This window comes from Lygodium microphyllum, chromosome 29, assembly GCF_053477565.2.
Source record: "Lygodium microphyllum isolate KBCC chromosome 29, Lygodium_microphyllum_v1.1.10, whole genome shotgun sequence".
NCBI classification, from domain to species: Eukaryota; Viridiplantae; Streptophyta; class Polypodiopsida; order Schizaeales; family Lygodiaceae; genus Lygodium; species Lygodium microphyllum.
In genome coordinates, this window is record NC_141163.1 from 53,685,057 (window position 1) to 53,757,145 (window position 72,089).

A 72,089-nucleotide genomic window follows, 5' to 3' on the forward strand; every position below is an offset into this window, starting at 1 on the left:
CCCTCTATCACACTCAAAAAAGGGAGGAGATGAAAAACAAATTAAAAAGAGGGGAAAGAGAAAGAGAGAGAGGAGGATGGGAGAGAAAGAGAGAAAAAAATAAAAAGGGGATGGGGAGAGAGAGAGAGAGAGAGAGAGAGAGAGAGAGAGAGAGAGAGAGAGAGAGAGAGAGAGAGAGAGAGAGAGAGAGAGAGAGAGAAGAAAAAAGGCAAGGTGCACAAAGAGAGAGAGTGTGCGTGTGTGTGTGTGTGAGAGAGAGAGAGAGAGAAGAGGGAGAGGAAAAAAATGAGAGAGAAGAAAGGAGAGGAAAAGACAAACCAAAAACACAAGACAAAGAAAATAAAAATTGAGAGGCACAAAGAGAGAGAGAGAGAGAGAGAGAGAGAGAGAGAAGACGAGAAGAAGAAGAAGAAAAGAGGAGAGAGAAACAAGGAGAGGCAAAAATAAAAGAGAGAAAAGGAAAGAAAAAAAGGGGAATGAGGGGGAGAGCAAGGGGGAAGAGGAGAGAGAAAAGAAAAAAGGTAGAGAGAGAGAGAGAGAGAGAGAGAGAAGAAAGGGGGAAAGAGAAAAGACAAAAGTAAAGTAAAAAAGGAGGAGAGAGAGAAGGGGAAGAAAAAGAGGAGAGAGAAAAGAAAAAAGAACAAGCACAGAGAGAGAACTTACCCTTTACAGAAAAAAAGAGAAAAAGAAAGAGAGAGAGAGAGAGAGAGAGAGAGAGAGAGAGAGGAAAAAGGAGGAGAAATAAGAAGAGATGTGAAAAGAGGAGAGAGAAAAGAAAAGAAGAAAAAGACAAGATAGGGGTAGAGAGTAGAAGAAAAATCAAGAGAGAGATCAAAAATGGGGGGGAGAGGGGGAAAAAGGAAAGGGGTGTAAAGGGAGCTCTCACTCAACCACCAAGACCCACAGACCACTTATTCCTTCAAGCGTTTCAAGCGAGCACTAATGGCTACCTCTCACATAACCGACATGCTATCCCTCTCTACTCTTGAAATGCTTCCAAATCTACCAAGATCTCCCCTCCTTGCTGATTTGATGCCAAAGTGATTGCTGGGAACCGAGTAGGATGTCAAATCAAAGTGGCAAGAGGTTGACTTAAGTGGCAAGAGAGAGAAATATAAAGTGAGAGAAAAGCTTGAAGTGGGATAGCTATGGAGTTCACGGTTAGTGTTTGCTAGCATGTCTGGTTTTTCCTTCTATATGTGGGCTGTAGAATTGATCATTTCCCAAGCTTTTTTGATGGAAATGAAGCTTGGTATATAGGCTACCAAATCCCCATGGTGGCACGTTGTATGGCACAGCATAGGGAGCACGTTAGCATATGGATGCAGACGGGCACAGAATGAGACAATGAGCTGGAAATGTGACAATGTCAGGCTGAGGGAGGCTCAATGTTGATGCTTGAAGTGCCAAGAAGAAGTGCCTTGAGTAGAGGGACAACTCTCTAGAAGGATTTGTCAACTAACTTAGCCTAGATGGAGAGATCTAACCACTCCAAGTGAAGTAGGTCCTACTTTGGCTATGGTGGACTCATAGTCAAGATAAAGATGAAATTTGAGACCAAGTTCATACACTCAAATAAGTTGGACTTGAGTGAGCCAAGATAAGAGGAGTGAGAGAAGATCTAAAAGAGTAGAGAGGACTACTAAGCTAAGCCATGCTTAGATGTGCTGTGATATCATGTTGAAAACACGAGATCTAGAGCATGGCAGCTATGGTGGCTCATAGACATAGACTAGATTCATGTAGACACTAACATGACAGAGACCAAGAGACTTGACTCAAGAATAGAGAACAAGCGGCAAGTATACTATGCTGAAGAACAAACTGACAATGAAATTGCATTCATCTCATATGAAAATGACAAGCAAGTACAATGTTAAATAGAGTTGTGTGGGTGACAGCCTTTCTTCTCTATGCCTATGGGATTCAGATGCCTGCATGTCCTTAGCCCAAGACTGCCTTATCCAAAGATTCTACAATAGGTGTGATTGCAAATCTCAACAATTGAAGGATGGAGGTCTCCTTCCTTGAAGCTTAGGCACTCCTCAGGATTCTCTGCATTGGCATTGTAGATTTTGGGAAAGTTGTACCTTTCATGCTCCTCCCTATTGTAGTCTACTTCTTGCCTACGAGGGTAGAGCATGTAGATAGGATCGTTCCTCTCTTTAGGGAGTGTGCTCTAGAATGCCATCCATGCATCAAGGTTTGTGTCCCAGATCCTCCTCCGCCACTTGGGTTGTGCATCAAAGCCTTGGATAGTCTTGGGGATCTAGTACATGTTGCTCTTGTGGGGTCGAAGCTCGGGGTGGATGCGGTAGCTCATACTCTTCAAAGCCTAGCTCCTTCAGCTCATCCGTGGGAGAGGCCAACTTGTCTCAAATACAAGCATTGTTGTTTTCTTGTTAGGCCGGTGCAGGTGGGGAGAGCTCACTCGTTCAGGCCATACTTTAAGGCTCTAGTGGTCAATTCTAGCTTCATTTTTGTCCTCTCCACAGAATCCTTGCCCTCTGCTTGTGTTACATGGAGCAATGTGCCCAAGAAGGCTTGTCGTTGCACTTCTTAACTTACTTCTGCAACTTCGGCCCTAGCCTCTACCAACACCCACTTGCATTTAGCTATGGCCAAGCACTCAACAGGTTCTCGCACTCATTCAAAGTTGTGCTCTTCCCACTTTTTGGCTCTCTCTTCCAACTCCTTCTTGCCCTTCTCCATGCTTTGAGACAACATCGTCACCACCTGCTGCTATTCATTCCACACATCTAGCATGTGTATTTTCTCCTTGTTCCGGTGATTTGACTGCTCCTTGACTATCCTTTGGGCTTGTTGCACCACGGAGAGCTGCAAGGAGGTTTCCGACAACCTCTTGGATAGATCCTTGTTCCTCCGTGCATGGGAGTCTTGGTTTCCTTCCTGCCGCTATCTTTTGGATTCAGCCACAGCTTTTATCTCCTCCACCTCTTGTTTCATATCTTCTAGGTCCTCCTGCAGCCTTTGGGTTGCTCGCTCAATGGCTCCAAGTGTTTGATCTCCCTTTCCAGTCTGCCTTGCTCCATCAACTCTAGGGTAGTCTTCTTTTTCAACTCTTCTATTTCCTTTTGGTATCTTTGTGCCTCTCCTCTATTGCGGCCTCTAGCTTTTCCATAGCCTCCAAGATGTTGTTCATATTCCCTTGCATCTCCTCACCTAGCTTTGCTAGTTCCTCATTGAGATGTTTTAGGCTTATGTGGCTCCATTTCTCCTCAGCCCACTTTGTTTCCCACTCTCCTTCTTCTCCTTTCTTGGCTTCAAGCTACTCTTTCAATTCTTGGATTTCTTGTTGATGCTTTGTTGCCTGGCAGGTTGCTTCCAACCTAAGTGCATCTGAGGCTTCTCTTTCGATCTCCTTCTAGAATTGTATGACACTTTTCCTTGATTTCACCTCGCCCCCTCCCCCCTTGGGAATGAAAATCCATGAGGAAGTCACGGGAGTTTACTCAACTGGAAATGTGTAACTCCTCCTCGGTCAGAATTTGTTCTAGATACGGGTGGGTTAGGAGGTGCTCTTCTAGGGGTCGGTCACAGATGGTGGTCAACACCCTATAGGAGGTTGGAGCTACATAAGTGGGGTCATACTCCGGCGAGGTTTTGATGGCCTGTCGTTGCTCAGTGTTAGTCATGATTTTTTATCTCTCTAGCTCCCATTGAAGTCGCGGAGAGCATACCATTTCCTCAAGAAAGAGGAGTTGGTGCAAGTGAGGTGTTTTAACTCCTCGATGTCTCCATTTGTGGCAAGGACATTGCTCTTGTGATATGATGTAATGAGGCATCGGTTTTGTGCGTGTTCTTTGGAGACCTCAGTGGTGGCAATTAGCTCCTCAGCTACATCGGAAGCCTTAATGAATACAAATTTCAATTCTTCCCAAGAACAAGGGAGTGTACGCACTTCATCGCTATAGGCTCATCCAAAAGACCTAAATTCAGCCTCCTATGGTAACTTTTAGCAAGTGTCATAAAGGTAGCATCCAAGCATCTAAGGCAAGCAACCAAGTCATTCCCCCATGTTCTGGATGAAGTCCACAGCCAAGGTTAGAATTGGTCTTCGCTCATAAGAGGGTCTAAGGCCTGCAGGTGGTTGGGGTTTGACTAGAGGGTTCAACATAGCTAATTTGTAGCTTGGTCTCTTGTTCAATAGGCTGGTCTGCGGCTGCTAATGGTGCTTCTAAGGCTTGAGGGGCACTAGTAGGCCTAGGTTGAGATAGTTTGTTAGTAGCAGGTTGTGGTTTTGGCCTATAGATTGGTTTAGATTCTACGGGCCTAAACTTCGAAGATTTTAGGGATTTAGCCGTCTGAGTCTCTTGTGGTTTGAGTACTCGATCTTCTTGATGTTTCAAGCTTAAGGGCGGCATTTGAGTAGGGCCTTTGGCCATTTTGGCCTTAGGTACCTAGATCCAGGTATTGCCATCATAGTAGCCTTGTGCTTGTAATAAGTCTTGGGGACCCATCACGGCACGTCAATGTCTATGGTCTCGTCTTGGCTTCCTAGGTTTTGAGTGTGGGTCCTTAGCCTTGCGAGGCCGTGGATGTCTGCTTCTAGGTGGGGGGTTTTGATGTTTAGGCATCCATTGAAGCCTTGGTTTGTGTGCCTCAACTTTGGCTCTAGTTGTTTGATCATCTTTGGGTTTGGCAAGTGGTAACAAGTCACGATCCCCCTCCCTAGACTTGATGATGGGGTTCTCTACCAGTGGCTTTGCAGACTTTGAAGGAGTTGCATAGCCCTTGTTGAAAGTAGTGACTATACGCACATTGCCTATAGTGAGGTAAATGCGCTGGGACTCATAGAGTCGACATTGCAATGAGATTGCTTTTTAAACAAGATTCCTAACAACGAGTCTGTACTTGCATCTTTAGAGTTTGGCAACACATAAAAGATCATTGGTATGCTCTCAAAATCAATAGAGATTGCAATTTTGCACTTTCCCAAGAGGGCATGTGATCAGCCCCCAAATGGGGTGAGTTTATTGTTAGTGGACTATAATTGCAGTTTGCCAATCTGGGTCCAATGTACATGAGATAGGACATTAAAGTCAACTCCCTCATCGTTCAGTGCATTGAGGGTGGTCGTGTGCTTGGCAGTTGACCATCATGTGCTTAGGTAAGTTGGTTCTACCATTTTCTCATCCTCATCTTCAATCTCCATAATTGTGGCTACTCATACGTTGACAGGGGGCTCTAGCATTGGAGGCTCATGTAATGGGTGTGTGGGAGGGTAAGACTTCTTGATGTGACTACCATTGAAGAAGCCTATGCCCTCTCCTTCCAGGGTTTCAAGTTCCACAGTACGGGTTCTGCTAATGGCGTGGACCCTGAAAGGCCCTAGACCTCTAAACTTCATCTTCTGTTTATGACCCTTGATAGAATATAAGAGTACTAAGTCTCCCTATTCGATCTTGCTATTTCACATGCTTGTCAAACCAGCTTTTATGTCTTGCCTTCTCGCATATTAGTGCATGGGTGGCTAGAAGTTGAGTTTCTAAAGGCATTCTAGCTCAACTAGGCACTCTGTCCATGCATCCTTTCTATCCCATCTCTCTTGATGAGCAATTCTCAAGCTAGGAACAAGAACTCCACATGTAGAATTGCTTCAATTCCATAGGTCAACCTGAAGGGAGTCTGTCCCACAACCATTTTATAAGCTGTGGAGTAGGCCCATAAAGCTACCACGAGCTTGTTATCTCAGTCGCTGCATGAAGCAGAGACTGCCTTGGTCAGGACGTTTACTAGAATTTTATTCATTGACTCAGCCTAGCCATTGGCCTGAGGATAGTACGATGAGGATTTTCGATGGATGATTAGAAAGGTGGATAGGAGATGAGCAATCACTTCATTGATGAAGTGTATGCCTTGGTCACTAACGAGTTTGATGGGACAATCGAATCATGAGATCTTCTGCTCCAAAAGGAACTTAGCAGTGGTCCTAGCATCATTCTTTTTTGTAGCTCGTGCTTCCATCCACTTCGTGAGATAGTTTGCGAGACAACAATGATGTATTTTGCTTGTGAGTATTGTGATGTGGGACTGATTGGCCCAATGAAGTTAATTCCCCATTTCTCAAATGGTTGCCTTGTAATGATCAAACTTCACTCCACCATTTTGTCCTTCTTTGTGAACTAGTACCTTGGTCCTTTGGCACTCATCAAAATGCTTTACGAATTGTGCTGCATCTCAAAAAAGAGTAGGCCACCATAGCTGAGACTACAGCACCTTGCGGGCTATTGTGTCTCCACTGAAATGCCCTCCTACTATTCCATCGTGTGCTTCTACAAGTACATCATGCATTTCATGCTCGTACACACATCTGCATAGCAATCCGTCTCACCCTTTAGTCAATAGAGTTGGTGTGCTATCAATTAATAAGGTTGGAATTTGAGAATGAGTTGCCTAGGTCGGGTTTTCTCTATTGGTCGTTCAAGGAGTCCGTGCTCAAGCACTTGGACTATGTCTTGTGGCCAATAAGGTGTCAAATCAGCTCTAAACAAATCTCTTTCGTTGGATAGACTGAATAGATGTGCATCAAGTAGTTTATCTACAATGCCTTGCCCAACGGCTTCTCCTGTGGGGATGCGAGGCATGTGGTCGGCCATATAATGCTTCTTTCCTTTATGCACGACCACGGAGAAGTTGAATTCTAAAAGTAGAAGTAACCATCAAGCTATGTGTCTTGTGGCGCACGATTTATTAACAAGGTAGAGCAAGGCTTGATGGTCAACAAAGAAGATAAAGGGCATAGCCAAAAGATAATGCCAAAACTTCTTTACAGCAAATACTATGGCTAACCCCTCCCTCTCCATTGTCGAATAATTCATTTCTGTATCTATAGTTGTCTGCTAGCAAAGCTCATAGGGTAGTTTAAGTTGTGTTCACTAGGTTGGCACAACACCACTCCTACAATGAATTTAGAAGCGTCAATGTGAACATGAAAAGTGATTGTTCAATCTTGGGCTCATAGAATTGGTGCAATGGTTAGAGCCTTTTTCAATTGCTCATACGCGTGTTGGCATTCCTTGGTCTATTCGAATATGATTAGCAGCTTGTATAGAGGTCTAGTAATCGATCAACACAAACCGTCAATAATATCCTGTATGACCTAGGAAGCACTAAACTCCCTTGTAATCAATTGGTAGTGGGAGATTGATGATAACTCTAACTTTCAAGAAGTCAGTGGCAATGCCATTCTTTGACAACATGTGCCCTAGGATGCATTCCATGCTTGCACTTTATGAGGTTCAATGAGAGACGATATAATCAACACCATTCAAAGACAGCTTAGAGTTTGTCTACGTGCTCCTTTCAAGTGGAGTCAACACACAGATCGTCGAGGAAAACCTATAACTCCTTCCTAAGCATATCCTTGAATATAGCACACATGAGCCTCTAAAAGGTAGCTGGTGCGTTAGTCAACCAAAAGGGCACGACTATGTAGGCAAAGGCTCCCCACTCAGTGGCAAAGTTCACATGGTTGTACCTCGAGAAGCCATTCAAGAAGGGCACGACTATGTAGGCAAAGGCTCCCCACTCAGTGGCAAAGGCAGTCTTGTGCCTATTGTCAGGGTGCACTTGCACCTGGTTGTACCCCGAGAAGCCATCCAAGAAGCTGTAGGCCTCTTTACCAGCTACTCTTTCAAGCATGTTCTCGGTATACATCAATGGATAATTATCTCTCTTCATAGTAGCATTTACCTTCTTGTAGTTGATGCACACTTTGATCTTTCCATTCTTTTTTAGTACAATGACTATGGGTGAGACCCAGTCTATGTGCTCAATCTTGTAGATGAATCTTACTCTCATTAGCTTATCAAATTTCTCCTTGAAAACATGGGCATGCTTTGGATTCATGGGGTATGGTCGTTGCTTGACCAGTGTTGCACCGCCGAGTGTCATGGGTATATTGTGAGTTACTACACTCGAATCTACCCCTTTTAGTTCCTCCAAACAAGGACCAAGCATAGACGTCTATATGCTCGTGCAAGAGAGCAATGAGACTAGCTTCCTCTACCTTGGTCAAGTCATCGACTATAAAGAGAGGTCGGGGTGTCTCCCCCTCCCTCGCTAATTTGACCTCCTTTTGACCCTGGCGGGTCCTTCTATGGGTTCACTTGCTTGCCCCTAGCATTTTGGCCCCTAGCAATATCACTACCCTATCACCTTTCTTGAACTTGGTGAATCTCCTTGGTAGGTCTTGTGGTGTTCTTTGCTCCTCTGCATGCGTATCCTTAGGCTGATTCCTTCTTCCCTCCTTTCATCTATAGTGCTTGAGGTGGATGAGTAAGTCCCCCTTGGTGCGTCTAGTCTTGGAAGGTCGGGGTACCTCGGGATCACTATCTGAGCTTACTTCCAACTCAAAAACGAACTCTCCATCTTTGCTAGAAGAGGGAGTCTCTCCTAGTGGTCATAGCTCTAATGGTGAATCTGTCTTAAGCAATGGAGTGGCACTTGGTTGGGCTAGGTCTGCTTGCTCAAAGTCTATTGCTCCTATGTGCTTCAACTAGGTGAGATCGCAACCCATGTGCATGACTCCTCTTTCGATTCTAAAGGAATTTTCCTTGCATGGTTTGGAGTTTGCTCATATTTGCTCTATCACCTGTCCCTCAGTGTCGTACTCTATCGTGTCAATCTCTCCTTCACTCTCGTCACACTAAAGGAACAGCAATCCTCATATTCGTCGTTAGAGCTATCTTCATCCGATTGTTCATCATTTTCCAAGTCTTGATATGTTTCGTCCTTCTCGTCGGTGAGACTAAGACCCAATTGTACATCAAGTTTAAGTCGTGCACTTTGGTTCATCACCACTTAGGTCCATTTAAGAGATCTTTGAGTGGTTTAAGGTTTGTTGACGAGTTGTTAGTTAACTTGTTGGTCAAGTGTTCCAAGACCTCATGGAGCTCTCATCTGTTGTTCAGTACTTGGAATGAAACCAGGTTGGTTCCTCTTTGCGCGCTCCTAGTCATCATGCGGATTGCCCACTAAAGGTTCTTCTTAGGTGTTGCCAACTGCTTTAACAACTTGCTTGTATTTCTCGTTGTCCGAGAACGGCAAGTCGATTATAGTAAGGACATGCATCCAATCTCACTCGTTCTCAAGGCAAGGGATATACTTAGTCAGTGGTCCATAAAATTTCCTATTCTAGCCATCACCCTTCAGCATAGAGGAGATAGCGTCTAGGCTGACCATCGTAGTCTTCCACGTGTCCATCTCTACTCTTACGGCTTCCATTTGATTGCCTAGGAAGATCAAACCGTTGCCGCAATTTTCTATGACTCTCACATTACGCATCCAGGGTCAGCCTAGTAGGATATCATAGTCCACTCCCTTCATGACTATAAAATCAATTGAGAATTGGACTCCTGCAATTTTTACTGGCCAATTCTTTAACACGCTGAATAACTTCACTTTCATTCCATTACCCAAAGTGACGTCAAACCTGGCCGTCTCAACTAGTGGGTTACCCTAAGTATGGAACATTGCATGGCTCAACACACTGACTCTAGCTCCCATGTCTATGATTCCTTTCCTTGTGGTGTTGCCTAGGGCAAGATAGCATGCATTTCAGTGCCTTCCCGAAAGCATTGACGTGTAAGGATTTTGACACGGAGTGTAGCATCAGACTCGATATGTGCATTTCTACGTGGTGTTTGTTCAAGTCAGCGGCACCTTGCCCCATTGGTCCTTCAACCCACTGTTTCAACTCCTGCCAAAGTGGCCGATGTTGCCTAAGCAGATCTCCTAGGCTTAGCATCACAGGGGTAGTTACCAATGTGGTGAGGATATTGTTAGCTGCTTGCTGCACTCATGTCTTTGCACTTTTCCTGGGCCAATGGCCTTGACTAATTCACTGGCCCCTAGCGTTTAGGCTTTGTTTATGCGGCATTGTTTGTGGTACCGTTGCATCTCTTGATTTTGGTCTTAGAGGTGACACTAGCATGTTTATGCTTGAGAGATCATCGATCTCGTCCTCCAATATGGGCTCGGCGTCTTTTAGGTGTTCATGGGCTTCTTTCACCCACTCCTTCACCTTTTTGATAGCTTCGAGTTGGCGCTTTGGGTTGGGGTACTTCCCCGACCCTCGCACTTCCTTTCTCAGCCATCCTTGGGGCTGACGTCTCTACTTTTGCATCTGTCACTTTTTTGCCCTCCTAAGCCTCTACCTCTCCCTCTACCTAACGCCATCACTAATACTGGTCGATAGTCAAGAAGGACTACATTGCCTTCTTCTTCATACGAGACGTAAGGGTGTACGTAAGGCTCTTCGTCATTCGGCTCTTCCACGTAGTGGATTGGAGCGTCACTTAGTGGATGGGTCACATAGGGTCCACGTGGTCTAGGTATCCGTGTAGGGATTATCTCCATCCTAGGAATGGTTGGCTTGGCATCGTTAGGTGCTAGGAGATCCAATGGGACTCCTCTTATGAAGAAGTTTGGTGGCCTATTCACTAGGTAAGGCTAAATGTATGGTTGCGAGTACGGAAGTTTCATCAGTAGTCTACAATGCATGGTATCATGGCCAAACCTACCGCAATTCGAGTAAGGTCGAGACCTAGGGTCCTAACACTCAGTTGCCAAGTGGTTTCCGCCACAATACAGGCATTGGACGTGAGGGCAGGTCAGTTGTCTCATTATTTCTTATAATCTAGCTATCTCCATTTTCATCTCAACTAGCTCCTAGCTTGAGTCAATGCTCTTGCCTTTATCCTGAGTACTTGGGCCTGATCTTTTTCTTGTTGTTGAAGCTCTCTCGGTATTCCTAGAGGTAGTCTCTTCTTGATTCAAGCCTCTAGAATTTCTCTCCTTGAGCTAGTCGACCACTCTAATGGCCTCTTCAAAGACCCTTGTCAGCGTGTCTCGCTACAAGCTCGAGTTGTTGGCCAAGGCCTTGTAGAGCTCTTCACTTCGTATTTCATTAATGAATACTAGGGACATTGCTCTCTTGGTTGGTCACTTGCCAGTAGGGATTCTCTTGAAGAGACTCCTCGCATGGGTCATGTAATCCTAGATATCCTCCTTATCCCTCTGCTTGACATTCATCAGCTACACTAGCAGGTTCTTAGAGTACCCAGGCTCAAAGAATCTCTTAATGAAGAGACTCTTGAGGTTGTTAAAGCCATTTCTCTTGGCAGCATCTAGACTCAAGTACCAATTCCTACCCTTGTCTCCTAAGCACATACCAAAATTGTGTGAGCGCAAAATATGATCGGTGAGGCCATTGGCCTAGTAGACTTTCTCAAACTGCTCTACGAATCTATATGGGTCATCGTTAGGCTGATACTTGTCTAGTTGTTTTGCAACTATTGGGATTTTAGATTGGCTCTTGGAGCCCTGAGTAACTCCTAATCCTGCAAGCAACGAGGTTGCCATTGCAGTGATACTTCGCTCGACGAAAGTGTTGTCTAACAATCGCTTCATGAGAAGCTCACTCAACATAAGATCTCCCTCTAGCGCTCTTTCCCTCTTGGCATCAAGATCTGTCCTATTTTTGCTTCCTAGCACTAGCACACGGCATTGAATTTCACACACTTCCATGTTTTGCTGCAAGCTCCTGGCTTACTGTTCCTGATTGTAGCTCACTAGGCTTCACAAAGCTTTGTGCGCTAGTCTCCTCTCCTCTCCTAGGTCTGCTACCATGACATCCTCGGACGTCCTGCCATGGTGGTCTGTCCGAGCCTATAGGTCGTATAATTGGCAAAAAATCACTGGATTTCAATTGGGAGACCTCCTAGATCGAGCTCTTCATCCTGTCCATGGTTAGTGCTTGTCTCTACCATGTCAGCGGTCTCTCTCTCCACCAAGTTGTTGATGAGGTTGATCAGATCGGGTAGATCCACTCCTTTGCCATATTTCCATGAAAAAAATGCAATAAGTTGGATCCTAAATCAGTAAAATGTATCTTTCTTTTGGTTATAGGGATGCAAGTGAGATGGACTATTGTCTATGGGATCCATATGCTAGAAAGATCATCCGTAGCCATGCTATTGTTTTCCATGAGGAGAAGATGCATAAGCAGCTTGAGTAGGTAGTTGACGTACGTATAGTGATATTTTAGGAGGAGCCTCTTGTTGCCGTACAGCCTACTAGTCAATCTACAACTAATGTTCTAGTAGCCCATAATCATAATGTTGGATAGGAGTCTCCCCAGCCTGATATACTAGAGATAAACATCAGCCTGATTGGTTTATACCCTCCATAGACTATGTTATGGTGACAAATGTTGATGAGCCTCTTACCTATGATGAGGCCATACATAGAGGTGATAGTTACTCTTAGGAGATGGTCATGCAATCAAAGTATGACATATTGCAAAAAATTCATACGTAAGATTTGATTTATTTGCCCAGTAAAAAGTGTGCTTTGCCATACAAGTGGGTATATAAGTTTAACAATACCCCTAGACACACCAAGCTGGCATATAAGGCCAATTTGGTTACAAAGGGTTTTAAGCAGAAGCATGGTGTTGACTTTGATGGAAACTTCTCTCATGTGGTCAAGATGACTACCCTATGCTTAGTATTGACTTTAGTTACTCAATTAGATTTGGACCTTTATTAGATGGATATAAAGACGGCTTTCTTACATAGGGACCTACATGATGAGATTTATACGCAGCAACCTAAGGGCTTTGAGAAAAAAGGCAAGGAACATCTAGTATGCAAGTTGAGAAAGAGCCTTTATGACCTTAAGCAGACAACTAGATAATGGTACCATAAGTTTGATGATTTCATGCAGTCATAGGGATATACACATAAGTGATATGGATTCATGTATCCACACAAAGAAGACTCATGTTGGTAGCCTTGGTACTTTATGTGGATGATATGTTGATTGTTGGGAGAACTTATGATGAGCTGGACACATTGAAAAGTCAGCTCAATAAAACATTTGAAATAAAGAACATGGAAAAAGCCTCATATATTCTTAGCATGTGCATCATGTGTGATCACTCTAAGGGACTCCTTTACTTGTCACAGAATGATTGCAGATAGAAGGTCCTTGAGCACTTCCATATGCAGGATGTTAAGCCTATTGGCTGTTTCTTACCTTCCCATATGAAGATCAATTAGAGGCAAATTGTCCCTAGTCAAATGAGTAGAAGGTCGAGATGGCCAAGATTTCTTATGCATCCGCATTGGGCAATTTGATGTAAGCCATGATAGCCACTCATCTAAACATAGCATTTGCAATGGGAGTTGTGGCATGCTATATGACTACACCTAGCCGGTGACATTGGGATGTTGTAAAGGGTATCATGAGGTACCTGAAAGACAAGATATGAGCATTTGCCATGGTGGTCAAGATACTATAGTCATGGGTTACACTACCTTCAACTATGTGGTACATGTAAATAGTATAAAGTCAATCTCTATGTATATCTTCACTTTTGTTGGAGGTGTTATTTCTTGAATATCGAATGTGCAAAAATACACAGCCTTATCTACTATTGAGGCAAACTATGTTGCAGTTCATTGAGGCATGCAAAGAGGCCCTATGGTAAGGTCGCATACCTTGGTATTACTATTACTCTTACACTGCATTCAGAATCTATGAGTGATGTTCAGTTGGTCAAGAATCTAGTATTCGATATGAAGACAAAGCACATTGAGATGCGTTATCACTTCATCAAAGAGGTGGTAGAGGACAAGTCTATTGAGATTATCAAGATCTCTTTGACTAACAAGAATCTTGCAGATGTCCTCACTAAAAGTCTCTTAATGGAATGTTTTTCCTTCCTTAGGAAGATGATGGGTGCAAGATGAGATGATGTCCATTCTTCATAATGTTGTACTTTATGTACATTTGTACTTCGTTATGTTTTCTTGTCCTCTCCTCTCATGAAAGATACATTCACCTTTAAGTGGGAGGCTATTAGGGGATAAAGGTGCATGTGGCTACACCATCCTATATTTACTTCACACACTATGACCGCATACATGTACATTATTGCAGGTGATAGGTGTCCATCACAATCACTTTATTCTTTATTCTTTCAATGACTATTAAATAAGGAAAGGTCAGTCACACATTGTGACTGTTGTAGTTCTCACATGCAGTGTCTCTCTTTTTTACTCTCTTACTCCATATGCCATAGCTCTTAATTTGCTCTTGCTTCCGCTTGTGTGCTTCCACTCGAGCTCTACCTTTTAATTGCAACATGTTTGTATGCCGATATCGACACGCCAAGCATAGAGGACACTACATGGTATGATTATCACATTACAAGTGCTACTTAATTATATGGCATGACAAAATAATGTCTATGTAGATAATGGATATTGCAACTTCATATGTGTCATATCATCATGCTAGTAGAAAACTGAAGTGCCAACATCATGGTGGACAAAGGCTTGGACACGTCAGCAATTTGGAAAGAAGTGGTACAACAAGTGTTACATTAAAAATATTGTTAGGTATGATGCATCCAAAAGTATTTTGCAAGTAACTTTTGAAAATGAACTAGTCCATTATGACCTTCCTTTGGAAAACCTAACAAAGTTCCTAATATCAAACAAAAACAATACATTGGTAAATGATGTTGATGATATACCATAGTCAACCTTTAGAAAACAAATGATTGCTTGAATGACTCGAACACTAAATCTACATAGAAAGATGGTCAAAATAAGCAAATGCATATTGTGGCAATCCAAGATGCACAAGTTGATGAAACATTGGATATAATTGTTCATCTAACATCCTTGCAAAGTGGAGATAAACTAGATATGCAAAACATTGAAACCATACAATTTTAAGGCAACTCCTTTGAATTATCGTAATCATGCTTCTCATAAAACACCCTTGGATGAGGACAATGTACAACAACAAAATAGCTCTTCTAAAAGAAGGGGTAGACCAAAGGAACCAAATGTTCATGTAGTGGCCACAATTCCTTGGGAGATGATAGGAGGAGAATCTAACATGGAGTTTGAAAAAATGAGTGATGAGGCTATAGAGTCAAAAATACTTCTAAATGGAAGAGATTTTGATAATGAACTTTTGAGACAATAGAATAGGAAAGTGAAGAGTGACATTTATATGAGCCAAGAAATACATTTATTCCTCTTTCATTTTGTGAAGTAGAACCTTCTCAAATAAGGAATGAATCCATTTCAATTGTTCCTTTCTATGCTTCCTTTAGAGGTTGTTGACTCAATCATAAAGGAAACAAATAGATATGCTCATAAAATATGAGCTACAAGGCAAGCACAACATTCTACAATGAGAGCATGGGAGGATATTAATAAGCACACCCTCTTTTGGTTTCTAAGTTTAGTTCTAGTTGATACCTTGCAAAAGTGTCCAAATACTAAGGCCTATTGGATAAATGAGACAAAAAGTACACTTCAATTTCTTGACTTTGGAAGAATAATGAGTCTAACAAGGTTTCAACAAATCAAGAGATTTTTCCATTTAAGGGATAATGCACAAAGACCAATGGCTAAGAAGACTTGAGAATATAAATATTAGCAATTATACAAATGGAAAATGTTTTAAACGAAACTTTCAAGTAATGTTATCAAGTTGACAAAGATGTTACAATTGATGAAAGGATGATCCCAAGACCTTGCCAACTAAGGGGCATCATATATACTTTGATAGAGGATTTTAAGCTTTTGCAATGTTTAACAAACATTGAATTTGGATGAACAAGAATTATGGATGTTGCAAAGAACTCCAAAGTGTGGGCTTAAGATCATGTATAGTTGGATAACTCATCAACTTCTAGTTTATCATGCTATGCACATAGTAGAAAAACTGGCTTTTGCTTGTTGACAAGACACTAAGCTCATGTTTGTTGCTAGCAATGTTCAAGGTATGGGTTAATGTAAGTTGTACATGACAAGTTTGTAGTACTCAAGCTATAGTTTGATGCCCTAAAGCTATTAAAGAGTACAATGATAATAAGTTAAGTTGTGAAGTCTTTGATCAAATGTGCCTTAATTCATCACTCTTAATTCATCTTTGATCAAATGTGCCTTAATTCATCACTCTCAGTTGAGAAGGCATGATTTGTTGAAAATGGTGGTACAAAGCATCCTAGGGATTTGTTGATACAATCTATACTAATGCATACATCATCTATAAGCATTGACATCCAAAAGTATTGCACCATGAGTTCCTTGTGAGCTTACAAGAAAGCTTGGTTGATAATACCTCTAACATGACCCAACATATAGCAACAACAATAAATCACAATCACACTCTGAATGCAAACAAGAATGGAAATGGGAATACTTTGCCAGTGGACAATCATGTGCTTGCAACATGTGAAGGGAGAAGCAATAAGCAACATGTGGTATATGCACAAAAATGGAAGGAAGAAAAGAATCAAGAAGATTCTTGCAATATCATTGAAGAGCAATGGCATACCAAACTCGCTATATGAAAATGTGCAACATGTGACAAACATATGCGTGCACTCAAGTGCTTTTTGCAATATCACAAAGAGCTATTACACACACTTCAATAAGTGAGTCAATCCATTCAAAGTGTAATGTTTAGGAAAATCTTTGCCCAATAATCTTTAATGAAACTTATGATCCAGTATATATAGTATTTCTACTCACCTAAATTTTGATTTTTTGCAAGTTCTAAGTATGCAAACATTACCATAGGTTCATCAACCGCTACAATATTCACAAAAAAAAAAACATACTTTCGTATCTTATGTAGAGCCATGGATCCTATGTATGTTTTTTTTAATGTTTCAAACACTTTTGACATCCTATTTTATGAACGTTGTCAAGCCATTTTTAAAACATGTCCTATTACAACAATAATGTTGACAACAAAACGAATAGCATCGCACAACATTTCGAGTAACATTTTTTTCACAACTCTATTGATGTATGATGAGCTTACAAAATCAGTTTCATAGCTAGGTTGATACTACATAACTAGTTATGTAACAATCAACTTGAAAAAATAAGCCACAAATGTGGCTCTAGTTTTTTTTGTTTGTTTCAAGAAAGGCTTGAAATTTGAAAAATGCCTCAAAGATGTACCCAAGGTTTGAACTTATGCACCCATGTATGCACACTCGAACCACTTGAGCTACAACCCCTTTGACAAGTGGCTCTAGTTTCTTTTTTTTTTTAACCATCACTTTTGAGAACCTTCATACATCATATTGAGACATGTTTTTGTACCAAAATATTGATTGGAGGTTTGGTCACATATAAGAGAGATTTTAGTGTGATTGATTGAAGGTTTGGTCACATATTGAGAAATGTTTTTGTACCAAAATATTGATTGGAGGTTTGGTCACATATAAGAGGGGTTTTTAGTGTGATTGATTCTAGTAAAGAAGTTTATGGATCAAACTTATGAGAAGATCGAAAATCCTGCAAAAAATCATGTGTTTTTATTGTAACTGATTCACATACCAAAATATCTTGAGGCATGTGAGTAATTCTTTTCAACTACTCACGGATGTCTAGATTACCATACTACGAGGTTTTTGCAATCCACACTATAGTTTTGAGGTTATGAATTTTCTACAAAAGGCTCAAAATACCACAAAAATGGCTTTTCACATACAAGACTGGTGTTAAACCAAACCTTCTTTAAAAACCACATTGGCCAATATTTAAAGCTTGAGCTACAACCAAGCAACTATGGATTGAACCACCATGGGAAGAGACAATGCCCTTAGAGAGGGGTTCACCTATGGTTCAAGGCTACCTTCTGACTGCCTTGGCAGCTTGTGAGAAACTTGTTGACAATGACAGCATACATTGGCGAATGGTTAAGGTAAATGATGGCTCAATTTATGGATGGAGGAACGTTTGAGGTGAATTGACAATTTTTCCAGCAATGCCCTTTGGGAGGGGTTCACCTGCAGTTCAAGGCTCCGTTCACAACCCTTCCAACTGCCTTGGCAAATCATGTGTGCACTGTCATTGCAAATAGTATTGCTCCCACATGGCGGCCCTCCATGGACATACACGGCACCCTTAATCCACAAGCTGAGGAGGCTGTTTGAAGAAAAACCAAGGCTAGTTACTACGAATCACCTTGGGACTATGTACATGCACGTGCATGCACATGTACATGAGTGTGTGTGCACGTGTGCATATCTGTGTGGGGCCTTCACAGCATTCAACCTCATTGTATATTGATTGTTAGTATAATATTTTCACACAAGGAAAAAGGGATCAATGGAGACCACAGATCATGCATTTGGAGCATTTGATGGTCCTTTGACTAGGCTGGAGGTGTTGAGACCAGGAGAGACTTGGCACAAAAATGAAGAAACAGAGAAACAAAACCATTGTTGGAGGAAAGCTGGGCTAAGGCACCTTGCAGCAAGCACCGCAAGTGACAGATTGCTCAGCCATTTTGGGCAGCATTCTCCTGTGCCTCAAGCAGCTCTTTCTTTGCTTCCATCAAGAATTCTGCAGCAGCTTCTGAAATAGATTGTGTCATTGCTTGCCTGGCTGGCCTGTCAAACCAAACTTTCAACCTTCCAGGTCCTAGATTCTTCTCAGATACTTCTTTGCTAACATTACGAATACTTTTCTTTTGTTCTGTAAACCAAACCACTAAAAGGTCAGACCTGCCATTGCAATTCTTGAGCACATACCAAAATTCATTATATGGAAGTTCAAATACCTTCTGTGAGGTCAGGTATAGCATGCTCAATAAACCGATTGGCAGCTTGAACATCTAATGTACTGGTTGGATATCTTGGGGCTGTAAGATGTTTTAATTAAGCCTCTCAGCAGACATAATAACAGTTAAGAAACAACTATCAGAAGGCACCTTGTCTACCTTGAAGGCTGTCAGTGAAATGGGAAAGCTTTTCTTCGTACAAGTTCAACCTCTCCTGAAGCATCACAAGAAAGAAATGTATATCACAAGTTCATGCAAAACAACTTTGATCAAAACCTACAGTCAGACATCTTCTGACAGCCCTTGGAAGTTACTATCTCCTGCAATCACTTAGTTGACAATGTAGTACATCCATCATATATACGTTCTTGAACTAAATGTTCCTTCTATTTGCATCGGCAAATATAACATACTCAAGGTGAGATGAACACCACAGAAATGAGCATTGTGAAAACCAGAGTTCATTAATGTTACAATTGAAACTTGAAAGACTGATATCAAAGATATAAGAGTGGGAATATACCTGTTCAGACTTGGTAGACTGTTCATCAGGTGACAGCCCTTGGAATCGTAAATGCACTGCCAAAAGACATCACATCCTTGTTATTAAATGAAGTTCTGTTTACAGAGACAGAACTAAAACAGAAAGAGAATTTAATAACATGTCATGTCTGCAATTCTTGAGTTTTGAATATCACAAAATAACAGCACAATATTTTCCAGTTTACATGGGGTCAGCATATCAGCTGCACATGACCTACAAAAACAACAAGATTGACCGCTGGCAATGGATTGCATCATCACTGATTACACACCAAGGAACCTACATGTAAATGCTGAAATATCTGGAGAAAACAACAGAATATAAACCCTGATGATTGAAGGAACTGAGTTTTGATGTAAATTCAGCAAATGCATCCTTTTTGCAATAGCTAGTGTAAGAAAACTTGACACCCAAAGGGCCAACAAAAGACTATGATGAGGGTGAAAAAGCAGTGAAGTTTAAGTCCTTTAGTGGTGTACAAGATAGGCTGAAAGCTTTGATTTTCATTCAGCGGTTTGATGCAACCTATTCAAGGGGGAACTTCACAGAGTCCTCAAAGATTTGAAAGGCAATCACTTTCTTAAAAGGGAATGCATTACAATGGTGGTCCACTCTTTTGATCCAAGGTAGAGCATCATCAACGTGGTTACAATTCAAGCAAATGTTTGCATCGAATTGGTTGGTGGATATCATGACAGCTTGGAATAAGCTAGATGCTGAGGAATGTAAGAATTTGGAGCAATATAATAAGAAGTTTTGGGATGCATTGCTGCCTGTTACTTCTTATCGCCCCGTACCTCTTCATGAGCAAGTGGAAAAATATATTTGTGGGCTGCCCAAAGGAATCGGAAATTCTTGCATTCAATCCACCATGTCTAGCATGTCTCAAACTGTTGCTACAACCAATGCTTTGCTGCATGGGAAGGATTCAAGCTTCCTAGAGGGTGGGGAGAAGCTGAATAAAAAGTTGTTAAAGACTAAGAAAAGGGACAGATCTAACAAACAGCCTGAAAAGTGGCCAAAACAGCAAAGAAAGGGCTTGAAAACATTGGCACAACGTACGGAATTGATGGCTGCAAACAAATGTTTTATTTGTGAACACAAGGGTCACATTGCAAGGGACTATTTCAATAGGCAGCAAGCTAAAAAATCAAAAAATTAGGGAGTTTCTAAAGGGAAGAAGCCCAAAACATCAGCAGGATTAGTGCCCAAAGTTGTAAGTGATCATCCCAATGATGATGCTACTGAGTTATACAAAGCATGGGACAAAATTAGGAATTAGCATGCATTAATTTTCTTTGATAATGGTGCACGAGTCAACTTCATCTCTATTGACATGGCAACCTATCTAGGTATCAAAGAGAATGAGATGGGGCCCATGGGGGAAGTTGGAATGGCATGTAAAGGCCATGCAAAGCCCATCACACCACTCATTGAAAAGCTTCAGTTGCATATACAAGGATATGTATATGAACAACAAAGAGTTCTTCATTGCTCCATTTGAGGGTTGTAATGTATTGCTTGGCATGCCATGGTCTCACCGTATGCATGCAGTGATTAATTCTCGTGCAAAAAAGATTACTATTCAACATGAGGGAAAGATACTCACACTTGATGTAAAGTTGAAAGGTGAATCTATCCTTGTATCTATAGCTGTCATTTCTAAGTAATGAAAAATCATCTTTTAGCGTACTTGGTTTTTACTAAGGATAAAGATGATAGTGAGAACGTTGGGAACGTTTCTAAGATAGAGAAGGATCGCATGTCATTTCTGAAAATGTATGATGATTGCTTCTCTCAATCATTCTAGGGCAACTACCGCCTAAAAGGCTAGAAGATCATAGCATAGATCTTATCCCCAGAAGTAGCCCACCTAAGAAGCCACCCTACAAAGTCAATGCAACCCAACAAGAGGAGATTGAGTCGGGTGAATGAGCTGTTAGAAAAAGAACTAATTCAACCTAGCTCATTCAAGCCACATAGAGGATTTATGGGCAATTTCTTTAATGACATGATTGTTTATTCAAAGAATGAGACAGAGCATAGAAGACACTTGGACATTGTATTCAATGAACTACGTGAGCATAGGTTAGTTATGAATGACAAAAAAAGTAAATTCTTATTACATTAAAACCAATTTGGCATATTGTAACAAATAATAGTATTCGCATGGACCCCAATACAATCATGGCCACCTTTGAGGAATGTGCATGAGACCCGCATCTTCTTGGGTTTATGTTCTTACTACATGAAGTATGTACACGGGTTTGCTAAAATTGCATCTCCATTGCATGCTTTGCAAGAGAAGAATGTGTTAGAGTCGTGACCTGGACAAGCAAGCAAAGCCACGCAAGGCAGGTGCCACATGGCAAGCAGTCGGTCAGCTGCCACATGGCAACAACTAGGACTGCAATAATTGCAACTGACCTGATTATTTCCGAGCATCATTTTCAGCCTATAAATAGGCTTTGTATTCAGCAGCCTCTATCATTTATGTCTCACAAATTTCAAGCTGCAAACTACATAGATTGCTCTCACGGCTTACAGAGACCCAAGATCTTCAAGGTGGAGATGTACGCAGATATTCTCTCTGCACCCGTGTATAATTTTGCATCCTTATACAGCATTCTTCACTACAGATTTTTCATGTTCCATTGTCTCTCTCTCTCTCTTTTTCTCTCTTACGATCATTCGCTTCCGCATTGCTTCACTTTGACATGGTATGAGAGCATTGAAGGACTAGGGTGAACCCAGTTATGCAATATAGGAGAAGCTGAAAACTACTTATGAGATCACCACACCTGTTAATCAGGTGCATTTAATGCGCAAGTTGGTGAATATGCGACTGGATGAGTCAAAGCCTACAACTGAGCACTTCAGTGCATTTACAGGGATTCTAAATTAGCTCAAAGATGCAAATTTGGACTTTGATGATAAGTTGAGGGCGATCTTTTTAATCATGACACTACCTAACTCTTGGGAGACCTTGGTGGTTTCACTCAGCAATAACCCCAATCTCTCATATAATGGGGTGAGGGGTTCTATCTTAAATGAAAAAATTAGATGTATGTCTAGTGGAGAAGGCAACAACTCAGCTTACAATGTAAGAGGCAAGGCTGAAAAGAAAAATGCAAATACAAGACACAGAAACAAGAGAAAGAGCAAAGGAAAGAATAAGAGTGCCATTACTTGCTATCACTGTGGTCGGAAGGGCCACAAGAAACCTGATTGCAGGTATTACAAAAAGGAACAAGAGAGAAAGAAGAATGCAGGAGATAAAAATAAAAAGGAAGAAAAGACAGATGCATCGGAGACAACCAAAGGCAAAGAAAAGACCAATGTGGCCTGTATTGTGGTCATAGAGGAGCTTTCATAACAAAGGCTGATGTATTATGTGCAGCTGATTATGATGCCCTTGTATGTCACGTGCAGGATATGCAGATTACCAAGGCTGATGTGATTGATGCACTCTTGTCAATTGATGATGGGGTCACTTAGACTTGGATTGTAGACTCTGGTATCTCTTTCCATGTAACTCCTTGCTTGGAGTGTTTTGCTATGATCAATGCAGACAGTTATGGAAAGGTGTATCTTGGAAATAACCATGCTTGCAGCATTGATGGGATTGGCACTGTACACTTGTCTTTAGACAATGGTCAAGAGCTTGTGTTGAAAGATGTCAGATATGTGCCTGACATTAAAATGAGTTTACTATCTGTTGGTCAGCTTGACTTGCATGGCTACACCACACTGTTTGGTGGTGGTTTGTGGAAAGTGAAAAAGGGTTCCATGCAGATTGCAAAAGGAACCAAGAAGGACACTCTGTATTGTTTGCACTGTAAAGCCTTGAATGGCAAGTTTCTTGCAGTTGCTGAAATTTGCAGCCACTTGGAGTTATGGCATAAGAGATTAGGCCATATGAGCCAAAAAGAACTTGATGTCCTTACCTCTCTGAAGAGGGTTGATAGAAAAGGCTCTAAACTTTATTTTTGTAATGAGTGTCAGTTTCGAAAGCAAATAAAAAATTCATTTTACTCTGGTGTCTCTCATAAGTCCAATGTCTTGGACTTAGTGCATTCTGATGTATGTAGTATGCCCGTGAAACCGTTGGGTGGTGCTGCATATTTTGTCTCCTTTATTGATGACTGTTCCAAGAAAATTTGGGTGTACTTGCTGAAAAAGAAAAGTAAGTGTTTGCTGTTTTTAAAACTTTTCATACATTTGTGACCACTCAAACAGGTAGAAAGCTGAAATGCTTGAGAACTGATAATGGAGGTGAGTTCACATCAATTGAATTCAAGTCCTTTTGTGACTTGCATAGTATTAAGAGGAAGCTTACAGCCCTTTACAGCCCTTCTTCAAATGGGGTGGCTGAAAGATATAATAGGACTTTATGTAAAAGAGTGCGGTGCATGCTATCCACTGCTAATCTCCCTCATACATTTTGGGAAGAGGCATTCAAAACCGCAGTTCACATTTGCAACCGCTCTCCAAACAGGTCCTTAAATAATGGCATCCCTGAGGAGATTTGGTCTGGAAAATCGGCCTCATATAACCATTTACCCATATTTGGCTATGATGCCTTTGTGCATGTTAGGGATGAGCTGAGGAACAAACTTGACCCAAAATCCACCAGAGGTATTTTTATAGGCTATGGTGATGAGGGTGAATTTGGCTACAAAGTGTGGTCACCTCAATCCAAGAAAATTATTCACAACCGTAATGTTATGTTTAATGAGGCAAATTTGCTGAAAGGTACTTTAGCCTCTAATGAATATATCAAAAAGGTGAAATTTCAGAGTTTGCAGCCACCTATTACTTCAGAAAATGAGCCTCATGGTGCTATACCACAAGCTGAAACTGATGATCAGCCGGTTATTTTTAAGCCAAATGATGATGGACAGCAAATAGAAGCACAAGGAGGTCATGGACAGCAAGATAGGCTTGTTGATTATGAAAATGCAGGTGCTGGAAATGAAAATAAAGGTGCTGTACAGCATGAACAGCATGCTGAAAATGGCTTACAGCAGCCAATAAATGCTGAAAATAATATACCTCCAAATGTAGACCCAATTCTTGAAAATGTTGATCATTGGGTATGCAGGTCTACACGCATAAGAAGGCAACCATATAGGTTTGACCCCTCCTTGCATTATGTGATGCTTACAGAGGAGGGTGAGCCTCTTACATACAAAGAGGCCAAGTCATGTGAATTCAGCAGTAAGTGGGAGGTTGCTATGCAAGAAATCTCTTTATGCAAATGATACTTGGGATCTTGTGTCATTGCCCAAGGGAAAGAAGCCACTTCCAAACAAATGGGTGTACAAAGTAAAGACAGTTGATGGGAAACCCAAGTACAAGGCAAGGCTAGTTGCCAAAGAGTATGCACAAAAGGAAGGGATTGACTTCCAAGAGGTCTTCTCACCTGTTGTGAAGATGACCACTTTATGTGTGCTTTTTGCTATTACTGTTGTATTGGACTTAGCGTTGTATCAAATGGATGTAAAAACAACTTTCTTACATGGTGACATTGATGAGAAAATCTACATGAAACAGCTTGAGGGCTTTGTAGTTCCTGAAAAAGAGCAGATGGTGTGTAAGCTAAAACGTAGCCTATATGGGCTAAAGCAAGCACCACGGCAATGGTACAAAAATTTTGACACTTTTATGCTATCTCATGGGTTTACACACTGTTAGCCTGCTCTTTATCATTCTCAGTCTGTCATCTCCTAGTTGTGAACTCCTGTCAGAGTCTGACAGGAGACAGAGGAGCTCTGTCAGTCATTTTAGTGGCTGTCCTGGTTAGCCAGCAGCCAGCCTGTGGGTGTCATACAGCCCAAACTGGGCTGTTTTTCTGCAGTCGGCCCATTTTCTGGGCAGGTCAGCCAGATCTGGCCAAAGTCGGCCAGATCTGGCTGGTCGGCCAAATCTGGCCAGGTCGGCCAGATTTGGCAGGTCGGCCAGTTTTCTGGCCTGGGGGCTATATATAGCAACCCCCCCAGTCATTCCAGTATTGTGCTCTGCAGGTTCAGCACTGCCTCCGTCATCTCCGTCTACGGCATTGGTGCTGCCATTGCTTCCAGTCTGTCCTGGTCCCCTCACTGACGCTCCGGGCTGCGTGCAGGGACTGATCAGTCCACAGTTTTGTATTCAGCATTCATTGCAGTCAGTGCAAACTTTCTTCCTTCATTCTCTGCTTTCTCTCTCCTCTCCTCTGTGTTCGTGTTCTTCTTCCGTTGCGCACTCTCACATGGTGTCATCGCCTGCTTGAGAGCACGGAGGACATACCCTCAGGAGTGAGATACCCTATTGCTGCTGCCAACTGATCATCAACTGCCAGGCGACTTCTACAGGAGGCCTTTCAGCCTGCGTTTTGCTGCCCACGCTGTCTGCAGAGGCTGCCACGTCAACCAGCAACGCAGAAATCCTGCGTTTACCACCAGGCTGTCCCTCTTTCTACTGGGCAACCTCCCTACAGGCTGCGTTTTGCTGTCCTGCTGGTCGCTTTCACTCCAGGCGGCACATTCCTTGTGGCAACTTCTTTCCTGGTGCTGGTGGTCTCTTTCCTGGTGATCGACATCAGTTATTTTTGTGTTTTGCAGATCCAGGTGTTTGTAGCCCCTCTCTGCCTGCGTCTTGGTGGTTGGTGACCACATTGCTGGTCCTATTTCGACAGCGGCACAACTTTCTTTGGTATTTTGCAGATTGGAAGATGTCTTACCAGTTTTCAGGCTTTGAAGACTCAGAGGATGAACTTCTTTCTCATCATTCCTCTGAGCGGAGGCGGGATTATCGTGAGGTTTGACATCGGGAAGAACCTCCTCGCACTCGTCCTTCTTCAGTCCATGCATCTCAGAGGGTTCCATCTACCGCGAAGGTTTCTTCCGTGAAGACTGCTTCAGATGTGCGGATGCCTTCTTTGATTCCCTCTATTCAGGTGCCAATTCTCCCTTTCCGAAGGAAGATAAGTTGGATGGTTCCAACTACTCCCTATGGTCATGCAAGGTGGCCTGCATCCTCGATACCTTGGACCTTTGGGAGCTTGTTTCTGTTAGCAAAGTATTTGTCAGCTCATGTGTGAGTCTGAGCTTGATGTGGTCTGGGCATTTTTATTAGGTATTTTAGGTTTTTTTCTGGTGTGGCATTTTATGCCAGTGGAGCATTTTTATGCACCAGTTGGCCAACATTAATGCTGTCTGACCAACATTATTGCTCCCCACTTTTTCAGCCTATTTATACTCAGTGCTCCTCCTCAGTCAGTATCATCATCTTCACCATCTGCAGGCTCTATGGAGAGAGAGGAGCCAGTGCCAGTGCCAGTGCCCACACAGCCAGTGACTCACTGTTGTATGCGACTGTCTCGTATTCAGATATATGGATTCCATTTCCCGTGCATACATCTGAGTTCTCATCTGTATCGTGTTCTTTCTTTTTTTTCTTTTTGTCTCGTGTTTCAGCAGTTTATTTCAGCACATGTTTATGCTTCCACCGCTGCTCCACTTCTGACATGGTATCAGTTTTCAGGATTTGTGTTTCTGCTGTGTTTTCTTGCTGATTTCAGGACTGTTTTATACCCCTGCTGATCAGACGACTGCTGTCGCAGCCAGGCGACCTGTTTTGGGGCTGTTTTCAGCCTGCGTTTTTTGCAGTTTTGCCATCGCCTGCTGCCTCCGCACCCTCTGCTGCCTACGCACCCTCTGCTGCCTGCGTTTTTCATCTGCAGCTGCTGGAGACAGTTTTCTACCTGTTTTTCTCCAGTTTACAGCCTGCGTTTTGCTGATTCAGCATCTCTCGTGGCTGGGTGACTGTTACTTCAGGCCGTTTTCTCTGTTTTTGGCAGTTTTTGACTGATTTTTTGACTTTCTGCAGCAGATTTTGTCTTCTATTGATCAGATTTTGGGTTATATTGCATGTGAACTCTCATTTTCTGCCGTCTGTGCTTGTGTTTTGGCTGTGCTTCCTCTCTACATTCCATCTCTTCTCTACTTCTCTTCTTATCCTCTCCATATGGCTCCTCCGTGCACTTCTACTGATGATAAGTTACATGGACCTGATTATCTCACATGGAGTGCTGTCATGAAAGCTTGGTTTGTGCAGAAGGGGTTATGGTACATTGTCTGTGGAGCTATTGCTCGACCTCTCCGTCCTTTTCCTCTTCCTGAAGACTTTGATGAGGACAACCATGAGGAAGCGGTGCTCACATGGGACTCGGACGATGCCCCTGCTTACTCGGCATTGCTTCGGTGTATTTCTAAAGCGGTCTTACCGGCGGTTACCTCCTGTAGGACATCTCCTGAAGTATGGCAGAAGTTGCAGTAGATGTATGAGGCACCTTCCACCATGCGGGTAGTCACACTTTATGGCCAGCTCCAGCAGATGAAGTTTGAGCCGACAGATACTATTCAGTCTTTTCTTCTTCGTGTTACGCAGGTACAGGACCAGCTTCGGCACATGCGATCTGCTCTTCCCGCGGCGCATCTCGTCGGGACGGTCCTCTACAAGCTCCCCCCGGAGTTTGATGGAGTGGCCAATGCTTTGCGGGCGCAGACATCATCGACTCCTGTCAGTTTTACACATATGACCTCGATGCTTCTTGAGCATGAGGCATCCTTGAGCTTACAAGGGCGGCTTCCAGCACATTATGGAGGTGAGGCTTATGTAGCTTCAGAGAGGGGTGACGGGAAGAAGAAGTCGAAGGCCCAGTGTTACCACTGTGGCAAGAAGGGACATTTGCGGAAGGACTGCAAGAAGTTAGCGGCTTCCAGGAAGAAGGAGCAGAAGACGAAGCGGGATGCTGAGTCCTCTCCTTCATCAGACTCCGACTCCGATCCTCCGACCAAGGTGAAGTCCAAGGGGCGGAAGGGATCCTCTTCTTCGGATCGCGGGAAGGGCTTGGTGGCCCCTTCCTCGGCTGCTTTCTAGTGGTGGTGATGAGGTCATCCCTCACGACTCTCTTGTGCCAGAGAGGGAGTGTGAGCGGGTGTTCAGATGGGGCAGCCGCGCCTCATCTATACTTTTATACAGGTGCACAGGTTCCAGAGAGGGACGTCCTGACGCATCAACTTCAGTCTAGCGGAATCAAATCCTGGAGCTGGGATTGACATCCAGGTTCATGATGAGCTCGTTCTCTGACAGAGAGCGGGAGGCTTTCGTCTGGAGCTCACATGAGGGGATACTTTGGCGGTCTGGCCAAAGGCAGGGAATTCATGGTCACCTATGTTCAGAGGCATTTTTGACAGGATGGTCTTGTATGCTACTGCGAGACATTGGTGATGGACACAGAGACATGCTATGATCTTCTCTATTTTCAGGTGTTTGGTACGATCGACATCGACATCAGGTTCTCTCCGAGGCACCTTGGTTGTGGCTTGATCACCCATTGCTTGGGTATCCATGGTTCTACTTGGTGGTTCTATGTTGTATAGTTTCTGATCCCTTTTCATTGTACTATTGTATTGTATCAGATCACCCATGATCTGAGAGAGGGTGTTAGCAAAGTATTTGTCAGCTCATGTGTGAGTCTGAGCTTGATGTGGTCTGGGCATTTTTATTAGGTATTTTAGGTTTTTTTCTGGTGTGGCATTTTATGCCAGTGGAGCATTTTTATGCACCAGTTGGCCAGCATTAATGCTGTCTGACCAACATTATTGCTCCCCGCTTTTTCAGCCTATTTATACTCAGTGCTCCTCCTCAGTCAGTATCATCATCTTCACCATCTGCAGGCTCTGTGGAGAGAGAGGAGCCAATGCCAGTGCCAGTGCCCACGCAGCCAGTGACTCACTGTTATATGCGACTGTCTCGTATTCAGATATATGGATTCCATTTCCCGTGCATACATCTGAGTTCTCATCTGTATCGTGTTCTTTCTTTCTTTTCTTTTTGTCTCGTGTTTCAGCAGTTTATTTCAGCGCATGTTTATGCTTCCACCGCTGCTCCACTTCTGACAGTTTCTTCACCCATCGACCGTCCCCCCGTGGATTTGTCCAATGGCACCTCTATGGACCGTGCAGCCTTATGGGATAGGCTCAACTCTCGAGCCCGTTCCTTTCTTTTTATGAGTCTCCATGACTCTGTTCTTGTACATGTTCACAGGTTACAGACCGCGGCGGAAGTGTGGACGAAGCTTGCGTCTTTGTATCAGCACAAGACATTTGCCCACAAGATTTCCCTAGAGAAGAAGTTGCGGATGCTCAGTCTTGATGGTTCTCCTTCCATGAAGGAGCACATCACGAAGATGGAGGATATGCGAGGCGAACTAGCCTCTCTTGGTCGTCTGATATCGTCTGAGGATATGGCGATGATTCTGTTGACTCAGCTGCCATCACCCCGTTATGATGTCTTCTACACCAGCCTCATCACTTCGAGGACCCGTGAGACACTCCTATGGGAGGAGCTTTCCCCGCTTGTCTTGGAGCATGACGAGCGACTCAAAGAGGTGGGAGCCAGTGGCTCCACCAAGGCATTTACGGCCGGCACAGGTGGCGGCAAGAAGAAGAAACAAAAGAAGGAGAAGGCCAAGGACAAGAAGGAGGAGGACAAGAAGGATGCGAAGGAGAAGAAGCCCAAGTGTCCCCATTGTGGAAAGGGCACTCATCCCAAGGAGAAGTGTTGGCAAAAGTATCCCCATTTGAAGCCTAAGGAGAAGGACTCGAAGGCGGCCCCAGCCACAACAGAATCTGCGTTTGTGCATGTCTTTGTTGAGGAGAACACTGCCCTAGCTTCTACCACACACGAGAAGCCTTGGCTTGTCGACAGTGGAGCATCTTCACATATGCCCTTCCGTCAGGATTGGCTTCAGGATCTTCGTTCCAGAGGGGGTACATTCACTATTGGTGACAATTCTACAGTTCCTGTTCGAGGCGTGGGGACTTTACCTATGTTTTCTGACAGGCGATCTTCCTCCGCCAAAGTTCTCTATGTCCCTGATTTGGGTTTTAACCTATTATCTGTGCATGGCCTTACTCAGTTAGGTACCCGAGTCATTTTTACACAGGATGCAATCACAGTGGAGGATGCTTCTACAGGTGATGCTCTTTGGACAGGTACACAGGAGGGTGGGCTTTATACGCTCACAGCCTTGGCTGCGCGGACTTCCCATGAGCTTGGGCTGCTTTGGCATGCTCGGTATGGTAATTTGAACCTCGATTCTCTTCGCCGGGCTTCTAGAAGGAAGATGGTGGAGGGACTTCCTGATTTCCCTCCTCTTCACACTTTGTGCCCTAGCTGCTTGCGGGGCAAGCAGTACCGGCAGTCTCACCTGCAGGTTGCTTCTAGGAGGGCTACCTCTCCGCTTGAGTTGGTTCACACCGACCTTTGCGGACCTATGGGCACAGCCTCCCTTGGGAAGGCCAAGTATTTGATGCTGATTGTGGACGACTTTAGTCGTTATGTGTGGCCTTATTTCTTGGAGTACAAGAGCGAGGCGTACTCCCGTTTCTGTGAGTGGCAGGTGTTTGTGGAGACCCAAACAACTTCCAAGGTTCGTGGCGTTCGAGCTGATCACGGTGGCGAGTTCACTTCCCACCTTTTCTCTCAGTTTTGCAGGGATCATGGTATTCGGGTGGAGTATTCCCATCCGAACACACCATCAGAGAATGGTATGGTGGAGCGTGCGAATCGAACCATGATTGAGATGGCCCGATCTATGCTGGAGCATAGGAGTCTTCCTCATTTCCTTTGGATAGAGGCGGTGGCTACAGCGGTACATATTCGCAACCGCTCTCCGACTTCGGCGTTACAGGACATGACTCCGTATGAGGCTTTCTTTAGGAAGAAGCCTTCCGTGTCCCATTTTCGCATCTTTGGGTGCGATGCTTTTGTCAATGTGGACAAGAAGAAGAGGCAGACGAAGTTCGACTCTAAGTCGAGAAAGCTTATCTTCGTTGGTTATAGTACGACCACGAAGGGATATCGGCTCTACGACCCGACGACGCGGAAGGTTGAGGTGAGCAGGGATGTGATCTTTGATGAGGCTTCGGCCTCTGAGGATCCGATTGATGGTTCCATTACCGATGTTTCTTCGTCATCGACGGACCCCCCCCCCCCCCCCCCACCTTCTCTCCCTTCACTTCCTTCCAGGATGCCCCTTAGCACTCCCCCTATTCCTCCTCCTTCGGCTTCCCTTTCCCCTTTGGTGGATGTGACTCCGTCTTCTTCGAGCTCTACTACCGCCACTTCGGGATCTTCACGAGATACACAGCCTTCTTCAGATGCGGAGGATCTACCTTCACTCGGTGAGGGGGAGTCCCTCTCCGATTTGGGTGCTTTGCAGGTTCCGGAGACCCCCCGGTCTCCCTCACAGCAGCAAGAGTCTCTCAGGATTCCTTTATGGTATCGCCGGCTCATGCAGGATTCAGGTGTTACTCACTTTCCTGCTTCTTCTACAGGTCCACGTCGATCCACACGTTTACAGGCCCAGCGGGACAGTTCACTATGTGTGAACTATGCTCTTATGTCACAGATTCTTCAGGATTCCGAGCCTTCCACTCTGGAGGAGACTCTTGCACAGGATATTTGGAGACAGGCTATGCAAGCCGAGCTCAATTCCATCGAGCGAAACCATACGTAGGAGCTTGTTCCGCGTCCCGCAAAACGGAAGGTGATTGGTGTGAAATGGGTCTTTAAGACCAAGTATCTTGCAGATGGCTCCTTGGACAAGCATAAGGCTAGGCTTGTTGCCCAGGGTTTTGCACAGCATACACGCTTGGACTACTTCGAGACTTTTGCTCCTACAGCCAAGATGTCCACCATACGAGTTCTTTTGGCTCTTGCTGCTCACCACCGTTGGCCTGTCTATCAGATGGACGTCAAGTCTGCTTTTCTGAATGGCGTTCTTGAGGAGGAGATTTATGTTTCACAGCCTCCTGGTTTTCTTGTGCAGGGGAAGGAGGATCATGTCTACAGGCTGCGGAAGGCTCTTTATGGCTTGAAGCAGGCTCCTCGTGCTTGGTACCAACAGATTGACCGCTTCTTTCTACAGAGTGGCTTTGCGCGCTCTGCTTATGATCCCAACCTCTACTTCCGGGTTGTGGATTCTCTTTCAATGTTCCTTATCTTGTATGTGGATGATCTTATCATTACAGGGAGCGACACTCAGCAGGTGGAGTATACACGGTCCATTCTTCAGCAGGAGTTTGACATGACGGATCTAGGGATCCTTCACTTCTTTCTAGACCTGGAGATCTATCAGATGGCACATGGCATTTTTATCTCGCAACACAGGTACATCTCTGCGCTTCTTTCGGAGTTTGATATGGCTGAGTGTCGGCCTATCTCATGCCCCATGGACCCCGAGTCCAAGCTTTTGACAGCTGGAATTCCCCTTACTGATCCCACCCGTTACAGGTGCCTTGTCGGCTCTCTTATCTGGCTGCTTCACACTCGGCCGGATATCTCCTTTGTGGTGGCTTTATTGTCTTCTTTTATGCAGACTCCTACCCAAGATCACTGGCAGGCAGCCTTACGGGTTCTTCGCTATTTACAGGGGACTCGATCCTTCGGGATCATGTATGGAGATGGGATTACCCTTTCTGGATGGAGTGATTTTGATTGGGCAGGTGATGTGGATTCGCGACGATCCACTACAGGTTATGCTTTCACCCTTGGATCCGGTGCTGTCTCTTGGAGCAGCAAGAAGCAGTCTACTGTGGCACTTTCTTCTACAGAGGCTGAGTATCGGGCCCTATGTTCGACCGCTATGGAGGCAGTTTGGCTCCGTCGCTTACTCGCGGAGATTGGCTTTTCCCAAACCGGACCTACGTAGCTGCGCATGGATAACCAGAGTGCTCTTGCTCTGGCCAAGAACCCGGTGTTTCATGCTCGCACGAAGCACATTGAGGTTCAGTATCACTATGTTCGAGAGCGGATCGTGGATTCGGAGCTGGTGGTGGTCTATTGTCCTACGGCGGCCAATGCAGCTGATCTCTTTACGAAGCCTTTGCCTCAGGCTTCTTTGCTTCATCACATGCGGTTCTTGGGTCTTCACACTCTCCCAGGAGTTGAGAGGGGGTGTTAGCCTACTCTTTATCATTCTCAGTCTATCATCTCCTAGCTGTGAGCTCCTGTCAGAGTCTGACAGGAGACAGAGGAGCTCTGTCAGTCATTTTAGTGGCTGTCCTGGTTAGCCGGCAGCCTGTGGGTGTCATACAGCCCAAAATGGGCTGTTTTTTTGCAGTCGGCCCATTTTCTGGGCAGGTCGGCCAGATCTGGCCAAAGTCGGCCAAATCTGGCCAGGTCGGCCAGATTTGGCAGGTTGGCCAGTTTTCTGGCCTGGGGGCTATATATAGCAACCCCCCCAGTCATTCCAGTATTGTGCTCTGCAAGTTCAGCACTGCCTCCGTCATCTCCGTCTACGGCATTGGTGTTGCCATTGCTTCCAGTCTGTCCTGGTCCCCTCACTAACGCTCCGGGCTGCGTGCAGGGACTGATCAGTCCACAGTTTTGTATTCAGCATTCATTACAGTCAGTGCAGACTTTCTTCCTTCATTCTCTGCTTTCTCTCTCCTCTCCTCTGTGTTCGTGTTCTTCTTCCGTTGCGCACTCTCACACACACAACCATGCAGATCATTGCTTGTACATGAAAAAGGATACAAATGGCAGCCCCATCATACTTGTTTTGTATGTGGATGATATGTTACTAGCTGGGAAAAGGAAGACTAGCTTGGATACTCTCAAAAATCAGCTGAAATCAGCCTTCTCCATGAAAGATTTAGGGAATGCAGAGCATATTTTGGGCATGAGGATTCGTAGAGATAGAATGCAGAAATTGTTGTTTTTACCTCAAGAAAAGTACATTGGAAAGATACTGGACAGATTTAACATGGTTGAAGCTAAGCCTTTTGGGATACCCTTACCTCCTTATCTCAAGCTTAGCAAAGCCAATAGCCCGAAAGATGATGTTGAAGCAAATGCTATGAAGGGAGTTCCTTATGCATCAGTTTGTGACTCTCTTATGTATGCTATGGTTGCTACTCGTCTAGACATTGCTCATGCAGTGGGAGTTGTTAACGAGTTTATGTCAAATCCTAGCAAAGCACATTGGGAGGCTGTCAAGTGTATTCTTCGATACCTTAAGGGTACACAAAGAAAAAGTATTTGCTATGGGCAAGGTGTACTTAGTTTGCAAGGTTATTGTGATGCAGACATGGTAGGTAACTTGGACACTCGTAGATCCACCAACGGATATGTCTTTACAGTTGCTAGTGGAACTGTTTCTTGGTGTTCCAAGTTGCAGAACATTGTTCCACTGAGTACCACTGAAGTTGAATACATATCAGCTACTCAAGCTTCTAAGAAAGCTATATGGTTGAGCAGACTTGCAGATGATCTCGCCATGTCTATGGGCACTGCAGTTTTGGGATGTGATAGCCAGAGTGATGTGTATCTAGCTAAGAATGCCATGTATCATTCACGCACAAAGCATATAGATGTGTGATATCACTTCATCAGACAAATTCAAGAAGATGATCAAATCACATTGACCAAAATTAAAACACAAGATAACCCTGCAGATATTCTCACTAAAAGTCTAAGCAAAGCTCAGCATGAGCATTGCATTCGACTAGTGGGAGTTGGTTAGTTAGAGGTTCACATCGGACCTTTAAGTGGGAGGTTGTTGGGATAAAGACCCGATCTTAACCCCCCGTGTATAGTACACGCACATTGTACTGGTTTTAAACCCCCGTGTATAGTACATGCACGTTGTACATGTGAATGCACCCTTTACATACTCGATGAGGAGGACGACGCTCCACTTTCACCTTCACCTTCTTCTACTCCTATTCCAGATTTCACTAACATGATAGAGGACGACTTTGAGAAGTACTATCGCAACAAATATGGTGATGTTTACACCCCTCCTACCAGTTTTGCTACCACATTCAGACCGGTTGGTGAGACAGGCCACCTTTCTGGATCATGGAGGACATACGACATTCGGAACGTCTGGCGATCCATCTTCATCATCTCAACCAAGTTCAATGTCAAGTTTGTACAATTCTTTTGTGTTGCATGAATCAAAACCCACCCCCGTTTCTTCTTTTGAGGTACAAGATCCAAATGGCTTTGCGTATATGAACTTCAATAGAGGGGGCTCACGAAGCAGATGAAATTCAAGTACATCTACAACTTCTTTTTCATTTGAGCATATCACACACACACTTGGTCTAATTTCATGCAACGAGTGCTTGAGTCTCAGGGTCTTTGGAACCTCTCATTGGTCTAGAGCCTGTGCTGGACCCTCGATTAGCTCACCCTAATTACATTCGTCAATGGAGAGCCCGCAATGCCACAACCAATGTTGAGTTGATGCAGGGATTGCTTCCTAAGTTTCACTCTCAGTTGCAGCACTTCCCGCTTGCGTCAAAGTGTTGGAGTTACCTTCTCGACCGCTATGAGGCTCGTGATCGTTCTCGACACATCAGTCTCGACTTTGAGCTTCAAGAGTTCTCTATTAAGGAAGGGGATGATCTGAAAGTTCAGCTGGCTGAATATAGACGATTACTTGTTGAGTTCGCCACTACTGGCTCTCCAAAGTCAAATGACGATCAGGTTACATTCTTCTTGAATAAGTTTCCCGAAAAATACTTCAATTCCATTCAACACATCATCTCCCAACCTCGATTGCCAACCTTCTACGAGTTTGAGTGCCAGTTCTTGCATTACGCAAGGCTGCGTGATCAAGTCCATAAGAAATCCTCATCACAGCCTTATTCAGAGCAAAGGGGATTGGTTGCCTCTTCTTCGAGAGGGAAAACCACCAATGGCAAAAACTTGCAAGATGTGAAAGCAAGCCAATCAAAGGGTGACTCCTCTTCCTCAGATGCAACCAAAGAATCTAGACCTATCTGGCAGTAACTCCCTAAGAAAAACCGGTTTTGCACACACTGCCACAGAGAGCAGGCCATGTGGACGAGGAGTGTTGCTCCAAGGCCCAAGGTCTTCCACCTAAAAAGTCTCAACAGACCACTGTACAGTCTAGTGGGGTTACGTCTTCCGCTCCTGCTTCATGTGCTCCTTCAACACCCGTTGTTGCTGCTGGACATGTGGCTCGAGTACAACCTCAGCAACTCATTTCTTTCACTACCCCTAAGGGATTGGCTGATTGGTCTATAGGTTCTAATCCCATTGCACTTCATGCATCTACTCATCTTCCTCACCACCTCATCAGGCGTTTCCTTGGCAGCGCCCTGCTACTGGATGTACGCGATGGTGGCCACCTTCTTAGACTAGCATGTCTCTAGGTCCTTTTGGATACCCTAGGTCAATCTAGCATTCATTTTTCGCACTCTTAGAGTCGGCGAGCCCCTAGGATTCATTGTCCTTAGCTTTTCCATTCTTTTGTCTTCTACTGCATTTACTCACACACATACACATTCATTGCATTTCTTTTGAGTTAGATTTTCTTTTTGTTATGTTTTGCCTTGGAGCATCTCACCACTAACCTCTGTGTTTGCAAATTCTCATTTCTTTTGTAGGGTTTTGTCTTTCAATGTAGTAGCTAACTTGCAAATTGCTTTGGTTCTACCCAGGCTAGAAACGTGGGGATGCGCACTGTTCCTTTCATGGTTTCATCATCCTAGGAGTTACATTTTCTTTCTGTTATGTTTTGCCTTGGAGCATCTCACCACTAACCTCTGTGTTTGCAAATTCTCATTTCTTTTGTAGGGTTTTGTCTTTCAGTGTAGAGCTTACTTACAAATTGCTTTGGTTCTACCCAAGCTAGAAACGTGGGGATGCGCACCGTTCCTTTCATGGTTTCTTCATCCTAGGAGTACTTGCTCTTCTTCCAGCATAGCGGTTTCCCCTCCCAAGGCGGATTGTGCAACATCTCTCTCGATCCTATCATGGCCGTGACTTCTACCTTGCTCTTCTAGCGGGGTGCTTCATCCACTTCATCTTCTTTCATTCCTTATGGTTCTGGGCACCATATGAAGACCGACATCAGGCTCCTTTTTCTTCTTTGGCATCTACATCCAGGTTGAGAGGGGTTTTCTACCCTTCTTGGTATTCTACAGGCTTCAGCACTTTGTCTTCGACATCGGCTTCTCCTCCCTATTGTACCTTACCCTTTGCATTGTATGATTTCATCATCTTTGTATCAGGGCGCTTGGGCAAGTGAATAATTTTCCTATGAGACATTGTCCAAGTGACACCTGCTACATGAGCATTCTTCAACATGTAGCATACTTGCATCTCATTGTGCAGAGCACCACTTGAGCGGATCCTAAGCTGTTTCCACTGGCGGCTGTTGTTATCCCACCACCATCCTCCTTCATCACATGGATACCTCATCACCTATTTTTCCTCATCATCAACACCCTAAGTGGATGGGTTAGCTTGTACTGTCTTGTGATGTGTTGAGTGTACCCTCTCTACTCCTGTCTTCTGGGTCACTATTACTCAATCGGCCCCATCCCATAGAATTTACCTCACTTATTCAAAAAAAAAAAAAGAGTTCCATGTGGTTCCATCTGCCTTTGTAGGGCTTGGTAGACCACTGCGCAGCCGACGTGCACCCTTTGTTTGATGCCCTGTTCTCTCTGGGATGACTACTTTGATTCCCTTGGTAAGATAGCCATCGCCTCTATAGTCTTGGTAGGCCACTGGGCAACCGACGTGCACCCTTTGTTCGATGCCTTGGCTACTTTGGGGTGGGACGCCTTGGGGTAAATAAACATCACAATGGCTGGCCTAACCTTTCGGCTCAGTTTTGGGCTTGAGAGGGGATGTTGAGCTAAAACATGCATTACTTGCTGATTAGCCTCTTAAACAGCCCCAAAACACACTAAAAATGCTCTTTTAGAGCGAAACCCTAAAATGGGGAGCGGTTCGAGAGAGTTTAGTGGAAACCCGAATTTTGGGGCGACCTTCCACATCTATAAATAGACAAGCTGTCCCATTCAGCCCTAATTCTGTCTGTGCAGGTTTCTCACTCCACGTGCAGATTTCAGCCATCAGCCTCCTCCCACGTGGCTGTCCAGCCCTTGAGACTGATGCCACTCCATCCATGTTTGCTCCTACTGCTGACGTCTTCATCCATGCTGATGTCAGTTGTTGGCGACATCATCATCTGCTGCGATCTGATCATCCATCGTCAGCCACATCAGACACTGTTTCAGCATGCTGTTTACAGCAGACTGTGCACAGTTTCCAGCCCCTTATCGGTGGTACATTGCTGCGTTCTTCTGTTTGTGTTTGAGTTTTGAGTTTTGCATTTAGGGTTTGAGTTTTTGAGTTTTGTGTTTAAGGTTTGAGTTTTGCCCTCTGTGTCTGTGTCTGTCTCTTTGTGTTTCTGTTGTGATCGTACGCTCTTTGTGTCTCAGTGCAAACCCTAGCAGTTTTCTTCACACCATGAGCTTATAAATCAGCCCCATCATGGCACCTTCTCTATCATCCAAACACAATATTTTTAAGATGGAACCACAAATTTTCACAATCAGCCTTGCATTCTCCCAAAACATGGGTCCCAAAAGTATGGTTGCAACTCCTGGCCTTTATCTATACAGGCAGCTTCAAGCCTTTGTTGTTCTGAACCCACAACCATTCTTTGCTCAAGCCATTATACACCCATGGATCCAACAAATTAGACAACACAATATACATGTATGCAAATTTGGTGTTAGCAAGCTTCAAATTTTCAAAAGCTCCTTTTGACTATACTTTCTAAACAAAGAAAGAATGGTTGGTCTTTTTGTGATGAAGCTCACAATTTTTGTGCCTTGCTCCAAGACAAGTATAGTCCACCAAAGATTGCCAATGTCTTCAAAAGCAGGTCTAGACAATGGCAAGTTCATCTATTAAAAAAGGTGGAAGACCATTCTTGCTCAATTACATTACCAACAACAATGCAATTCCATGTATTATCCATGCATACCTGAAACACGTTCTTTGGCCCCACATCCAAAATTTCATCTTTCAAAACACCAAAAATATATTATCCTGATTTGTAGTAGTCACTAGTATCAATAGACTTAAGAAAGACAGTGCCATGGAAGCCACAACATTAAAAAAAGCTCTACACCTATTATATGACCATTCCATCACATGCAATAGTACATCCATACCTTTTTCATTTCTCCCACATACCATACAAATCCTTATCGATGCATTTCACTTCTTTCAATAACTCTCTTCTCCGCAATGCATTATAACTTAGGGCTTATAACTAAGTAATATACGCCTAGAGTTTGTGCCGTCATCTGGCTTTGCTTCAGACATTTGATATTTTTTCTGCTCTTGTATTCTCATCTATACTATCAGGATGATATGATTGTAAAAGGATATTGGATAAGTGAACAATTCCCTTGCAAGGGCATTGTCCGATGGCAACATTACATAGCATTTTGCATGAGTATCCACCCTCTTGCATAACTCCAGTGCATTAGTATTCTATTCATGTAAACATGTACCTGTGCACATTTATCCATTTTTAGTCTCTTGGAGTAGTTGACTCTAGATCCACTATATTCGTAGCATTGTACATGGCAATCTCCCTTGCTTGTTTAGCTTGTCTAGCTTGCTTCCGCCCATCTTTTTCCCCTCCCCACATATCCACCATATTTGCTTCACCCACCTTTAGTTCATTCCTTCATCATCAACACCTAGTAATAGTAGGGTTAGCTTGCTTGCTTTGTAAAGGTCTTGGATCCAACTATTTTTTGTTGTTAGTCTCTTGTCTCTTACTTAATCAACCACAAACCATCTTTTCTAAATACATTCCCAAAAAAAAAAGTTTGTTGTGGTTTCATCCGCCTTTGCAAGACTTGGTAGGCCACTAGGCAACCGTTGTGTACCCTTTGTCCAATGCCTTTGCCTCTCTAGGGTAACCATTTGAACTCCCTTGGTAAAATAACCATGGCCTTTGCAATCTTGGTAGACCACTGGGTTGCTGACATGCACCCTTTGTCTAATTGCTTTGAGGTAGGACGTCTTGGAGTAAAACCAAAAACACACATTTCGGGTTGGCCTACCTTTCTAGCTCATTTTTGTGCTAAAGAGGAGAGGTTGAGCTAAAATATGCACTACATGCTGATTAGCCTCTTGAACACCCCAAAAATGCTTATTTAATGTAAAAACCCTAAGACAAGGAGTAGTTCGAGAGCTTTAGAACCGGAGAGATTCTAGACTATTGAGGACCTCAAACTTTCTATAAATAGACATGCTGCCATCCATTCAATCTCAATCTCGTTTTGGCAAGTTTCAAGTGATCTAGCTTCGCTACCCACACCCCATTCACAAAGGGCATCTCAACCAAAGTTGCCCAACATTGTCTCCATCCATCTGGCACCTATTTCCAACCCCCATCATGCAATCTACATCAATCTCTTCTACATTTGCTGATCTACCACATCATCTACAACTAGCAACCTACAAAACTACTGCATTTATGATCCGTTGCTGCAATATGGACTGTCACGTCATCACACCTGCGTTTTTGTTGCTGTCAACCTACCACATCATCATCAACAACTACATTCGTTGGTTCTCTCTCTCCTCTGCTTATCCGACACTATTCTGACATTGTCCATTGTTGCATTCGCTGTTGTCCAACATCTAAAAGGCTGCCTTGCTATGATTCGAGATCAGTCAAGAGTACGACACACTCTCTAGTTCATTACCTCTGCCTTGGTCTTCAAGACACGAGAATTCAAGGTTAAGTATTCATTCTCTATATTGTTTGTTTCCCGCATGAGCATTGTATATTTAGTATTTATTCACTTTTTCATTCAATGTGTTCATTGTCTCTAAGTTACCCTATTCTATGTTGGCTTAAAGCTTTGTCATATGCTTTTATTTGTGTTTCTATGTCAGGGTATTTCTTTACCTTGGGATGAGTCCAATGTCCATTCCTCTTATGTTCTTTGTTGTGGGTATAGCTTGTGTTAGGTCTCATGTGCAAGTCAAATCCTGAGAAGTGTTGCAGCCTCAACCTACCTTCCAATGCAAGATACAATGACATTCACAAAACCACCGTTCGTTCACAGGATTGTAGTGGTAACAAGTACACTTTATCTTGTATAGAGTGGTATGGGACACACTAAGCAAAAGGGATATGCATGTAGGAGACATGTTGCAAGTGGTGGATACAACAAGCTAGGTACGATAAGGTATATCTAGTACTCGTGTCCGAGTTAGTATTGGGGTGATGCCTTTTGCACATGCTTCTTCAGTAGTGCTTATAATTAGGGCCTCGAGAACTACCAATTGGTAGCCAAGATCTTATTGATATTGCTTTGATATAGTTAAGTTATATACATGTGAGGTGCATATGTGAAGTGTAAGTTATATTGGTCACTATGATAGTCCAAAACCCTAGTGACATAGTGGGAACATTGGCAATAGTTTTGAGAAGTTATGCTAGACAAGTATCAATGGATGCTTCGTGACAATCTTGGCTCTGGGCATTAAATGAGCCCTTGGAAATGACTTGTGGAGTTATTGGGCTAGAGAAAATACTAAACATTCAATGCTTAGAACTAAGGCCAAGGAAAGTTCAAAGACTTTCATGTTCAAAGACTAAGCTTAGCACATTAATTTGTAGATGGGCAATGACCACTTTCTAAGCATGCCCAAAGAATTACCGAATTTTCACAATTTAAAACTGCAAGAAATTCAATTTTTGAGGCTGCAATAGTGCAAGCGTGCCACTTGGCAAATGGAGAAAAAACATGCCATGCAAGGCTTAATGGCTACAACCATTAAGGGCTGATGGATGACCAATTGGGCTGTCCTATATTGGGCAATTGCTGTTGTATGCATTTTTTGGCTGTTAGATCAGTTTTCGGAGGCGATGACAGCAAATTTGACACATGATAAGACAAGGGCAGCCATTTCTTTCCCTGCCTCAATGACAGGCAGCAGTAGAAGAGAAGTGCTTAACAACATGTCAGAGTTTTACTCCCTTTTGCAGCTATCGGTGCCCTTAAATCACCATCACAGTTACAATTTGAAATGCTCTCTCCACCTAATCATTTTTTATTTTCTCCCTCTTCTAGTGATTTTCTCCCTCCTCCAAGCAATTCTAGAAATCCTCCACATTGTTTTGCTGTGAGAAAACTTGTTTACTATTGTAATTAGCATTTCTCAACCTCCTCGAGAAGTGTGCCCACAAATTGAAACCTTGTGATCATGAAGATTGATGTGAATTAGAGAGTTCGCATCAGATCTAAATAAATTTGTCCATCTACAGTTTGGAAGACCCGCATGCAAGTGTTTAAGACCCAATATGTGCCCAACTGAATTATGAGGTAATTCGGGGCTTTATGCTGCTGGTCACTTATGACAGCCCAATGTTTTTGACTTTGTAGAGAGGTTGGTCAACTTGTTGCTAGTCAATCTTTGGGTACTACAAGATTCGAGGAACACAAGTTAAAGAAATATCGCAATGGGCACCAGCTTTTGGGACCAATCAAGTATTGGCTGTCTCTTGCTGTAATTACTCATTAATCAAGTTTATTACCACCCTATCAAAGAAATAAGGATGGTTTCAATGGGAGAGTCATGAATCCTCACATGTCCTATTAAAAGGGGGTTTGGTATAGTTGTCCTACCATGTCAAATAAGTGCCAATGAATATAAATCAAGCCTTTTTGGGGTTCTTGAAAAGTCAAGAGCAAAATGATGTGTTAATACACCATCATTAATTATTAATGCATATGAGGATTATGGTTGCTTGAAACCATTCATTCTACCAAAAGCTCTCAAGCTTCATATTTGTATAAGTTTTATGTTAAAAATGTATTGGAGATCGAGGCTCTACAAAAGCTGGAAAAAATTAGCTCCTAATTCAAGGATTAACTTAATGAGATAGCTAATATTGACTCTCATTGAAACCCACCTTCCTTCCGTGGATGTGTGGAATTCCTAAATTACGACTTAATTACAGTAATAACAATTATTACAAAACTAAGAAATGTAAATTAACTTACAATCTTAGACAATGCGCACCTTGTTGGCCCCAAAACTAGCGCCTTTTTCGGTATTTATTTAACTTAATTGAAGAAGAAGTTGATGTACAATGGGATTCTCCCAATCCCTTTCAGTATTCCAATTACCCTTGCTATCCAGAATGACCAACAAGTCTTCAATCTAATTTGCCCCTTGATTCAATCAGTCAATTGGCCTTCACCCGCTTTGATGAAGATGGAAAATGCCCCAATTTCATTAATATATTGGTCCCTCCATTTAAATTTGACTAATCACTGTGGAATCAAAGTCTTGTAGCTTCCAATTTCCCGCACGCTTCTCGATGTTGTTGCTAAACCCTAATTTCTACTACTGCAAATTAGGGTTTACAGCAAAGAAATCTAAAATTTCTCAACCTCTAGTGATCTCAATGCTGTAATCTTCGAAGCAAGATTGTAGAAAGAATGCTGAGAAGAGAGAAAATTTAGACTTCCTTCGCAAAGAACAAGAAAACCTGTCATTTACTATTGCTGCCTTGTATCAACAACCTGTAGATGTTATCACCTGCTATTGATTGGTCTTCTCTTACCCCTACTTGCCTCAAAAAGTCCTCCAATGGCTGCAAATCATACCAACAACATCTCCTTCCTCTCTCTTGCAAGCTGAATACATTAAAATGCCTCGCTCCAACCTCTAAAGACGTTTTTCAATCTTGCATGGGCATTTTTGAGAAGTGATAGTCTTCCCAAATGGTTTTTCCAACATTATCCATCATTAAATATTAATGTTCAGTCTTTAAATACAAAAAATTAATCTAATAATTATTTTAGTATCCTGAAAAATAATCTAACTAGCCAATACATCAAATTAGTATTAAGTACCATTACATGCCAGTTCTCTAATGTCACCACTGATACTTTGGCTAAATAAATTACCTAGGCCAATAATTGGCACCAGATACCACCAAGTACCTATGCGGCATAACTTAATAGCAACTTTTGCCTTTGACATCCCGTGAATTTCTTGGGTCCCAAGCTCATAAATTTACTCTAATCCCAATTACACCTCATATGTGTAATACTTAACCATGTGATTAAAAATTAGTCCACGTGTTAAGTGAGTTTTCAAAAATACATGCCCTCATGATAGTCCTCCCCCTTAAAACCCTTGCAATCATCCTCGATTACACTGCCAGATGCATCAAAAGCAAAATAGTGGATTGGAATTTCCACAGGGCATCATAGTTAACACCACATTGCACAGTATTGCTCAATCATTCTATATGCCCAACACATACTGAAAATTAACAACTAATCATAGCACAACATAAGACTCGCAAAGAATCTTAAAAATATTGCCAAATTATCATGTGATATGTCTATTTCTCATGGGCTCAACTCATCTGGCAAAACCAAACCATAGCATAGTGTAACCAAGCATAAACCATGGCTAAAACATCAATGGCATCATAACATATGCTCTTGTCCATAGAACTAAATGTAAAACATAATCTGATCATAAATTGTTCACTTGCTGATCTAAGAGCTGATCACAAACTACTGCAAATGTGACCCCAAACTGATCACAAACTTATTGCAAAAACTAACAAGCAATCAATGCAAAAACTGATGCAAAACTCATCCCAAAAGTGACCATAAACGGTTCTCAAGCTGATCAAAAACTGAGCTGAAACTGATAAGATTTTTATCTCAAAATTGAGGCAAAATTCACTGCCAAATTGATCATAAGCTAATGCAAAAGTATAGTTTCATTGCCCAGGTGAGACTCATACTCATCTACATACATCTCACAATGACTAGTATACTAAGTAGTGACCTCAAGGCAAACATACTATCAGAGCAGTACCTTGGATGCATGTTGCATACATCCGAGATCCACTACATACGAGGGCTATCCATGACTGGAGGAGTGGAAGTGCTACCTCCCTCTTGAGCATCAGACAATACTCCGAATCCTTGCTCTGCTGAACCTGACAGAGCCCGTACTAATGTCGGCTCTGACTAAAAGGCATCTAGATAAAACTGCAAGAACTGAAGCTGGTCTGCCAAGTCATCCTCTTCCATCCATTTGACATCCATTTGTGAATAATTCTCAAATTTCACCAAAAGTATCTCCTGGAAACTTTACCTTTGACATTTCTTTCCTTGTATGCCAAAATCTGCTGGAGTATCAAAATCTCATCCAGCTCCTCAACCTCAGGCTAAATTTCAACAAAAATATCCTCTGGTATATCACAATGAAAAGGCCTCAACAAACAAACATGAAAGGCATTGTGTATCCACCAAGATGTAGGTAATTTCAGCCGATATGCCACATTGTTGATCTTCTCCAATACCTCGAAGGGCCCATAGTATCTCATACTCAACTTCGGATACAATCTTTCTTTTCCTTTCATCCTTTTTAGCCTTGCCTTTTCAAAACGCAGCAATAAATAATCACCCTCTGCAAATTGCAAAGCACGTATGTGGCGATCAATTGCCTTATTTTGCTTTTCTTGTGATCTTTGAAGTGCATATTTTATATTTGCATAAGCTACATCCAAGTTTTCCACATAACAATCAGCCTCAAAGATCTTATCCTTAGTTAAAAACCAAGTACACTAAAAAACGATTTTTCATTACTTTAGAGATGGCAACTGTGGATACAACAGGGACAAATTCACTTTTCAACTTTACATCAAGTGTGAGTGCCTTTTTCTTATGCCGAATAGTGATCTTTTTTGCACGAGAATCAATCATTGCATGCATATGATGACTCCAGGGCATACCAAGCAATACATCACAACCCTCAAGTGGAGCAATGAAAAACTCTTCACTGTCCATGTATCCTTATATATACAACCGAAGCATTCCAATGAGCAATGTGACGGGCTATGCATGGCCTTGACAAGCCATTTCAACTTCCCCTATGGCTCCCATCTCATCCTCTCTGATGTCTAGACGGGCAACCATGTCAATAGAGATAAAGTTGACTCGTGCACCATTATCAAGGAAAATCAATGCATACTAATCCCTACTTTTACCCCATGCCCTGCACAACTCAGTAGCATCATTGAGCTAATCACTAACAACATTGGGCACTAATCCCACTAATGTTTTGGGCTTCTTTTCTTTAGAATCTCCTTGATTTTTTTATTTTTCAGCTTGCTACCTATTGAAGCAGTCCCTTGCAATGTGACCCTCATGTTCACAAATAAAACATTTATTTACATCTATCAATTCCCTACATTATGTCAATGTTTTCGAGCCCTTTCTTTGCTGTTTTGGCCACTTTTCAAGCTGTTTTTCAAATCTACCCCTTTTCTCAATCTTAGACAACTTTGTATTCAACTTCTCCCCACTCTCTAGCAAGCTTGAAACCTTCCCATGCAGTAAAGCATCGGCTATAGCAGCAGTCTCTATGAGCTGAGACATGCTAGACATTGTGGATTTAATGCAAAAATCCTTGATTCCTTTTGGCAGTCCACAAACATATTTTTCCACTTGCTCATGAAGAGATAGAAGAGATAAGAAGTAATAGGCAACAATGCATCCTAAAACTTCTTATTATATTGCTCTAAATTCTTACATTCCTTAGTATCCAACTTATTCCAAGCTATCATGATATCCACCAACCAATTCGATGCAAACATTTGCTTGAATTGTAACCACATTGACGGTGCTCTACCTTGCATCAAAAGAGTAAACCACCACTGTAATGCATTCCCTTTCAAGAAAGTAGCTATCTATCAAATCTTTGAGGACTCCGTGAAGTTCCCCCTTGAATAGGTTGCATCAAACCGTTGAATGAAAGTCAAAGCTTTCGGCCTATCTTATACACCACTGAAGGACTCAAACTACACTGCTTTTCCACCCTCACCATAGTCTTTTGCTGACCCTTTGGGTGTCAAGTTGTCATACGCTGGCTGCTGCAAAAAGGGTGCATTTCCTGAATTTAATCAAAATCAACACCAAATGGAACATTTGCATGACTAGCATTGAATCCTTGAGCCCCATAAGCATTCGGAGATGCAAATGCAATACTAAACATACTACTTTGTACCCCAGGCATCAAGCCAATGCTATCATACATAGGGTTTTGGATATTTCTAGTCATATCCGAATACATTGGGCCTTGCACACCATGCATTGGTTGTTGCATACCATAGGAATTTGTACCATACATTCCTGTATGCAGTCCTTGTTCAACCATAGCATGAAAAATCATGCTTTCATCAAAATATCTTGGCTACCCCATCATAGCATGCATGCCCGACTGTCCAAAATCCACTGGATTAGCACTTTCGTAATGGCCTTGCATTTGCATTCCTTGCCCCATAAGTATCAACTATTTTATTTCATTAGCATCTTTGGGAGCTTCAAATAAAGAATTTTGCATTACCCTCGATGCATCTTGCTCCAAAGGTGTAAAAAATATCTTATTCTTCTTGCCTTTGTTGTCCTTCTTTGGGGCATTCAAAAAATCGGGTAAATTGAGAATCCTTTGCCAATTCAGCAAAGAGATTTGCTATTGTCCTCATCCGATTCTTAAATTCGTTATCAAATTCTTGTTCACTTTCCCGGTCATCAATCTCGTTATGCCCTGAAGGCCATGCATCTTGCCCAACAATAACATTTTTAGCTTATCATCCATGGTCTAAGCCTTGTCCAAGGTCAAGCATTGCATTTCCTTCATTCTCATGTGAATGTTCATACTGAGAGGCGTCATCACTGCTTGAGTCCATCTCACTATATAAAGACATATTGCTGTAATTTCTCAGCTAAGAGTAAAAATCAGCACTAGTACAAAGCTTTGGCTTGCAATCAAGTGCCTTGAGCCCACCAAATCAAGGAATTGAGTAGTAATCCCAATGATGGCACCATGAAACTAGCCTTCCTTCTGTAGATGGGTGGTAATTTTCTCATTACAACTTAGTTACAACAGTAACATTTATAACGAAACCGAGAAATGCAAATTAACTTACAATCTTAGACAATGGACATCCTGTTGGCCCCAAACCTAGTGCTCCTCTTTCGGTATTTATTTAACTTAATTAAAGAAAAAGTTTATGTACAATGGGATTCTCTCAATTTCTTTCCGTATTCCAACCGCCCTTGCTATCCAAAGTGACCAACAAGTCTTCAATCTGATTTGCCCCTTGATTCAAACAGTCAATAGGCCTTCAACCGTTTTGATGGAGATGGGAAATGCCCCAAATTGATTGATTTACTAGTCCCTCCGCTTGAGTTTGACTAAAACCAACTTCAACCCTGTTGAATCCAAGTCTTGGAACTTCCAATTTTTTGCACACTTCTCGAGATTATTGCTAAGCCCAAATTTTTACTCTTGCAAATTAGGATTTACATCAAAGAAATCTAAAATTTATCGGCCTCTAGTGATCTCAATGCTGTAATCTTCAAAGCAAGGCTATAGAAAGGTTGGGAGATGAGAGAGAATCCTGATGAGAGAGAATTCAGACTTTCTTCGCAAAGAACTGAAGAAAACCTGTCATTTACTATTACTGCCTTGTCTCAACAGCCTATAGATATTGTCACCTGCTGTTGATTGGTCTTCTCTTACCCTTGGTTACTTCAGAAGGTCCTCCAATGGCTACAAATCATATTAGCAACATCTCCTCCCTCTCTCTTGCAAGTTAAATATACTAAAATGCCTCGCTCTAACCTCTAAAGACGTTTTTCAATCTTGCATGGGCATTTTTTACAAGTGGCAATCTTCCCAAATGGTTTTTCTAGCATTATCCATAATGAAATATTAATTTTCAATCTTTAATACCAAAAATTAATCTAATAATTATTTCGGTGTCCTAAAAAATAATTTGACTAGCCAATAATTAAATTGGCTAGGCGACTTCCATTCCCAAGTGTCTTTGCGCTACCTTTGACTATCAGATTAGCGTTAGGTACCATTATACGCTACTTCTCTGGTGTCACCAACTGATACTTATGGCTAAATGAATGACCTAAGCCAACAATTGACATTAGATACCACTAAGTACCTATGCAACATAACTTATAGCAACTTTTGCTTTTGACATCCCGTGATTTCCTGGAGTCCCAAGCTCATAAATTTACTCTAATCCCAATTGCACCTTACATATGCAACATTTACTTAACCATGTGATTAAAAATTAATCCACATATTAAGTGAGGTTTCAAAAATGCATGTCTTCATGACACTCATCGTGAAAGTCAACTCCATCTTCCTAGGACAATCCATGATATTCTTAGAGTAATCTATGGCTATTTACTTGTATGAAAAAGACTTATTTTGTTGCCACAACTACAATGTCTCCTTATAAGACATCGCCTTCTGGAAGAGTCCACCCCTCTACTTGTGGACTTACCTTTCTCTTTGTCCCTAGGCTTTCAACAATAAACTAGTTATGCTAAATAGCCTTAACCGACATGTAGACAAGCCTCTCATCCCTTTGTCATTGAATTTATCATTGAACTACTAATAATAACTTTCTTGATAAGGGAGATTAAAAGACCCACTAAACATATAAGTAGCACCAAATGAAGAATAGTAACGCACATGTACACTCAAGTTGATTGTAGAATGAAATGCCAAGATACTCCACATCACCCAAGATGCTCCCTTCCATAATACAAAAGGGGGTGAAATATATGAAGACATGAACATTCCATTCATCATATAATACTCCAAGAGGGAGAAATTTGCGAGAGGGAGGGTAGGGGGATGTGGCTAGCACTCTAAAAATTTGTGCTTGGCACGTTCTCACTATTGGGTGCTCTCAAAATGATACCAAGCCGCTAAAAACTTCCATTTGTAGAATCTAAAGCCACTACCTACTCCAAACAGTCCAAACTTTGCTACATACACCTTCCAATGTTAGTAACCTCCTCTCAGAGTTGGGAAACTATGAAGTGTGAAGAGAGAATCCTTGATGGATGACCCCTAGTTCCACTTGTGTCACTTCCACTTACAACACAAGGTTCTCATGTAACTTACAACACAAGCTTTTCTATATGAAGCTCCCATTCTGAAAAACTGCTTTTATTTTGTTATTCTAGAGAATGAAAAACTTTGAAGTCCATCAGTTTCTCACCCTCCCCCAAACAAAGACATTAATAAAAGCTATCGAAGGAAAAAAGCACATTGATCCACCATGTGATGAACTTTGGGTGACTTGGGTCCATCATATGTCTACCATGGTAAATTATGGATGCAAGCTTGTAAGCACTCTGATTGTGCTCCGTAGCATTTCATTATAAAGCACCTTGCATTCATTAATATGTTCATGGTAGAGGCTATATTTATGTGAAGAATAAGCAAGGCCTTACATCCCTCTAAATGAGATCCTAAACTATGAATTATATGGGAGAAGTTAGGACCCTTTCCATTGATCAAGAGCCTACACAAGCGGCTACCCCCTGCCCTGAACTATACCTAGCTAAGTAGATGGTGCCTTCCGAGGACAAGCTCGTGATGTTGGACACCATGGAGGACCCAAAAGAAAAAAGAAAAAAAGAGCGAAAAGAGCCCCTTTCGAGAACTGGAACTTGCATCCTTGTAAATGAGATTCTAAACCCCACTGTGAACCATACAATAGGAATAAGCAGTCTTTCCAATCTCAAAAGCACGTAAAACCATTGAATATATTCAGAGATTGTGCATATATTGAAGGTTTTGAGCCTCGATTAAACTCGCTTCGCATTCAGCAGCAACATGAGAGAGAGAGAGAGAGAGAGAGAGAGAGAGACGTACATGTGAAAAGAGTGTTTACCATCTTCGCCACGGAGAGGAAGATGGAAGCTCGGTCCAAAGGCTGGAGAAGGGCCAGGGTGGAGGGGTTAAGCAGACTAGTGAGTGCTTCAAAGTGCTGCTCCAGCTGTGTCAGCTCCTCCGCCGTTTCCCTCAGACACTCGACTGTCTCCTCTGGAATCAAAGCCATTGGCGCACACACACGCGACCCCAGAGAGAGAGAGGAGGAGAAGGGGCGGGGGAAGGGAAGCTGAAAATTTTCCTAAACTGTCGATCAAAATGTGCTTTAATTCGAGTGGTATGGACGCGGGTCATTGCAGTGACATACATGTGCATGAAGTCACAAGTGTTTTGTTGGAACTTGGGAAGGAAAGTCTACTTGTGACCGGGAGTTGGAAACTTCGGAGGTAAGTTTATGTGTGAATTCTTTTAATAAAAGAAAACATTGATAATAGGTTTTTTTTAATAATACGATCAATATTTTAATATATAAGCAAAAAATAAGTGATATGTACAACATTAGACCCTATGCCTCATATCTTTAGCCTTGAGAAAGCAACTTATGAGCTACTTTAACCACTCGTATCTTTTTCGTGAAGAACCTAAAGATAGCTAGGCTATCTTGTCTAACTAGCTTAAACACCTCGTCCACAATACTTTTCCTCTCTTTCCTCATAAGTACCCCATTCCTAGTGTTCCAAATGTTCTTGATGGCTAATGCCCTAAACCACATTCCCACTGTTTCCATACCTCCTCATCTAGATGTCCTTGCTCACCAAAAGGGTTGTCCACATTTTGATCATGTCATTCAGACTAAGAAAGGTGCTAAGCAGTCTCTGAACTAGTCCCTAATCTTCCTCCATGCTACCATCACCCCTCTACACGACCAAGAAAGGTGCTTAGCAGTCTCTTTTTGAGTTGCACAAAACACGCAATTCGTGTTGATTGCAATCAATCTCCCAACCCTATCCTTTGTAGGAAGTTTCTTGGACATAACCTTCCAAAGTATGAGGTTAAGTTGTTTGCTTGGCATGGCCTTCCACACTCTAACTACTCTTATCTTCGAAGTCCTCACAGTGAGGAAATTTTTCCTTCCATTTGTTTTGCATCTTCAAGATATTATCTAGTTTATTCTCCTAGAAATCCCTTCTTGATTTTAGCTTGACTATTGGTTTCCCTTTTTGGTTCCTTAAAGAGGACTGCACCTTTGTAGGCCCAATCCTTGTGCATGGTGGCCACTCTTGGGCTTTGATCTAAGCACTTCCCTCCAATCCTTAAAGAGGACCGCACCTTTGTAGGCCCAATCCTTATGCATGTTGGCCACTCTTGGGCTTTGACCTGAGCACTTTCCTCCAACCATGACCTCTCTTTACTATCCAAATTGAACCTACTAGTAATCTTTTGGGCTGTATACAGCTCAACCTTCTCCTCAAACCAAAACCATCAATTAAGTGCACAATACCCTCGTTTGTCATTCTAAGAGAGAATCCATAGTTTCTCTTAATCGGGGGAACTTTGTCGCTATAAGCTTGTGGGAAAGTCCAAATACATTGCATAAGTGCCAAATCCCCCTTTCTCACATTCTCCTTTCTCCACTCAAAGCCTCTAAGAGACTCCTTCCATCCTTTGATTACCATCTTAATGGTTTCATAGCCCTTAAAAGGCCTCCTTGGTGCTTAATGCTAGCAGTTTGTCCTCCCAAGTTAGCATCTTCCACTTCCCCCAAGCCAAAGTTGATCCACATAGCACTACCTTAGTGATGATTATCCATGGCTCCTACTCCTCATATCTCAATATTAGTTTAAATGAGAATCTCCTCGTTTTGTCACAAAGCTTCTCGAGTCCCATTCCTCCATTGTACCAAGCATTAGTAACGATACTCCGAGCCACTAAATGCCACCTTTTCTCTATACTGGAGTTTCATAGAAATGAACTCATTAGTTTGTCCACCCTCCCACATTTTTTATTGCCAAAGGGGGTGATTGTAGCAACAAATGTGGCTGCTATTATCAAAATTTTGTCTACCACTACCATCTTTCCAATAAATGAAAGTGGGACCTTGATATACATTGCCACCTTTTGTTCTAGCTTTGATACCAACCAGCTTATTTTCTTCACCCGTGTGGTGGCAAGTCCTATGGGTACCCCCAAATATCTGAGTATCTCCCCAGCTTTAACCATCTTCATCTTCGTCCTATGCAACTAGTCTAGGGAGTCATCCAGACCTAGGTAGACCAACCCTGATTTTCATTTACTAATTACATCCCTAGAGACCTTGCAATATTCCTCGTATACTTGGAGAAGCCTTTTTACATTTTCTTCCTCCACCACCGCTATGTTTGAGCTATCATCAGCAGAGCTAAGTGTACATCTGCCATCCATCCAGGAGTGATAGGGCATTTAGTGTACCAAACTCCACCATGTGTTGAAGAAGAGCCTCGAGAAGCGAGTTTGGGGCTATAGTGAATAGCAGTGGGGCCAATGGACATCCTTGCCAAACACTTGTGTAACTACAATGGATGTGACATGAATCCATTAACTCCCACCCTAGTAGAGGCACTTGAAAAAAGTGCAACTGCCATTTTGCAGAAATTTATTCCAAAACCCGATTTCCAATTATTGCCAACAAAAAATCCCACCTAAGCCTATCGTAGGCCTTGTCTAGATCCATGGTTACTACTACAAAGTTTCCCGTAGTCTCCACAGCATGCGTGCTCCATGGCAATCATCAAATTCAAAATGGCATCTTGTATTTTGCACCCATGCACAAATCCATATTGGGCTTTGTGTAATCCTCTCCCCTCCTTAAAGCTAAAGCCTCGGCCATTGTTTTACATGTTTCATTCAATTTTGTCAAAGGCCTCCACTAAGAAGGCTTAATTCTCACAACTACTTTAGGTAGTAGTTTGATTCTACCTTGATTAACTGTCAATGGGATTGTTTCTCTCCTCACACGAGAATTAGAAAAGTTGGTAATGTCTTGACCACATGTAGGCCACAAAGCTTGGTAGACCTCAATAGGTATATCGTCCAGTCCCAGTACATTGCCCCTCTTCATTTTCCTAACCACAATTTGTAGCTCACAATAAAAAAGTGGTGGGCAACATTGTTGCCACCTCTTCATCCACCACCTTGGCAACAAGGGCAAGAAATTGGTGAATGTTGACCTCAGTTCGAGATGGTAGAGATATGAAGCAAAAAGCAAAACAAGAACACAAAAAGAGCAAAGGTGCAGAGGCGGGCCCCTAAAAGCTAAGCTAAGGCAAAAGTGCAATTTTAAATAGAAGGCACCTTAAAAAACTCTAAAACGTGCCTTAACGGCAACTACTGGAGACATAGACCCTAAACGAACCTAAACCGAGTAAGACGGCGCAGCAAGAAACCCTAAAACCTACCAAGAGGGCTAGAAATTGATCGAACAAGTCTATTAGGCCTAAGACAAGACGAGAGTGCGCAAGCCGCTTAGACACATGCTCTCTACACTCACCTTGACTTTCAGCACTTGAAGTACACCTAAGAACAGCCGAAAGCTCGATTGAGCGCATAAGTGCACGGAAAAGAACACGCTTGTTGAGTGGAGGTAACTTGAGGATTGTGTGCAATAATTAAGAAACTCACTCAGATAAAAGAACATGAAGGAACCCACCAATAAGAGAAGATCCCAAGACATAGACGGGCAATCGAAGCCCAACGTAGGACTAAGCGAATAGCAACAAAGACGTGGATCTACCCGACCTCCTTAACCTTATCGATAGCTTGGTGGAGCACAAGAATACAATCATGTAAAAAGAAAGCTCAAACCGTAGGCAGAACGAGGAATTTGGCTCAGGGGTTTTCCTAGAAGCGATCTAGCAATTGCTGAGTAGCTACGATTCTCACACTCGGTATGAGCACCGCGGTAGAATGATAGAAGCCATTATAGCTAACTTAGAGGAGAAAAGGAAGCTGGCGTACAAAGCAGTGTAAGGTATAGTGGAATACAATCGAGACCAACTGACTAGGAGCCTGAGGCAGAACATAGTGATGAGAGAGATACAGCGAGTGCTGAACCTAGCAAGCAGGGATTGAACTGACCATGAGAGAGCACTAAAAGAAGACTTGACACTAAGTGAGCTTCTCATGAAGTGATTGCTAGACAACATAGCAACATAGCAAAGCACTGCAGCATTGGCCACGTCACTACTAGCAAGGTTAGGAGTGAACCAAGGCTCTAAGAGCCAACCTAAGATACTAGTTATCACTACGCAGCTCGATAAGTACTAGCCCCAAGACGATCTGTACAACTTTATAAAGCAGTTCGAGCATGTCTACAAAGCCAACGGTCTCATCGAATTAACTCAACGCTCTCAAGCATTTGGGCTTTGCTTAGGTGACAAGGGTCAAACTTGGTACACAAGTCTAGATGCCGCAGAGCAAGCGAACTTCAATGGACTCAAAAACCTCTTCATTAAGAGATTTTTCGAGCTGGGATACTCGGACAACCTGCTAGTATGACTTATGAACATCAAGCAGAAGGGAAAAGAGGACATTTGCGACTATGTGACCCACGTAAGGAGTCTCTTCAAGAGAATCCCGATGGGCGAACGACCGACCAAAAGGGCAATGTTGACGATATTCATTAGTGGAATACCAAACTGAGGAGCTTTATAAAGCCTTGGCAAGCAACTCGAGCTTGCAGTGAGACGTGCTAGCAAGGGTGTTTGAAGAGGCCATTTGAGTAGATGACCAATTGAAGGAGAGGAGCTCTAGGAACTCGAACCAAGAAGATACCAACTCTAGAAGTTCGGAGAGAGCTTTAGCATCCAGTGAGCGCTCAGACACAAGTACCCAAGATAAGGGAAAGGCTGTGGACACCAACTAGGAATTGGTTGAAATGAAGATGGAAATAGTCAAGATGTATGAAATGCTAAGAGGACCAATGCGACCACATGTCCAATGTGTGTACTGTGGCGGGAACCACTTGCCAGTTGAGTGTCTCAAGACCCCAGGTCACGACCTTGTGCTAATTGCAGAAGGATTGGTCATGATAGTGCACATTGTAGGTTGCCTAGAAGACTTCCGTACTCACAATTGTACGGTCAACCTTACCTAGCGAATAGGCCACAACAATTCTTTGGAAGGGGAACGCCATTGGCCCTTCCCACACCAAACAATGTTAAGTCGATTGTTCCTAGAATGGATATAAATCCTATTGGAATACCCAGACCACGTGGTCCCTATGTGACACATCCACTGAGCGACACTCCAATCCACTACGTGGAAGAGCCAAATGAGGAAGAGCCTTAAGTATACCCTTACGTCTCGTACAATGATGAGGGCAACACAATCCTTATGGACTATCGACCAGTACCGGTGATGGTGTTAGGTAGGGGACGAGGTAGAAGGCTAGGAGGGCAGACCTAAGATCCAATCATGTGTTGAACTTGCGGTCACTTGGGACACATCTCATCACATTGTCCTGAAAGGGAGCAACAAAATAGAGACTATGGTAACCTAAGGTGGCCTGAGTGTGGAATCACTCATCTCTTTATTGATTGTCCAAAGTGAAAACCATCCTCGAGTTCAGCTAACGTGCCATCTGTCCCATTGGGGCTGTTCGGTGTCAAGAATCTTGACGAGAAGGCTACACCTATCCCATTGCATATCATGACTCGTGCACAAACAAAGCAGGTCAATATGTCACTGTCAGATCCTAGCAATCGATAGGGAAGAAGAGCCATAGGCAAAGGAAGAAGAGATTCGAAGCTACAATCGCGCTCAAAATTGAGAGTGCCACAACATTACCTGCTAGAAAGAAAGTCACTAACGTTGAGGCAGAGACATCAGCTTCAAAGACGGCTGAAAAGGGAAGTGCTAAGGTAGGGGAGTAGCCCAATCCAAAGTGCCAACTAGAGGCAGTGGGTAAAGGAGGCTCAGGAACACCTGAAAGATGTTTAGCCCATCTTAGAGGACAAGATCGAGGATCTCTCCAGCATCACCACACCACTCTCACCCCCTCCACCGAAACCAAGAGATGTGACTGTGCCACAAGTAATACCACTTAGGCAAAGCCTTAACTCTACGGGCCAACAACCCAGTTAGGGTCACTGGCTAGGACAATCTAGAACATGAGAAAGACAATTAGCCAATGACCTCCTTACCACTCTAGTAACCACCCCGGTGACATTAAGCCTAGGAGATCTGCTTAGGCAGCATCCGATCCTATGGCGAGACTTGAAGCAGTGGGTTGAAGGGTCACAAGAGCAAGTTGTTGCAGGCCTACAAGAATATGATGCAGAGATGCAGATACCGAGTTTGACATTGTACTCCATGCCCAAATCCTTGTGCGTTAATGTTTTTTGGGAAGGCACCGAGATGCACGCGGTCTTACTGGTCTTAGCCCTAGGTGACACAATAAGGAAAGGGATTGTAGACACAGGGGCGAGAGTTAGTGTACTGAGCCATGCAATGCTCTAGACTTGGGGTAACCCATGTGTTGAGACTGCTAGTTCAATGTCACATTAGCTAACGAAATGAAAGTGAAGCCATTTGGGGTGCTAAAAAACTGGATTGTGAAAATCGCCAGAGTCCAATTCTCAGATGACTTTATAGTCATGAAGGGAGTGGACTACGATATCCTATTGGGCCGACCCTGGATGCGCAATGCCAGAGTGATCGAAAATTGGGGGAATGGTCTTATCTTCCTAGGCAATAGAACAGAAGCCGTAAGGGTAGAAATGGACTCCTAGAAAACTGCACCAATCAACCTTGACGCCATCTCTGCTATGCTCAATGGTGATACCTAGATCAAGAATCCTATGGGTCCCTAACTAAGTATATTCCATGTCCTGAAGATGAGTGAGATTGGATGCATGTCCTTGCTACCATCAACATGCCATTCTCAGACAATGAGGACCATGAACATGCCATTAAAATGATCAGCGAGCCCAAGGGTACACCCTCAGTACCCATCTGCATGATGGCAGGAAACCTTTGCAGAAGACCCAACCTTGTTACTTTTCAAGTGCCGACCAATGGGAGGGAGCTCCGAGGGGTTTTAGAGTATTTGATTGGCAAGCTAGTAGGCAATCTAGCAGCAAACTTCAAGCCACTTCAAGATCTCTTAAATGAACCAAGGTGGCAATGGACCAGGGTGCATGATCTAAACCTCAGGTACAATTGGGCCTTAGTCCCCGATCAAACACACGAGACATACCAAGACCTAGGAGACGACAAGTGATCAAACGAAGATGCTTCCGATGACGAACACAAGGACTGCCGCTTCTTCAATGAGATGAGAGTGAGGATGAGATAGATACCATAGAATACAACAGTGAAGGACAAGTGATAGAACATATACGGGCAGACTCCAGGCCACAGAGAAAGAACACCTTCAAGATAGAGCAAAGGGTCATGCGTGTGGATTGTGACCGCACTTAGTTGGAATGTATAAGAGCCATAGATCTTGAGCAAGCAGGCCTAACCCAACCAGGTAGCACGTCAATGCTTAGAACAGAGTCACCCTCTGAGCCGCGACCATCGAGGGAGAGACTACCTAGTCTAGTGAAGACGGGGAGTTCAATTCCGAGTCGAAAGTGAGTTCAGAGAGCGACCCACAAATACCAAGGCATCCCAAGACTAGATGTACCAAGGGGAACCTGCATGTCCACCTGAGGCGCAGATGCTTGAGAGAAGAAAGGGCAGAACAATCTAAGAACGCAAGAGTGGATGAACAATGAAAAGCACATGACCTCCCTAAGAGATTTACAAAGTTTAAAAAGGGCGATAGGGTAGGGATCCTACTGGGCGCCAAACATCAAGGGCAAACAAGTGAACCCATCGAGGGACCTGCCTAGGTCAAGGAGGTGAACCTAGCCCAGGAAGGGGAGACACCTCTACTCGTCTTTATCGTCGATGACCTAACGAAGGAAGAGGAGACAAGTCCCGTTGTCCTCTTATGAGAGTATATAGATGTGTTCGCTTGGTCCTTAGAAGAACTCAAGGGGGTAGATCCAAGTGTAGTGACTCATAACATACCCATGACGCCAGATGCAACACCGGCCAAGCAGCAACTGTACCCTATGAATCCAAAACACGCTCATGTGGTCAAGGAAGATATCGACAAGCTAATGAGAGTGGGATTCATCTACGAAATTGAGCACACAGACTGGGTATCATAGTCATTGTAATAAAGAAAAACGAAAAGATTAGGGTGTGCCTCAATTACAAGAAGGTGAATGCTGCTACTAAGAGAGACAACTACCCATTGTTATACAACGAGCACATGCTCGAGAGAGTGGCGGGCAAAGAGGCCTATAGTTTTCTGGACGGCTTCTATAGATACAATCAGGTACAAGTGAATCCTGACAATAGGCATAAGACTGCATACGCCACTGAATGGGATGTCTTTGCCTACATAGTCATGCCCTTCGGGTTGACTAATGCTCCAACCACCTTTCAACACCTTATGTGCACTATATTTAAACATATGCTCAAGAAAGAGTTAGAAGTCTTTGTAGAAGGCTTGTGTGTTCACTCGACCTGAAGAGAACACTTAGACTTTGAGCGGTCTTTGAATGGTGTCGCATATATTGCCTCTCCTTGAATCCCTTAAAGTGCCAATTTTGGGTAAAGCACGGATGCATCCTAGGGCATGTGGTGTCGAGAAATGGCATTTCCACGGACTTTTCAAAAGTCAGGGTCATTGTTGATCTTCCACCCCTAACCAACTATAAGGGAGTACAATGCTTCTTAGGCCATACGGGGTATTATTGGCGGTTTGTGCTGAATTATGCATTGATTGCTAAACCTTTGTAGTATAAATTATTGATTATATTCGAATGGATTGAAGAATGCCAACATGCATATGAGGAACTAAAAAAAGCTCTGACTACAGTACTGATTCTATGAGCCCCAGATTGGAACATTACCTTCCACGTGCATATTGATGCTTCAAAATTCGTTGTGGGGGCAGTGTTGTGCCAACCTGACGAACACAATCTTGACTACCCAATGAGCTTTGCTAGCAGACAACTCACTGAGACCGAGATGAACTAATCGATGACAAAAAGAGAAGGTTTGGCCATGGTATTTGTTGTGAAGAAATTTCAACATTATTTGTTAGCCACTCCTTTCACCTTCTTTGTGGATCATCAAGCCTTACTATATTTAGTAAACAAACCTTGTGCTACAGGCCGCATAGCTCGATGACTCCTTTTGCTTTTAGAATTCGACTTCTTCGTGGTTGTATGAAAAGGAAAACAACACTACATGACTGACCACATGTCATGCATATCCACGGGAGAGGCCAATGGACAAGGCATTGTAGATGATTTTCCAGACGCGCACTTGTTTAGGTTGTCTAGCGAGAGAGATTTGTTTCAAGCCGAGTTGATGCCATATTGGACAGACGACATAGTCCAAGTGCTTGAGCATGGACTACTTGAACAACCAATAGAGAAAGCCCGACTTAGATGGCTCATCCTCAAGATCCAACCCTATAAGTTGATAGTAGCAGGTCAGTTGTATAGGCTAGGGCAAGATGGATTGTTGTGAAGATGCGTATGCGAGTATGAGATGCACGAGGTGCTCTTAGAAGCACACATCGAAATCATTGGAGGACACTTTAGCGAAGAAACAACAGCCCGCAAGGTGTTGCAGTCTCAACTGTGGTGGCCTACACTTTTTCATGATGCGGCACGGTTCGTTAAGCACTGTGACAAGTGTCAACGAACAAAGGTCCCAATTCGCAAGGATCAAATGGAGCTAACCCCGATAATTGCACAACAACCCTTTGAGAAGTGGGGAATTGACTTTGTAGGACCTATTAATCATGCGACACAATACTCTCAAGCCAAGTATATCATTGTAGCCACTGACTATCTGACGAAATGGGCAGAAGCAAGGGTTATGAGAAAGAATGACGCGAGAATGATTGCTAAGTTCCTATGAAAGTAGGTGATCTCACGATTCGGTTGCCCCATCGAACTGGTTAGCGACCAGGGCACACACTTCAAATCGCGCATCTTCTATCCACCTTTCTAATTATCCATCGAAAATCCTCGCCATACTACCCTCAGGAAAACGATCAGGCGAAATCCACCAATAACATTCTAGTAAACATCCTGTAGAGTTCTTTGTTCCTAGCCTGAGGATCACACTTCATGAATGATGGGAAGGGAAGGAAGCATGGATGAAACATCTAATTGAACTTGAAAGCCTGTCGAAAACTCGCCTTTTAGCTACCCATGCACTCATATGTGAGAAAGCACGACCCAAAAGATGGTTTGACAAGCATGTTAAGTAGCGTGACTTTGAACAAGGCAACTTAGTGCTCTTGTACTCCGTTAAGGGGCATAAACAGAAAATGAAGTTTAAAGGTCTAGGGCCCTTCAAGGTTCGTGCCATCAGCTGAATCGATAATGTCAAACTCAAGACTTTGGAAGGCGAGGGTGTAGGCTTCTTCAATGGCAGTCGCATCAATAAGTATTATCCTCCCACGCATCCTTTGTACGAATCACCAATGTTGGAACCATCGGTCAAAGTACGAGTAGCCACAATCACGGAGATTGACAATGAAGATGAGGAAACTATAGAGCCTTCCTACCTCTGCCTCACGGTCACTGCCAAGCAAACATGCATTGTCAACGGCTTGATCGATGAGGGAGCAAAATTCAATGTCTTAACCCACGATCATTGGACCCATATTCTCAAACCACAACTACAGCCCACTACCGCCAAACTGAGCCCATATGGGGGCCGATCATACGCACTCCTAGGGAAATGCAGGGCCGCAATTTCTATCGAGTCTGAGAGCATACCAATGACATTTTATGTGTTGCCAAACGCTGAAAATGCAAGCATCGAATTGCTACAAGGTTGAACCTTTAAAAAGCAAGCTCACTGCAATGTCGATTATGAGTTGAAGTGTATCCACTTAGCCATTAACAATGTCCGCATAATGGCGACTTTTAGCAAGGGCTGCGCGACTCCCACTAGACTCGCAATGCCACCGATAGACACGCATTCAACCAAGTCCAAGAAGGGGGGTTGTGATTTGTTACACCCCCCCAAGCCTCTATGCCAGCAACCTTCTAAAGCCAAGGTCAATGCCCATGAGCCCCAGTTAAGGTGGACACTTAAACGTCAGAGCCTGCTGCCGAAAAGCAATTGGCCATGCCTTCGCAAGGCTAACAATGCAACCTCAAAACCTAGGAGGCCAAAACAAAGCTACAGACAGTGACGTGTGGTTAAGTCACGATGGGTTCCTAAGACCCTATTGCAAGTGCAAGGCTATTATGAGGGTAATGCCTGGATATGGATCCCTAAGTCTAAAACAACCAAGAGCACTTATCAAATGCCACCCTCACGCGTAACCATACCCAACCATACAACGTGTCAAGGCCTAAAGCCGCAGAAGCCTCGAGACACCAAGCCCATCGACTCACAATTGATTATGCCCATGAAGACTGACGATTAGGTCTACTGGCCCAAATCTCAGCCTGCTACCCCCAAACCAATGCCACGTAACTCAACCAAGTCTCAGGAGGCCGCATCCTCAAGTAGTGGTGCCCCATTCGCAGTCCAGGTGTCCTAGCCCGCTCTATAAGGGACCCAGCTGCAATCTCAAGAACAATTGAGCCCGCAACTATCTATTACTTAACTCTCTAGTTCTGTCAAACATCAACCATCCGCAGGCCTTAGACCCTCCTATGAGCGGAAATCATTCTTGACATTGGCCGCAGATCCATAGCCAAAGACATAGGGGATGACGTGATTGCTTGCCTCAGATACTTAGATGCCACATTCATGTCGCTGGCTCTGAGATATGACCACTTGGACTTGGGCTTGTTGCAAGAGCCCTTTGCGACAGAAGTTTGTACAATGCCTTGTTCATGGGACACACTTGAATTTGCATTCGTCAAAGTATCCCACTCAGCAGAGTTGCTTCGCACTGAGATATCTACAGAGTAAGCCATCAAACAACGTCTCATTACATCATACGATAAGTGAGTCTCTTCTGCTATCATTGACCGAGAATTCGAGGAGTTGAAATAGCTTGCTGAAACCGAATCCCCATTCTTATAGAACTGGTATGCTCTTCGATTGCAATGGGAACTGAAAGGATGCCAAATGATGACAACGTTGAGCAGTGACGTGCCATCAAGATATCAGAATACGACCCAACTTATGTCGCTCCAACTTTGTATAGGTTGTTAACAACTATTCGTGACCGACCCCTAAAAGAGCACATCAAAGGACACCCTTACCTTGATCATCTCTTGATGAGAGGAAAAGTTACATATTGCTAGCCATATCGATTCTGGCGACGTCTTGACAGATGTACTCTTACATCACACACGTAGGTAGCTGACCCTTCGATCTGGACTGCGACGCTCAGTTGGAGTACAATCCAGGCTTTTATGCTTGGCTCATGTGAAAGTAAACACTCGACCCGTATGTTGAATGCCCTGGGCCCACTAGCCTTCAATCCTAGAAATGAGTCTCCCTAAATCCTAAAGTGGAGGGGATAAGGTGAGTGAGTCAAATCGAAACCAATCAAAATCAAGTAAACACATAAACACATTAAAAAAAGCACATTGATGTGAAAACCTCAATCGACATTTAAACGCATGAAGGAAAGAAACACGTTAATTTGCAATTGAAGAAAAATATCACAAAAATATTGAAATAAAGGGTGAAAAGTCTGAAAGGAAAGTTTATGTTGGAGTTTAAATATTCTCATTCAACAAACACGAAGCCTTTCTTTTCAGCAAATAACTCTTTCGGAAGCACTAATGGGAATGATGGTTCATGACAGGAACGAAAGATATCGCAGCAAGATCATACTCACCGAATCCCTTTCACGGAGGAGGAGAGGATGCACTATGACATCAATGTAGAAAACCATGCTTATAATCAACTGCAATTCTGCAGCATCCACAACCTTGAGAAGGTGGTAGCCAAGGAGGAGGTTACAAGGAGAGTAGTGGAACAATGTAACCTCTCAAAGTGCCTAGAGAAGTTTACGTAGGAGCCTGACCACATGAAGTGTGTGGAATTTCTAAGAATGTACAACCCTGATCAAGAATGCGGAATGGTGACTGTGGGAAGTGAAAGGTGAGAAGGATCGAAGCTTGCACTCGAGAGCTATGGCGGGAGAGCAAGAGCAAGAAAGAGAGAGACAAGAAATGGGAACTCCAACAGTCACAATGTGTGATCGGGCCTTCCTTTATTCAAACTGTCACTAAAAGAATAAAGAATAAAGTGACGATGACGGGCGCCCGCCACTTGCAGTGTGCAGTGGCGGTGACTGTCAGTGTAGTAATACACGGGCGGCTAGGCAGAGGTGCCTTTACCCCCAACAACCTCCCACTTAAAGGTGGATCTGCCCTAGTGAGGAGTGAAAAGAAAAAGAAAAAGATAGTACAACATGTACACATGTACAACAAGATGAGGAAAGACGTCATCTCATCCCACGGACATCAACCTCTTGAGGAAGGCAAAGCGCTTTGTAGAGAGGCTTTTCGTGAGCAGATCTACATGATTCAAGTCAGTTGAGATCTTAACAAGATCAATAGACTTGTCCTCAATGACCCCACGTATGAAGTGATACCTCACCTCAATGTGTTTTGTCTTTGCATGGAAGACCGGATTCTTGGCTAACTGAATAGCACTCATAGAATCCGAATGCAGTGTAGGGATAGCATCAATACCAAGGTCAACAACCAAACGACCCAACCAAATGGCCTCCTTGCAAGCCTCAGTGGTTGCAACATACTCGGCCTCTGTAGTAGAAAGGGCCGTGCATTTCTGCACCCTAGGCATCCAAGAAACAACACCTTCAGCATATGTGAATACATAGCCGAAAGTGGACTTCCTACTATTTGCATGTCCTGCATAATCAAAGACAGTGTACCCCACGACTCCTGTATCCTGGCTGCCATAGCATATGCACATATCCTCATGATACCCTTCACGGCATCCTAATGCTTCTTGCCAGGTGTAGCCATATAGCGCGCCACAACACCAACTGTAAAGGCAATATCTAGACGAGTGGCTATCATGGCATACATAAGACTACCCACTCCGGATGCATAGGGAATCTTGGCCATCTCAACCCTCTGCTCATCTGTCTGCAGACAATCAGCCTGTGATACCTTCACATAAGAAGGCAATGGATAGCCAATAGGCTTTACGTCCTGCATGCGGAAGCACTCAAGGACTTATGAATGTACTCCCTCTGTGACAAGTAGAGGAGTCTCTGATGCCTGTCACGTCTAATGCGCATACCAAGTATGTGAGCGGCCTGTCCCAAATCTTTCATCTCAAAGATCTTCTTGAGCTGAGCCTTAAGAGCATCTAGCTCATCATGAGCTTTCCCTGCTATCAGCAATTCATCCACATAGAGTACCAAAATCAATAAGGAACCATCACAGACTTTCTTCGTGTAAAGACACGGATCCATAGCACTCCTACTGTAGCCCTGTGACTGCATGAAGTCATCAAACTTATGATACCACTCCCTAGGTGCCTGCTTCAAGCCATAAAGACTTTTCTTCAATTTGCACACTAGGTGCTCCCTGCCAGGTTCTGCAAAGCCCTTAGGCTGCTCCATATAAATCTCATCATGCAAGTCCCCATGTAAGAAAGCTGTCTTGACATCCATCTGGTATAAATCCAAGTCAAGCTGAGCAACCAAAGCCAAGACTTAGCGCAGGGTGGTCATCTTAACCACAGGAGAAAAGACCTCATCAAATTCCACACCATGCTCCTGCTTAAAACCCTTTGCTACCAATCTAGCCTTGTATGCCGGCTTGGGGTGTCTAGGGGTAATTTTCAGCTTGTACACCCACTTGCATGGCAAAGCCTTCTTGCCCGTAGGCAAGGAAACCAAATCCCAAGTGTCATTCTTATGCAAGGAGTCTATCTCAGAATGCATAGCCCTCTTCCAGGAGTGACTGTCACCCCTGTGCATAGCCTCATCATAAGTGAAAGACTCTCCTGCATCTGTAACCAATACATAATTCATCGAGGGCTGAAATCTATCAGGTGGATGTCTGTGTCTAGTAGACCATCTCACGACAAGCTTTGCTACCTGCCCAGCTGCCTGTCCAACGCCCTGACCATGAGCATTTGCTGCAGCTGTAGGCTGCCCAAATGGCTGTGTGGGAGCTCTCGGCTCCTCATGAAATATGACCCTGTAGATCTCAACAACTCACTCAGGTTGCCTATGCATCTTGTCTTCCTGGAAGACTACATCATGACTGCGGATGACTTTTCGTAGCTGCGGATCCCAGAGACAATAACCCATCTCGCCTGCATCCCCATAACCAAGGAAAATACATCTGACACTCTTAAGATCCAGCTTACTTCTCTTGTCCCTGGGCACATGGCAAAATGCCTCATATCCAAAGACACGGAGATGTGCATAAGAGGGAGGTTTTCCAGTCCATACCTCCTCGGCAACCTGGAAATCCAAACCACTAGAAGGTGATCTATTTATGATATGCACAACTGTACTAACTGCCTCAACCCAAAAGCTCTGTGGTAGGCTTGCGTGGCTAAGCATACTTTGTACACGCTCCTAGATGGTTCTATTCATCCGCTCAGCCAAACCATTCTGGGGGGGGGGTGTAGGGGGCGGTCAACTGATGCTTAATACCCCTCTCATCACATAACTGCTCAAAAGCACGTGAGACATACTCACTCCCATTATCTGTCATTAGGCATTCCTATTCCCAGACTGGTTCTCAACCAATGCAAGCCATCTCTGAAACATAGCCAAGACATCGGATTTCAGCTTAATGGGATAAGCCCAAAATTTTCGTGAAAAATCATCTATGAAAGTAACAAAATACTTGGCACCACCCATAGAATGACAAGGCATGGGGCCATAGACATCCGAATGTACCAATGCCAAGGGCTCACTCATGCGTGGCCTACCAGAATTTTTATGCGTAGACCTAGTATGCCAGCCATAAAGACAATGCTCACATGAATCAAAACATGCATAATCAAGGGGCGGTAAGTACTGCAAACCAGAAAGCATTTTCATTCCCTTCAAAGACATATGACCCAAACGGACATGCCAAAGAGATACATGTGGGATAGAACCCACAGACAAAACATGATCAAGGGAAGAAGCTAATACAATCAAGGGATAGAGGCTCCAACCTTGGCACCTCTCACAATCACAAGTCTGCCAGGAGTGATCTTCCATGCAGAGTCTCCAAAAGATACATGATAACCTGCGTCATGAAGCTGTCCAGCTGACATGAGACTGCATGTCAAAGCAGGTACATGACGTACATCCTGCATAACAAAACTGCTGCCAGAAGGAAATTGCAGGCTAACATCACCAATGCCCACAATATCAAGAGAGCTGTCATCACCCAAGCGTACAGAACCCGAAACAGTATGGTATGAATGAAACCACTCTCGACAAGGTGTCACATGAAAGGACACACCTTCATCATCGACATCCTCAGGCTGCATAACATTGATCTCTTCAATTTTAACACTGGACTTTGCAGGCACTATGATACAATCAAAAGACTTATTCTGCACTTTGTCTTTCCCCTTATCTTTGCGCCTTTCATTGCGCAGTTCATGGCATTGTGGCCTAATATGGCCCTTTTTTCCACAATGGTGACAAGTAACATCTGCATTCCTACCATGGGATTTGCTACGTGACTTCCCACAAGACTTGGACCGAGATTTCTGAGAATCCCATCCACTGCCACTGCCACTGCCACACTTTCCATATCCATCATTCCTGCCTCTGACTGTCATAGCATGCGACATACGAGAGACATCCAAATTCTTACGGTTAACCTCTTCCTGCAAAAGAGCACTCTCAACATCAGATAATTTCAAGGTAGCAGTAGAGGCACATAATGTAGTGTGGAATACATCCCATGACTCATTACCAAGCAAGAAAAGAGGAGTGACATCCTCTACAAAAGTGATGTTCTGCGAAGTCAAGTTCTTGAGTATAGCATGGAACTGGCTCAAGTGAGCAGACATAATCACATTCTCCTTCATGCGTAGATCCATAAGCTACTTCAGTCAATACATCTGACTCGCTGGACTTTTCTTGTTATAGAGATTCTTGATTTTATCCCTTAACTGCCATGCACTCTGTTCTTCCTCAAAGACATTGTAATGAACTTGTTCTGTGAGAGATATAATACAATAGTGGACTTGTATAACTCATCAAGCTCAAGCCATTCCTCATCTGGCATAGTTGTAGACGGATACCCGCTCAACCTCAAAGGTTTGATCTGCGATTTCTGCACCAATACCTGCCAAATCTGGCTCTTCCAATAAGAGTAATTCGTACCATCAAGCTTAGTGATGTTGAAAATAGCATGTTTAGTGGACGAACTCGCCATAATGCAGGCTCGAAGACTGTAGACAGTTCAAAACTACTTGTTGTTTACTGCAGAAAATGACAAAAAAATCACCAAAATCGAGAGAGAATGGCGAGAAAAGTGTAACCAAAGCTATTGCCCACCAAGTACTAGTGAAAGTATATCAATTTAGAATATTTCAGCATGAAAAATCCATGTCAGTCCATACATAGATGCTTGCTGTAATAAATTACAGATTTCAATAAATGAGAGCTAACAGTGCCAAAATCGGATCCCAAGTCAATCAGATACTACCAAGACCAAAGCCGGTATCATGCGGGCATAACATAGGCATATGACAGTCGATAAGCATGAATCCAACACCCAAACATGTCATACAAACATCTGCCAGTGAGTAGGCACACCCCCCAATCAATGGGGCAAAGTGTTTCTGCCACTACCAAGACTTGACACAAGTAGGTGTCAGCTCACAAAGAGAGGGACCCAAAGCAAAGAGTCAACTCATAAGCATTAGAGGAACCAAGACATATGAACCATGCATCATCCTGAAGGGTAAAAGATCCCAAATAGTTCAAAAGCTCAAAGAGCATAGACCCCCTGCTCAATGGCTATCAAGCATCCAAAGACGCTCCCACTAGTACAAAAGCTGTAAATATCAAGCAACAAAGCTCGAACAAAGCATATACAAGCACCAGTTGACAAGTGTCCAAGATCAAGCATCAATGGTACATCCCGGACATGTAGGCGGTAGAGCATCCTTATGTAGCATCCATAAGCATGTAAGACGTCAAGTACATCCCAAGATACAACTCTGGCAAGCCAATAAATAGCTCAAGTAAGCTCCGGGAATCCAAGGTCAAGCCAAGTCCGAGCTCCAGTAGCAATAGGCTCCAAACAATGTAATTAGCATGTAGTAATGGCATAGGCTAAGCATGTCAAGACCGGTCAGACATAAGCAACATACATGCCATAAGTACATCCAAGACGGAGCATTCAAATGCTTTGCAAAATGAGCTCAAGCTCAACCAACGATCCCAAATCAAAACCAATCTCTATGTTGATCCCGAAGTGTTAATACATCACCATATATGCTCGAAACATAGCCCGAAAAGCATATGCATAAGCATACATGAATAAAATGACTTCAGCCAACTGTGTACAACAGTGATTTACTGTTCAAAATTGAGAATTTCAGCACCAAAATTAGCTCCAAATTGTTGCCAAACAATAGGCATACATTCCCCTAACATCCGGGCATCAAACGGGACCAACCGGGCATCAAATGACAATGCCAAACAAGCTGTAGCATCAAATGTCAGTGTAACACTGTCATAAACTACTTGTGGACTATTATGATAGTCCCAAAATAGTGTTACATTAGTCCAAATTCTTTTCCAACACATCAACCATCAAGACCAAGCATCGAAATATGTTCATATGCTCGAAATGGAGCCTTTTCAAGTGCCAATGGAGGGGAAGAGCTGCTGTTGTGACTGTCAATGCTGAAGACACATATGGGAGGGCTGTGTGATTGTGCCAACTGTAAATGCTAGTCCTAGGGCTGCAAAAAATGGTGGCCAAGCTTTGGAGGGGTCCGGTTAAAGCCAAGGAAGGCCTCAAACAAGCTCTAGCAAGGAAAGAGCAGCCCACATATGAAATGAGAGCTGGGAGTGTAATGGCTGCCCTATTTCAAGAGGGCTGAAAACTAAGGTAAACCCTATAAAGAGTGAAGCAATACCTCTGTGTGAATGCCTTGAGGGTGCCCAAAGGGGCCGGGAAGGTGCTCGGGAAGCCGAGGAGTGACGAGAGCTTGAAGGAGTCGGATATGGCTGCTGGGAAGGAGACCCAATGCGAGTGGGGAGTCGATGGGAAGCTGAGAATGCCATGAACCAAGCTCAAGAGTGGGGAAGCTGAGCTCTGATACCAGTTGAAAGGTGAAAATGATCGAAGCTTGCACTCGAGAGCTATGGCAAGAGAGCAAGAGCAAGAAAGAGAGAGACAAGAAATGGGAACTCCAATAGTCATAATGTGTGACCGGGCCTTCCTTTATTCAAACTGTCACTAAAAGAATAAAGAATAAAGTGACAGTGACAGGCGCCCGCCACCTGCAGTGTGTAGTGGTAGTGACTGTCAGTGTAGTAATACATGGGCGGCTAGGCGGAGGTGCCTTTACCCCCAACAAGAAGAGGGGAGAATGCTCGATAAGTGCATGTGTCATTGAACCAGGCCTTGGTGGAGAAGGCATTGGGGCTGGAGCCTAAGGTGGAGAAGAAACATAAGAGAGATGTGTATGCTATGCTAAAGATGAAGAGGCAGGATGTTTTGACAAGCGACGGCGTCAATATACAAGATATCCCCAATACTGAGATCCATATGCAGGCAAAATTGGTACACTCATTTTTCTCTAGCTAGCACTATAACTCCCTCATGCACCGAATCAGTGTGCCTGTGCTGGGGAATGTGGCAGCCCACACCTTGGATGAGGTGGACTGGAATGGCTACGTGCCCAAGACTATAGACCAAGCAGCCAAAGCACTAGCCTGGGCAGTAGACAAGCAGGTGGAGAATACCCAGCCTCTAAAAATACGAAGAGGAAGAAACAAAAGCCTCCTTCATCGAGTATGGAAGTGTGTTGATGGCCATCATCCAAGAGGCTGTAAAAGAAGCTCAACAAGGAAACTAAGGAGCGGATGAGACTCCAGATAGGTCACCGACCCTTCAAGGGAAAGAGCCATCGAGCGACATGACAAAAACTGAGACAGAGAAGGAGGATCAGGAGGCTCAATCTAGAAGGAAAAAAAAAACAAAGAAACCCACTAAAAAGACAGCTCAGAAGAAGAAACAGAATGAGGGTAGGAAGAAGGAAAAAGAAGATCTAGAGAGAGCCAAAAGGGAATCCCTAAGAGAGGCTGTAGAGAGGAAGAAGAAGGAGAAGGAAGAAGCTAAAAAGCTGACAGAAGAATCAAGGAAAACAGAGGAAGAGAGAGAAAGAAGAGCTGTGGAAAAGGAGGCAGAGTTGAGGAGAAAGGAGGAGGAAGACATGGCCGAAGCAACTTGCCGGTCCATAGAATAACAAAGCTGACTTGATGGCCTAGGGGCTTTAAGTCCCGCCCAGGGATGACAGACTCGGCTCAAGCGCTCACGTACCCAAAGTCATGCCATGCCGCATGTGGTCATCGAAGGCAAGGGTAAGGCTTCCATCCATCCCATCCCGTCCCTCTTGGTGCTTGCCAGCAAAGCAACCTATTTCACTCCAAGCATCTCGGTCATCGCCGATGTAAATAGTTTTGTGGCGTGGATTCAGTACTTCATCAATACAGAACTAGTACAAGGAAAGAGTGTGGAGACTATGGCCATTGAGCAGAAAAGGCTGGCCACAGATGCTGAGTCTAGGCAAGATCTGAAATGCCAAAAGATGATAGCTTTGACCACCCCGATCCCACCAGCAAACTATTATGAATATGTTGCTGAATTGCTCTCTCAGTTAGAGAAGGCAAAGGAGGAAAGAAAGATAGCGGTGGCCAAGTTGAAAGTGAAAAAGGAGTCAGTGGCAGCCTTCTAGCTTGAAAAGACGAGGCAAATGGCTATGCAACAAAAGGAAATCCTTGATCTGAAACGGGAACTAAAGGCCAAAGATGAAAAGGAGCAAAGCTAGCAACAACATCTCGTAGATGAAAATCAAGAGCTAGTGAAAATGCAGAGAGAGTATAAGCTTCTAATCATGCAACATGAGGATCTGGTAGCAAAAATAGGTCAGATCAAACAGGGCATGAAAGAGTTTGCCGCAAGGGAAGAAGAAAGGAAGCAAGAAGAGGAACAACACCACAGAGAAATGGAAACCATGACCGAAAAGCTGAGTCTTGAAAGAGAGGAGCAGGAGAGAATGAGCAAGGAATTGGAAGACC

The 72,089-nt window shown here is 43.4% G+C and overlaps 1 protein-coding gene across 1 annotated transcript; it reads right to left on the reverse strand.

The window, feature by feature from the left end:
- Positions 1 to 17,371: 17,371 nt before the first annotated feature.
- LOC148010636 (Sas10/Utp3/C1D family) lies at positions 17,372 to 51,169 on the reverse strand. The gene is made up of 6 exons (XM_087672111.1): positions 50,834 to 51,169; positions 19,160 to 19,215; positions 18,796 to 18,850; positions 18,637 to 18,717; positions 18,324 to 18,551; positions 17,372 to 17,999 (listed from the first exon to the last, which is right to left on the reverse strand). Exons 1-5 carry the CDS (start codon positions 51,018 to 51,020, stop codon positions 18,355 to 18,357), a joined length of 576 nt encoding a protein of 191 aa, XP_087528237.1. The 5' UTR covers positions 51,021 to 51,169; the 3' UTR covers positions 17,372 to 17,999; positions 18,324 to 18,354.
- Positions 51,170 to 72,089: the final 20,920 nt, after the last annotated feature.

Coding starts and splice junctions, on each gene's coding strand:
- LOC148010636 (XM_087672111.1), bottom strand. CDS start 51,020: ATGGCTTTGATTCCAGAGGAGACAGTCGAGTGTCTGAGGGAAACGGCG. Junction 19,216..50,833: donor GGTAAACACTCTTTTCACAT/GTACGTCTCTCT, acceptor GTCTTTTGGCAG/TGCATTTACGATTCCAAGGG. Junction 18,718..18,795: donor TTTCACTGACAGCCTTCAAG/GTAGACAAGGTG, acceptor AACATCTTACAG/CCCCAAGATATCCAACCAGT.